This window comes from Pseudopipra pipra, chromosome 13, assembly GCF_036250125.1.
Source record: "Pseudopipra pipra isolate bDixPip1 chromosome 13, bDixPip1.hap1, whole genome shotgun sequence".
NCBI classification, from domain to species: domain Eukaryota; kingdom Metazoa; phylum Chordata; class Aves; order Passeriformes; family Pipridae; genus Pseudopipra; species Pseudopipra pipra.
The window spans coordinates 17,936,342-17,997,289 of NC_087561.1; the positions used below are offsets into that span (position 1 = coordinate 17,936,342).

The 60,948-nt window shown below is 49.7% G+C and overlaps 3 protein-coding genes and 2 long non-coding RNA genes across 10 annotated transcripts in view; 4 read left to right on the forward strand and 1 right to left on the reverse strand.

The window, feature by feature from the left end:
• Positions 1-805, forward strand: part of LOC135421577 (uncharacterized) — a 16,990-nt gene extending 16,185 nt beyond the window's left edge. For all 3 annotated transcript variants that reach the window (XR_010434092.1, XR_010434090.1, XR_010434091.1), the window contains one exon: positions 259-805. This is a non-coding gene — a long non-coding RNA (uncharacterized LOC135421577). The remainder of the gene's footprint in view (positions 1-258) is intronic.
• Positions 806-1,505: 700 nt separating this feature from the next.
• On the forward strand, positions 1,506-25,569 carry MTMR8 (myotubularin related protein 8). 3 transcript variants are annotated; one of them, XM_064670179.1, is made up of 15 exons: positions 1,506-1,604; positions 3,153-3,275; positions 4,185-4,347; positions 6,548-6,705; positions 8,320-8,448; positions 9,944-10,053; positions 12,081-12,153; positions 12,528-12,660; positions 13,957-14,066; positions 15,090-15,215; positions 16,795-16,844; positions 17,461-17,661; positions 18,018-18,146; positions 18,999-19,125; positions 19,581-22,839. In XM_064670179.1, exons 1-15 carry the CDS (start codon positions 1,581-1,583, stop codon positions 19,836-19,838), a joined length of 1,914 nt encoding a protein of 637 aa, XP_064526249.1. In that variant the 5' UTR covers positions 1,506-1,580; the 3' UTR covers positions 19,839-22,839. The 3 variants fall into 3 exon arrangements, 2 of the variants coding, with proteins under 2 accessions (XP_064526249.1, XP_064526250.1); XR_010434089.1 differs by lacking the exon at positions 12,081-12,153 and adding an exon at positions 22,866-25,569 and having other exon boundaries at positions 1,507-1,604; positions 9,944-10,078; positions 19,581-19,944; XM_064670180.1 differs by lacking the exon at positions 12,081-12,153 and having other exon boundaries at positions 1,507-1,604; positions 9,944-10,078.
• ASB12 (ankyrin repeat and SOCS box containing 12) lies at positions 19,864-34,564 on the forward strand. The gene is made up of 4 exons (XM_064670181.1): positions 19,864-19,944; positions 25,948-28,211; positions 32,100-32,948; positions 33,598-34,564. The coding sequence occupies exons 3-4, from the start codon at positions 32,135-32,137 to the stop codon at positions 33,729-33,731; spliced, it is 948 nt and encodes a 315-aa protein (XP_064526251.1). The 5' UTR covers positions 19,864-19,944; positions 25,948-28,211; positions 32,100-32,134; the 3' UTR covers positions 33,732-34,564.
• LOC135421578 (uncharacterized) lies at positions 21,196-32,167 on the reverse strand. The gene is made up of 2 exons (XR_010434093.1): positions 32,080-32,167; positions 21,196-29,440 (listed from the first exon to the last, which is right to left on the reverse strand). It is a non-coding gene; the product is annotated as an uncharacterized LOC135421578 (long non-coding RNA).
• A 1,824-nt stretch (positions 34,565-36,388) lies between the features above and the next one.
• Positions 36,389-45,632, forward strand: AMER1 (APC membrane recruitment protein 1). Of its 2 annotated transcripts, XM_064670183.1 has the most exons (3): positions 36,389-36,522; positions 37,944-38,058; positions 38,262-45,632. In XM_064670183.1, the coding sequence occupies exon 3, from the start codon at positions 38,346-38,348 to the stop codon at positions 41,454-41,456; it is 3,111 nt and encodes a 1,036-aa protein (XP_064526253.1). In that variant the 5' UTR covers positions 36,389-36,522; positions 37,944-38,058; positions 38,262-38,345; the 3' UTR covers positions 41,457-45,632. The 2 variants fall into 2 exon arrangements, with proteins under 2 accessions (XP_064526253.1, XP_064526252.1); XM_064670182.1 differs by lacking the exon at positions 37,944-38,058.
• Positions 45,633-60,948: the final 15,316 nt, after the last annotated feature.

Below are 60,948 nucleotides of genomic sequence, written 5' to 3' on the forward strand. Positions count from 1 at the left end.
GATTGCAGAGAGATGTGGACAATACATCTATTATTTGGGCAAAGCTCCCTGGAAGAAGTCAGTTCTCTTTATTCCTTGGGATTGCTGCTCAAACTGATCCCTGTGGCATAACGATTAGTTTGGGAATAAGCTGTGAGGGTGATAGTGCCTGGCTGGGCAATGAAGCTGTTACTCCAGCTCTTTTCATCTCCACGTGCTTATTTCTTCCCTCATTTTTTTATTTTTGCCTTCTGTGTGTGTGCCATTTCCTTTGGGAAGAGGAGGAAGAAGAGTTGATATTATACACCTACATCGTGGAGTATTGTGGAGTCCCTACAACGATACCCACTCTGTTTATTAGTAACCTTCTAAAGTATCCTCATCCTTCTGCAAACCCCAGGAGAGGCTAATGGGGGGAAAACCGACTTTGGATTATGTGGAGCACAAATGCAAAGCTGTAATTAATAAATTCTGCCCTCACTAATTGCAGAGGAGGAGTCTGTGCTGCTCCACACCCAGGATTTACACCCCATGTGTCTCCTCTTCCCTGGAAGTACAAACCGTGTGGGTTTGTACAAGTATGGAATGTTTGTACGAGGGGTAGGAATTTCAGATTTGGTTAATTCTGAGGGTACAGACGAAAGGATGAAGCCAGATCTGTGCAGTGTTCCCTGGCTGGGGTCCATTAGATCCTACACAGCTTGAGATTCCCACCAGGGAAGGAATGGCAGGGTATCCCCTTTTCCCTTCTCTTGTTATCTCTAATCATGGCTAGGCTTCACGAACAAAGATTTGTTATCTCTAATAAACAGTGTTTTAATCAACACCTTATGGAGTTCAAGTCTTTTCTTGCTGGGATCCATAAAAACACTTGACTGACTCATCACACCAATATCCCCAATTGGAAAAACACCCATGGAAGGTGTCCCTGCCTGTGGCAGGGGTTGGAACTATATGTGCTTTAAGGTCCCTTTTCAGCCCAAACCAGTCTGTGATTCTGATCATGTAATAATTAAAACCTGTAAATTCTCAGACTCCACACAAGATCACCCTGCTGAAGGGAATGTCTCAGGAAATTGGGACTTAGGTTGGAAAGAACACCTGGGGAAGCAGCTGCCCCCCACTGTGTGGGACACCAGCACTCATTGCAAGCACGTGAATTAAAGCAGTTCTTCGGGATCAAGGCTAGGTATCCGTGAGAGGCAGCGCCGTGCTCTGAAATTAAAATACAGGGAAAACCTGATAAACAGGTATTATTAGCTCTGCTGAGTGTGCCAAGCATTAATGTGAAATGCACCTCTGATCCCTTACACCAGTGGGGAGGGCTATTAGCCCATTGAGGGCAACACTGTTGGCCGTACATTTGGAGAGGGAAAAGGGGCTTTTCCCTCAAATATTCCTCGGGAGGAGCATCCCGGGGATTCCAGGAGGGGAATCCTGGGCCGTGCCCGGCGGGCTGTGCCCTCAGCGGTGCCCTCACCCAATATGGCGGCGGTGGCGCGGCGCGGCTCTCGCGAGCCCTGGGCGGGGCGGGGCGGGGCGGGCCGGGCGGTCCCTCATGGCGGCGGCGCGGCCCGTCAGGCCGGCGGGGCCAGGCGGCCATGGAGCACATCAGCACCCCAAAGGTAACCTTCACCGAGCTTTATTCCATTTAACGGCGGGATTTATTTGGCTGCACGCGCCGTGATTGATCCCCGTCGGGCAACACCCCCTGCGCGCCCTCAGGGCTGAGCGCGGCGGGTTTAAAGCCGCGGTGTGAAGGTGCTGGTGGCTCCGCCGCCGTGTTGGGAAGCGGGTTTGCAGGGGGTGACACAAGGTGTTTTGGCGGCAATCCCTGAAAATTTCCTTTATATCCACCCCCCCTCAGTCCCAAAGAGTGAATCAAATGTACTTTTTTCCCCCGTTAAATTCAGTGAAACAGGAGCTCCGGTATTGCTGTGTTCAGGCGGCTAAAAATAAATTGCATTTACTTCAGGCAGCGGTTGGTAATTTAATTTTACCTTTTGCTGCCATGGAGGTTGTTATATTGTTATATTTTGGTTTATTCTCTAGGGTATTGGTTTGGGGATGCTCTTTCCCCTGTTCCCTGTGTTGCTTTGCTGGTCCTGCTTGTGTCTAGTGCCCTGAAAAAGGGAAATATTATATATATATAATAGTTATATTTGCTGAAAAATATGACATGCTAGGAAATCATTCAGCCTCTACCTCTGTTCTGCAAGTTTCTTTGCTGACATTTTCCATGGCTTTTCTCAGACAATGTAAGAAAACTCACACATTCAATACCCAAAACTAATCTATCATATACTGTTAAAAAGCTTGTTTTTATTATCCATCCAATTATTTTTCCCCATTATTTGTGCTTAATGGTGAAAGAAAATTTCCATCTACCTTCATGAAGAGGCAAATAGGCCAGGAGGAAATCGATGAAATACTGTCAACTATTCTATTATGTCTGTGCTGATACTTTTTAAAGCTGCTTTTTATTAATTAGCTTGATGTGCTTTATGAAATGCACTTACAGGCCAGGAAGTGAAGTACAAGAAGTAGCTCCTAATGGTTTTTTACAGGCACTGAGCAGCTGGAAGTCAGACTGGAGAGGGCTGTTCCTTTCAGAGCAACACTTTGATTACTCTGAACACAGACAAGTCTTTCTTTGCAGTTCTTTGTCTTGTTATTTGTCAGCCTTGTCCAGTAACAAAATGGAATCATCTTGGCTACGCATCCAGTCGTCCTGTTACTCACACTGGTGCTGAACCTTGGCTGTTTGCTTAACCTTTTTGGCTTTAATTCATGGAGAAATAATAGCATAAAGCTGAGCTGGTGTTGTAGGGCAGACTTAAATTCATGTTTTTTCCTGTATTGCTTCATGAGTTGCTTATTAGAAGTTGAATGACTGGAGTTCAACGGGTGTTTAGATAATTCCTCCGTCAAAGTTGGACATCAGGAGGAATTTTTCCACGGCAAGGGCTGTCAGGCATTGGAACTGCCCAGGATGTGGTGGAGTCCCCACCCCTGGAGGTGTCCAAGGAGGGACTGGACACAGCACTCAGTGCTCTGGACTGGGTGACAAGGTGGGGATCGGGCACAGCTTGGACTCGATGGTCTTGGAGGACTTTCCCAACCTCAGTGATTCTGGGATTCTGTAGTTTTTGCTTCCTCTTTCTATGTTGCAGGTCGAGAACGTGAAGTTGCTGGATCGCTACGCGAACAGGAAGGTGGCCAATGGGACATTGTACCTGACAGCCACACACCTGATCTACGTGGAGGCTTCTGCTGAAGTCAGGAAGGAAACATGGGTATGTTGTGGTGCCTGGGGCTGTGTAAACATACCTATAAAAGTTATTTTATGTCACAGGCTGATTTGGTTTGGGAGGGACTTGAAGGATCATCCAGTCCTGCCCCCTTACCATGGGCAGAGACACCTCCCACTAGCCCAGGTTGCTCCAACCTGGCCTTGGACACTTCCAGGGATGGGGCAGCCACAGCTTCTCTGAGCAACATGTGCCAGGCCCTCACCACCCTCCCAGCCAAGAATTCCTTCCCAATATCCCATCTAACCCTGCCCTCTGGCAGTGGGAAGCCATTCCCCCTTGTCCTGTCGCTACATGCTCTCATATCCAAAATAAACAAGTTTGGAAGTTCCACAGCTCCAATGACCTTTTATAGCATTTTAATACCAAATGCTCAACAGAAACAGCTGGTTTGGAAGGAAATGAGCACAATGGTGACATGACTTGATAGAGTTCACTCATGGAATTAGTGTCAGTTCAAGGAATATAAAAAACTTGTGTAATTTCCTCTCTCAAACTCAATATACCAAGCCACCAAACTTGAATTTACAGCTTTTGTAAGTGCAGAATTAGCACTGAAATGAGCCTATTTTATTGATTCTAAAGTAAAGTGAGAATGACAGAATATATTGCATATGAGAGTGGGAAAGCAAAGTGCACCAGGTAAACCAAGCTGCACATCAATCTCTGAAAGTAATTTCTGTGCGTCTGTGTTTTTTCAGTCCTGCTTTAGTTACCTGGCCTTTAGGTGCAGTCTGGGTGTTTATGTTTGATAAATAATCACAAATAATCTCATTTTCTGCTGCTACTTAGCTGCAGGAAGCATAAGTAGCTGATTGTGTTACAGAAACTTCATTTCTGCTTGTGCTGCTCGCAGCCTTATCTGAAAAATGTTGTTTATTCCCTGTTTTTCAGATCCTGCATCACCACATTGCAAGTGTGGAGAAGCTGCCCCTGACCACAGCTGGGTACCCCCTGCTTATCCACTGCAAGAACTTCCACGTGGCTCACTTTGTCCTGGGGCAGGAGCGGGACTGCCACGATGTGTTCACCTCCCTGCTCAAGCTCTCACAGCCAGGTATTGGGAGTGGGAGTCTCTTCTGGGAATTCTTGGAGCTCTCTAAGCTGGAAGGCTGGGCTGAGCCCTGGGGAAGCTCTGTCTGCCCCAGCTTGGGTTTGGGCTCTCAGTGCAGGATGTGGAGTCGGAATCAGCTTCTCCCACCAGAGACAAAGGATGGGCTCAGGAAGTAGAGAGCAGGACATTTGCTTAATTAAACACAGTCTTTGAAGCCTACAAGAAAGATGGAGATAGACTACTTACAAGGACCCGGAGTGACAGGACAAGGGAGAATGAAAGAGAGCAGTTTAGGTGGGATACTGGGAAGAAATTCTTCCCTGTGAGGGTGGGGAGGCCCTGGCACAGGTTGCCCAGAGAAGCTGTGGCTGCCCCATCTGTGGAAGTGTCCAAGGCCAGGTTGGACAGGGCTTGGAGCAACCTGGGCTAGTGGGAGGTGTCCCTGCCCATGGCAGGGGGTGGAAAGGGATGATCTTTAAGGTCCCTTCCAATCCAGGCCGTTCCGTGATCCTGTGGCAGTGGGAATGAGCTGGTGTTCCGCAAGGAACTTCTGGAGGCCTGTGGAAGGTTCATTTGCCTGACTGAGTCTGTCCCAGGCTTTTTTCTCATGTCACTCACACCGAGTGTCACATCCCATCCCTGGCCACTGTCAGTCATTCATGTGACCTGGCTGTTTTCTGTGTGCAGTTCTGCCCTCTCCAGCTGACCCAGAATTCGGGAATCCCACAAATAAAGCCTTAAACATTGGCATCTTCGATTTGTTTCCAGCAGCATGTTTAAGCTGCTCTGCACTGTTTACTCAGCTGTGACACCCTGTGTTTCACCCAGGCTGCCCTGACTTGGAGTCACTCTGAAAGAGGGTGAGCAAAATATCCTCAAAAGCCTGTGGTCTCTTCTGGCTCCAGCTTTTTATTCCATCATGGTTGAATCCTCAGGCTTCTTGTTCTTCTTGCAGCACAGCATTCCACTGAGTTCCTGTCTGCCTTCTGCCTCTGTTTTTGGAGTGCTACTTCAGTGAACCTGAGTTGTGTTATTATTACAAGGATGTAATTTGTAATTGCAATTTGTAAATTGTGTCACTAGTCTGAGGAAGGGGAATTGATGGCACCAGGCAGCTTCTTGCTGCCCTTCACAGGACTGGGCTGGAAATCCTGTAGGAGAAATGGGTTTTGCCGAGTTTTTTTTTTTAATTGATATTAAGGCTTGTGTCTATTCCCAGCATCCCCCTTGTGCTCTTTGGACTTTTCTTAGTTCTGCAGTTCTAACTCTTATGCTGTATCTAGCAGGTTTCTGGTGTTACACTTAAAAGCTGTCTCTGTTCTTTGAGTTTTGCAAATTAGAGACTTAGGTAGTGCCTTGAAGCTTGGGAGGTGTCACTGCAGGGGAGCACACCAGTTTCTTGTAGTTGTTTGTCTGAATGCTGTAGCTCTTTCTTTTCTTCTACTTAAGGATTTTAAGAGTGCTCTGTTTTTGGTTTAAAAAATGTCTGTGTATGTGTTCCCTTCATGGTTTTTTGGCAGAGTGATGGACAGCTGGGGGTTACCTGCTTTATCAGCCCCTGACAGGTTTCCCTCTGTCTCTGGAGCACTTGCTGCCTTGGGAGTTAGCTGAATGAGTTATTGGCTGGATTTGCATTTTATGGAGAGAGGGAAGGAGGTTGGGATGGTAAATGGCCATTTGTCAGACCCAGCCCGAAGCCTTTGTTGGGCTGAAAGTAACATTTCAGACATCTCTCAGGGTTAGAACTTGCTGTTGAAGGATGAACTTTCAGGTGTGGAAGAGCTGTTGTATGAACTCTCCACAAAAAATAGATCTTTTAATATGTGTTGTCATTTATGGGTTAATGCTTATGACATAAATCCCATCTAACGTGCCTGTTGTAGTGAATTTAGGAGGAAATCATTCGTTCAGGAAAAATTACCGCTTCAGACTTAGAATTAATTCTAACAAAATGTTTTAAGCCTATTTCCTTGCATGTGGGAACTGAGTATTGGAAATTCCTGAGGATTTCAGGAGGAATTGTCAGCACTTGGTACTACCCTGACCAAAATCCTATAAATATGGGGTTGAGAAGTTTTAAATATCTCAAATACTCTTCTCTGCAGCACTGAATGATTGATTTCCAGAAGTTCAGGCCTCTCTGTATGTCTTTGCATCTCTTTAGTTATTAAATAGCTAATTTTTTTTTCTTTCTTCTTCCCAGTGAAACCTGAAGAACTTTATGCTTTCTCTTACAATCCTAAAATGTCTAAAGAGAACCGGGAAATTGGGTGGAAACTAATTGATTTAAAACTGGATTACCAGCGCATGGGAATTCCAAACGACTACTGGGAAATAACGGATGTTAACAAGGACTACGAGGTAATTCCTGCCCCAAGTAGCCATTTAATGCAGTATCTCCTTGTTGTTATTAATGACACAGAGCAGCCCTGCTGCTGCCTCTGGGGAGGAATGAGCTCTCTTGCTTTTAAGCAGCATCATCTTGATGGGAAGTTGCAGATAATGATGCTACAGAAGAGCTGCAGAGTCACCTTGGTTTGCTTTGATCCCCCTGGCAAGGGACCAGAGAATTGTTCTGCTAGAGAAATGGCAAACCATCTGTTAGGAAAAGCCTGAAGTACCCTTAGCTGCTTTTGGTATTTCCAAAGCCTGTCCCACCTGACTAGGGACAGATGTGTAGGAGAGAAATAAATGGCAGCAGTTTGGATTGGTAGGGGGTGAGGCAGAGTGGAGAGGGACTAGGGAAGGAAGGAGAAAAACAGACCTTCTTTTGCTTGCTTGGTTGGATCTTCTGCTTTATAAGGCCTCTCTGTCATTTCAGTCCAAACTGGCTGCTGCTGTTATTTTCTTTGAAAGGCCATCTTGGATCTAAACAACAATAAACAACAGCATTTGTCAGCAAGCTTGTTCAAAATCCTGTTACACATTATTTCCCTTTTTATTTCTTCTAATGTGGAACAGTCAGACCTGGCTGTCAAAAAGCCAAAACAGGCAACTCTGAGGAAGAATCCAACATATTCGGTCCTGAATCCCTTCCCCTGCTCCCCACTCTCTTCCCTGGGCAGCTTTCTTTGCTGTTACACTTTGGGTTGAAGAAATACAAGCCTGTGCTGTCAGAAGTGACAGTTCATTTTACCTGGCTATGTGTTTGGATGCCTGAATTGAGATGTGATGGCAGAGATGCTGTTTCCAGTAGCTGATTAAGGCACCTGAATGTGAGCAGCTCAAATCATTAATCACTCTGAGGCTGTACTTGCTCAAGTGTAACTCTCAAGTGCCAGTGCTTTAGAATTTCCTCAGGGTTTCCAGCCTGTGTGTTAAAATTGTCAAGCCTAATGTAAAGCCAGGCTTGGGGAGGAGCTCATCTGTGAAGTCTATGCTGAGAGACTGTACTGGTTTGAGGAGGAAAGATAAAGCTGGTCTCTGAGGGTGCTTCCTGATTGCTGGTCATTCCTTTTCAGAATAAGATTTAGAGGGAACTTTTTAAATATAGTTGTTCTTACTTTCTCTTTTTGTGAAAAGGAATTCTTGGCTGTGAGGGTGGTGAGGCCCTGGCACAGGTTGCCCAGAGAAGCTGTGGCTGCCCCATCCCTGGAAGCATCTAAGGCCAGGTTGGATGGGGCTTGGAGCAACCTGGGCTAGTGGGAGGTGTCCCTGCCCATGGCAGGGGGTTGGGACAAGATGATCCTTAAGGTCCTTTCCAACCCAAACCATTCTGTGATTCTAAATCAGAAACTTTCATAAAATTTATGAATTTAAAGAACTTCTTTTAATATGTACTGGGTGCAGTGCAGTCCATTTTCTAGGTTCACTTTTAAAATTGATCCTTTCCTTCACATTCTTTTATTTTGAACCTATTCCTCTCTTATTTTCCTAAATAAATCTTAACGTCATGAGCTCAAGATGAATTTTTCATGGATTTTGAATTGCTCAGTACTAATATCTGTTTTTTTTTTTTTCTTTTTTCTCACTCAGGTTTGCAGCACATACCCTCCAGAAATCGTGGTGCCTCGAGCTGCCTCCAAGGCAGTGGTGATGGGAAGTTCAAAGTTCAGAAGCCGAGGGCGGATTCCGGTGCTTTCTTACTTGTATAAGGAAAACAATGTTAGTGCTGGCTTGGGGTGAGAGCGAGGGTTCCCCTTTTTGCCCAGGTCCCTTCTAGTGACAGGAAATAATGAGATAATTATTAGACTTGAGACATTTGAGAACTTCTCTTAATGGCTTTAAATATTAGTTCATTCTGAGTCACAGAATAAGCCGAAGACAAACACTTGGGGTGCATCCAGAGCTCTGCAAAAAGCCCAAACTTTCCAACCTTCCTTTTTATTTAAATCAACTTTCAGCAATTCCTTCTGATGTGGGGCTTTTAAATCTCCTGTTTAGCTATATTCAATAATGTTTTACCAAGTTCCATGTTAACTCAGCTAGATTTTATTAGTATTGAAGAGGAAGAACCACCCTGAAATAAATCCCCACTAGGTCACAATAAGTGAAGGTTTCATTTTTTTGTTTTTTTCCACTGAAGACCAGAATGTAAATTTTTAACTTTGCTGCCTCAGCAGTGTTTTAGATGCTGATGTGAGGAAAATGCTGTCACAGCCAAATTGTTGTTTTTCTGAGGAAATGTGACTTGACCTGGGCACTGCATGGAGTTGTGCTGGCAACTTAAAGCATACTCAGTGCCCTTCTGAGCATGGAACAGTAACAACTGAGAAGGAAAACTGTGGAAAAGAATGGTTTGGAAATAGAAACCAAGTAGAAAACATGAGAAATTATGGCCTTCCAGTGCCTTATGAAAAGGAGGGAGAGGGATTTTTTGTAGGGGCACATAGTGACAGGACAAGGGGGAATGGTTTTAAACTGCCAGAGGGCAGGGTTAGATGGGATATTGGGAATAAATCCTTCCCTGTGAGGATGGGGAGGCCCTGGCATAGGTTGCCCAGAGAGGCCATGGCTGCCCCTGGATCCCTGGAAGTGTCCAAGGCCAGGTTGGACAGGGCTTGGAGCAACCTGGGCTAGTGGAAAGTGGAACATACTGCTTAGGGGATGGAATGAGGTGGTCTTGAGGTCCCTTCCAAGCAAGCCCTTCTGGGATTCTGGGGTTCTGTGTACTGCTAACATTTGGGATCCTGATCATCAGGCAGAGCACACTGTGAAGTTTCTTGGCCTCTCTACTTAATGAAGTTTCCCAAACCTCTCGCTTCGAGAAATAGCCCAGTAAGGTTTGTGTGGGTCCAGTTAAGCAGCAGTTTTTCAGTGAAGGAGAACACAATTAACCCCATTCAGTGGGTGTTTGGGGTGGGTGGGAGGTGCTGTGGGATCGGGGTGACCCTCTGTGTGTGTGTGTAGGTCTGTGGGATCAGGTTTGACCCCCTGTGTGTGTGTGAGAGGTGCTATGGGATCAGGGATGACCCTCTGTGTGTGTGTGTGATGCTGTGGGGTCAGGGCTCACCCTGTGTGTGTGTGAGTTGCTGTAGGGTCAGTGCTCACCCCATGTGTGTGTATGGAGTGCTATGGGGTCAGGGCTCACCCTGTATGTCTGTGGGGTCAGTGCTCATCCTGTGTGGGGTGCTGTGGGTGAGCTGTGTCTGTGTTGCAGGCTGCCCTGTGCCGCTGCAGTCAGCCCCTGGCCGGGTTCAGCGCACGCTGCCTGGAGGACGAGCAGATGCTCCAGGCCATCCGAGAGGCCAACCCCGGGAGCCCCTTCATGTATGTTGTAGACACAAGGCCAAAGGTACCTTCCTGGGGTTCTGGGCTGCTTCTGTACCTCATGTCTGAATTAGTAAAGCTGGTTCCAGGTTACTCTGGCACAACTGAGATTAGCTCGGTTGGTTAGAGTGTGATGCTAATGCTGTGGGGTCAGTCCCTGTATGAGTCACTCTACTCATTGATGATCCTTGTGGTTCTCTTCCAGTTCAGAATATTCCAGGGTAACAACTCTGCCAGTGCTTTCTAGGCTGTGTGGGATCAGGGATGCAGGGTCACCTGGTTCAGGATATATAACTGCAGAGTTAAGTGCTGTTGGGATCTGGCACTCCTGGAGTCTCCTGGGTTGAAGTTTGTGGCATTTCCCTGCAGAGAGTCCATCATGTGTTGAGTTGGGAAGAAGCCTCAGAATGCAGTTTCATGGCACTGGAGTCTTATTTATCTATCTATTTATTTATTTATTTGAATATATAAAAATAAACAAGACTCCATATGGACTTTTTATTTATATACACATAAATATATATTTATAAATAATAAATATGTTTATATAAAATTTATTTTATTTATATAAAATGTTTTATTATATAATAATTACATATATTTTGGAGAAATATATATTTCTACACTATAAATTATATTATTATATTTATTATATATAATATATATTTTATATATACTATATATATATGTATAAAAATATACAAAATATAAAATATTTTTTATGTATTTATTGGCAGACCTGGGAGGAAGTGAGGCTGTGTGGGGTCTGATAACAACCAAGAAAAGCAATTGACATATATATATTTATACATACAGATAAATAATATTTTTTATTTATATAATAAATATATATAAGTATATTGTTTTATATGTGTAATATAAATTAAATTGTTCTATTTATTATATAATATGTAATAAATTGTATATTGTATATTAAAATAAAAATTATAATATATATAAATATTAAAAAATACACTATTATTTATATATTTACTGGCAGACCTGGCAGGAAGTGCGGCTGTGTGGGATCTGATAACAACTGAGAAAAGCAATTTTTTTGCCTTTTAAAAATAACACCAGTGATGTGCAGCTTGGAGTTTAATACACTTCAGCTCTTCTGGTCCACAGCCACTGTTTGGGGCCAGAAGTTCAGAGCTGAGGGTTTTATTTAAGAGGATATTGATAAAATACTTGCAAAATTCAATCTCTAATGACTGTCACCTTGAGGAACTGAATTTAAGAACCAAATCAAATGATTCTCTTGTAAGCATATGGATTAGGAGTGCTGGTGTAAGGAAATTAGAACACAAGAAATTTCATAGCACACAAGTATTTAAATGCAAAGATTTAAAAGTGCACTGACTGTTTTGAAATCGAGCTTTCTGAGAACCTGCTTCACTGTTCAGATATTGCAGTTATTTTATAGACACTGCATATTTAGTTAAAACTATGGCAAGGGCAAGAAGGGAAAAGTCTTTTGGGGAAAATGGGGAATGTTTCACCTGTTGTTCCAGTGTTATTTTGCCTTTTTGTACTGTGACATTTCCTGAGATCACCTATTCTGTAATGATGTATATGTTTATAGCAATCACTGCAGATTTTTTTGGTACAGGCAGCTTCCAGTGTCAGAGATGTTCCCCTGAAATCCATCCTTGATGGCAATTTTGTGCTAAAATATTTGATGAAAAGGGGATAATTTATAATTGGTGACATTTCTCTTTCAAACCCCACATACCTTACTTTGGATGGTAGAACTGAAACACTGGAGTTATTTGATAGTCTTAAACATGTCTGTACCATAGCTGACTTTTCCTTCCCTCCTCTCTATGGAGGCAAATCCCTCCTCTGCCCAGAGTAACCTGGGGGGAGGTGGAGCTCTGTTTTCCATCACCACTCAAGATTTCCTGTAGCTCTTGAACTGTTTGGGTTAATTTTTAGGGCAACTGGCTTCTTTTCTACTTTTCTGCAGTTCCAGTTGGTTGCTGTATTCTTCCTGCTCAACTTGAATATTTCTATGTTTCCCTCAGGTGGCTTTATTTCATCTGTGCATGTATGTCTGTGAAAAGCTTTGGAATTCTCTTACTATTTCTATCCCACCATGTATGTATGTTACTGGGAAAAATGACTTTCCTAGTTTTGCTTTCCTTTGCTTCTCTCTGCATTTCCTTAGGTAGCTGCACAGTTAGGGCAGGCTCAGTGTCTCTCTGCCTGCTTTGATGACAGCAGAAATTGGGGAAATTCTAGACAGGGTTTTAATGAGCCTCTGCATATGAGTAATGGACTGGAGACACTGGTGTAATTTTAGGGAATTAATGTCTGGGAGGTGGGGAAGTACAGCTGAGTAACAGCTTTGTTCAGTCCATTTTCTGGGAGATTTTAAAAAGAAAGAACATCTTGCAAAACAGGCTGATTTCTTTCTGTAGAGTATTGTAATTTTCCCTTCCTTTTCTCTCCCATTCCCTTGGATTTGGCAGTTGAATGCCATGGCCAACCGAGCTGCTGGGAAGGGCTATGAGAACGAGGACAACTATGAGAACATTCGCTTCAAATTCATTGGCATAGAGAACATTCATGTGATGAGGAGCAGCCTGCAGAAACTCCTGGAAGGTGGGTACAGCCCAGGGACTGGCCTTTGCTACCCCTGGCCACTTTTGGACAAAAAAATATCCAAATCCTACGTGCACAGCATTGTGCTGGCAGCAGAGTCAGTGTCTTGCTTTGTTTGCTCTGTGGAAGTGGCTGAAAGTATCATTGTGGTTAAAATGCTTTCCTGCTGGACATTTGATTTGTTCTTGTGCTTGGTTTTGTAGTGGTTCAAAACCAGCAGCCAACACTAACAGCATTCCTTAATTAATGTGCCAAATTAAAAGGAAAAGGCTATTACATTAGAAATACTACATTTTGCAACTGAGTCTCATGGTTGCTTCATGAGGTGTTGAAAGAAAACTAACAGGTTGTTTAGGAAATACTTTTTGGGGTTTGATATATTGAATTTGGAGTATTTCAGTGTTATCTGAATTGAATCTGATTTGAAATACAGTTTCAAATTTCTAATCTCTGATTTGACATACATTTTTGGCATGATCTTCCAAAGGTTTGAATCTCATATGTACCTCGTTCTTACCTGTCATTTATTTCTGATTTCTTTTGATTAATACATAAATTCATTTTTTAATACATAAATATATTAAAATGCAGAACCTCAGGTAATTAAGCTCCTTGTTATCTTAGGGGAAAAAGCAAAGCAGATCAGAAGAAATACTTACCTGAGCCATTGGGGATCAAGAGGGGGGATGATCACAAGTAGGAGTCCTCAATTCCCTGTTCCTGGCAGATTTATTTTGTGGTGGAAGAGAAGGCAGAATAAACACTTGATTGCTCCCATATTCTTCAGCAGTGATGAAACCTCACTCTGGTGCTTATGGACTGTTAGTGAACTTAATTACTGTCAGTATTTTCTGTGCTGGGTTTCATTACAGCGTCTGAGTTGCCTTCAAGGTTAGACATGTTATTTCTCTCTCTGTAAATTAGAACTCTCCTGTCTTCAAATCCCTGTGATGCTGAGGGAAGGGTTGTAGATGTGAGTGTGATGGTGATTTATAGTGAAGTAACAGGTCGCTAAACACTCGCTTTGTTGGAAAAAACTGAGCTGAGAAAAGAATGAGTTACCATTGAAAAAAGGAGGAGGATATTTTCTGAGCCTGAAGTTCTTACGCAAACCAGCAGTTTTTAGTTATGAATTTTAAGTATTCAGCCAGTGGTTTCTGTGTCCTTTAGACAGGATGTTGCTGCTGACACTTTAAAAATGTAGCTGTTAGGATACCAGGCTGTGGAGAGCTAATGAGGAGGTGCAGGAGATGCTGTTCACAGGGTGTCAGCTCATTCCTTTGTGTTTGTTCTTAGTGTGTGAAATGAAATCCCCCTCCATGAGCGACTTCCTCACTGGGCTGGAGAACTCGGGTTGGTTACGGCACATCAAGGCTGTCATGGATGCAGGTGTCTTCCTTGCCAAGGTAAAACTGCTCTCCAGCCTGCAGGTGAATTAAAAAACATGTAGTTGTCTGTTTGGGAAGGTGGAGAGACAGACAGTGGGAAAACACTGCTATCCAGATTGGCCTCAGCTCTCCAAACCAACTTGGAGGACATAAGTGGGTCGGTCATCCAGCTGGGCTCTCTCCTAGACACTGCTGTGACAAAGTGTTGGGGTGTTGTCCTGTGTGCTGTTTTGCAGCAAGCGGTTTCTGAGGCTTTATTAGAACTCATTTGAAACAGGTAAAACCACAGAATGTGAATAAAATTAAATAGAAGCAGTTCTGTCCAGTAGTGCAAACAACTCATAACCCTGGGCTCATTATTCAGTCACCTGCTCTGCTTTAATGGCAGGATTGTTTTGACCAGTTTATTTGCTGGATTTATGTGATGTGGACACTAATTTTGACTATTGAACACAATCCTAATTTCTGCAGAGCTCGTGGCTTTGCAGGTCAGGAAAAGGAGAGAAGTCACTAGGGCTCTTTAGGAGGAGTAAAGGGTGTGCAGGAAATACCATTGCAAGAGTCGTGAGAGTAATTGTCTCTTACAATTTTCCCATGTAGCAAGCATGAAAATGTTATCGTGTTTTCCTGCCACTGGTACAAGGGGAAGAAGATGATCCATATGGGAGGAGGTTGGGATCAGCTCTTCTAATTTGTCTTGAAGTTCCTGATCTCCATGTGTCCGATTCTTTACCCATACACCAAATCTTTCCTCAGAGGAGGAGACTGAGAATTCTTGGCCTTTCAGGAGACTGAGTGCTTGAGATCACAGGCTCTGTTTCTTGCCAGCCTGTTGCTGCCAAGACACGGTGCAGCATTTCGTTCTAGTTGGGGTTTCTGTGGGTTGATGTTCAACCCACAGACACTGGTGCATTTCTGTGGTCCAGATGAGAAGTGACAAATATTCCTCTGGAGTTTTAGGTAAATATGGATGAAGGGGTAGCAATATTTCGGAAGTCTAGCTGGAAAGGTGCTGAAGTGCTGTGTGTGGTGTCTCCTCAGGCTGTGAGGGAGGAGAAGGCCAGTGTCCTGGTGCACTGCTCCGACGGGTGGGATCGCACAGCCCAGGTCTGCTCCCTGGCTGGGCTCCTCTTGGACCCCTTCTACAGGACCTTCAAAGGCTTCATGGTAAGGACACCAATGTTGGAATTTTAAAAATTCAAAACTAAAAAGTGCTTCCTGCATTGGAAAGGTAAACAGGCGCTAATTAAGTGTTTGAGGCCCTTTCCTGGCACAAGCAGGAGGTGACCTATATAAAGGAGCTTTGATTCTGTAATGAGCTTTAATTGCTCTGTGGGCACAAAAGGCAGGGGTTGATTTACAATTCCCGAATCTTTGTTTCCTTGAATGTCCACATGAGAGCCACTAATGAGAGGTTTCAGCAAGAGATGGATGAGGAAAGGATGCAGCTCTGGCTGCAATCCACCAAAAAGTGCTGTAGGAGCTTGTCATGTAGGTCTCTTATCTGCCGAGATTTCGAATTGGGTGAACTCACTGTCGAGCAGGAGGCAGTGTATAACCTGTATATCAGTAAAATCTGCCTCATTTCAGAGCTTTTTAAAAGCCATTTCATATGAATTTGGCTGTTTGCTTCTAGTGCGGGCTTCTTCTTTTTTGCAGCCATCCCTCCATGAATACAGTGCAGTCTGGGATGTGCCTTTCCAGTCATCCCTTGTTAAATACCTGAAGAGCTGCTGCTCTTTCTCAAAAGAGATCCATATAAGAATCCCTGGAATCACAACAATGCAAATTTTGCCTTCTCCCATGCTAGGACTGTTTCCTTACATTCCATGCTACTTTTATTATTATTTTTGCTTCTGGATTATACTGCAGGTTTTTTTAACAGTTAAAATTACATCAGCATAGGAAACATCTGCCTGGGCTTTGGCTGTGAACAATTCTGCATGAACTGAGAGACATGAATTTCTTAGGAACAGGAGCGATTACTAACACAGATACATCCTTGGCTGTCCCTTGAGACAAGGGTTTATAGGCACAAGTCTCCTGACAGTGGTTATTCCTAAATGAATTAATGAGGAGTGTTAGGAATGAAAAATTTGATAAGCAATATAAATGAAGTCTTTGAAAAACTCTGTTGTGCGTTTTTCCTGCCTTCTGTTCTTTAAGCCTCTGCATGATGAGATCAGGAATTGATCTTTAGATATGATCCAGCAAGAAATAATGACTGCAGCATCAGTCATGTGGTTCCTTTTGAGACATCTTTCAGGAAAACACTGCTTCCTTATTATTTTCCTATAGCTAGCACAGGGATTCTATTTAAAATAGAAATTGGTTGTTCTGATTTCATCTTGATCTCCTCAATACACAGCTGTACTTCTTATATTCCTATTTGTGTGTTAAACATTTGTTGAATTCCAGCTGCTGATTTATTTTGGAGAGTTAAATAGCACATAGGGCAATATTAAGCTGTTAATTCTTTTAGCTCGGTGTGCTTATGTATTATGACTTTAAGAACACAGAAGCTCCCTCAAAATAGTACTAGACTTGCTGAAGTTCTCATTCCAACAATGCCATTGCACTGGTAACTGGATAATCTGTAAATCACAATTACTGTTCCCATTGATTTCTGTGGATATACTTGTAACTATAGAGTCAGCAGCTTTTTAGGCTTTAGCATCAAAGGCTTCACTTTTCTTTTTTAACCAAAGTAATGCTCTTTTTTTTAATCCCTCTTTTGAAACTGCAGGTTCTGATAGAAAAGGAGTGGATTGCAATGGGCCACAAGTTCTCCCACAGGTAAGAGGAGCAGGTTATTTGGGTGGAGTGACTGGGTGGGACTTGACTGGGAAACCAATACAGTGTCTTCAGGTTTATGTGCTCCCAGGAAAAATGTAAAGGAAAATACAGGTGAGGGGAGAGAAGATTTGGAAAAGACTGGAGTTGGTGACATAAAGCCAGCGTCTTCCAGGGCTGTTATTTCATCAGTGTTTTTTTATTACTTTGCAGAATTATAGGCTTGAATTCATTGTCTGAATTCTGGGTGTTTTCCTACCCAAAAAATTGTATTATTTGAGGAGTGCTAATCATAAAATCACAGAATCATTAATGTTGGAAAAGACCTCCAAGGTCCTAAAGTCCAACCATTAACCCACCCCCATGTCCCCAAGTGCCACATGCACTCCAGGGGTGGTGACTCCACCCCTGCCCTGGGCAGCCTGTGCCATCAATAAGGTTCTGATTCATTCTTTTGCAATTATCTCCTGAGGGAAGATCTCAGCTGCTGTTTTTCAGGACTTTTTCTGAGTTCAAACCATAAGCTTGAACAACTGGAAGAAGACTTCCCATTTTAATGTTTAGGGGGGTCTTTTTGTGTTGGGTGACACAGGATTTAACCCTGTTTACATCTCTCCAGGTGTGGCCACTTGGATGGGGACCCCAAGGAGGTGTCCCCCGTGTTCACCCAGTTTGTGGAGTGTGTCTGGCAGCTCATGCAGCAGTTCCCCTGCTCCTTTGAGTTCAATGAGAGGTTCCTTCTGGAAATCCATGACCATGTTTACTCCTGCCAGTTTGGCAACTTCCTTGGGACCTGCCACAAGGAGCGTGAAGATCTCAAGTGAGTTGATAGTTGGTAGAGCCAGAAGTGACTTGAAATGTCAGGAAAGGGGCAGGTTGGATGTGTTTGTGTGTTTTAATATAACTCTGGATTGGTTAAGGGTAGCATTGTCTTGAGAGATGCTAAAAAATTACATCTCAGAAGACAGATGTTTTAATTTGGACCACAGTAAGCCCTTCTGGATTGGCTGGTGGATTATATATTCCTCAGGGATGTATCTTGCATTTATGTAATTAATCAGATAATGTGTAAAAATAATTCATAGCTTCCTTAATCTAATTCTCCTCTGAACAGTTAGAGTTCTTAATCCACTTGCCTCCTTTTTTTAGTGATTAGATGTTATTTGTACTTGACAGAATCTTTGAGAAGACCCATTCTCTGTGGCCTTTCCTCTTACAGAGGAAGCAGGAATTGAGAAATCCTTTGTACAGAGGGTTTACAGCTTACAAAGAACTTCAACCAAACACACTGCCTTTCAGTTTCCAGTAAGTTGCTCATTTAAGAAGGGGGGATTTCTTTCATTATGATGTAGATTGATAATTCGGGTTTAATAAAATAAATTTGCACTGATCAGCTTGGTTTGTTTTACCCTTCCCCTCCATTCCTCACCCATAAACTGAGATTAGCAGTGCACTGGTAATGGTTAAATAAGTGCAGGTGCTGTAATTTAATATTTTTTTCTTTGGGGTTGAGAAAGAGGGTGAGGAAAGGCAAGGAAAAACATAACTTCAGATGAAGATAGAACCACATGCCCCCTGACTGCTTGCTCTGTCACATGTAAGTCATAGGCTAGACAGTTGTTTGAGAAAGTTCCTCTTTTTCTCCTTTTTAATATATATTAAGAAAGTCTTTCAAGCAGGAATTTTGGTGCCCAGTCACACCCAGGCTGATGCAGTCAGGGTTTTTTTCCCAAGAAGGGTGTTCTGGTTGCTTGCCCAGGGTGTTACAAGAGGTGGTGAGTTTGGCTTTGTGTCTGGTCCCTGCTGAGAGAGAGGGGGATGCAAATGTGTTTTTAAGTGCTGTATGTGGTTACTGGTGGGGAAAGAGGACTTGAAGGCGAGCTGCCCAAGCCTCCAGTAAGTCTGCTATAGAAAAAAAAAAGGGGTATTTTCATCCTATTCTAATACCTACTGTCAGGTCTTTTAACTTTATGAAAATTTGCCCACTGAGTCAGAATTTCATAATCCAAGGCCGTGGTGGTTTTTTGCAATCAATTACCTACCACAAGCTGTTGAAAATTCTTAAAAGAATTCTTGAAGAAAATTCTCTTCTTAACAGAATGGTGACAGTAGGGCACAAGTGGCCTCCTAATTCCCTTTTCCTGCCCTGTTCTTGAGGTTTTGGTGTGGGATGTACAATCGCTTTGACAAAGGGATGCACCCAAAACAGTGTGTGTTGGATCATCTGCTGAGCTGCATGAGCCAGAAGGTGCAGCTGGAGGACGATGCATCTGAACTGGAAAACGTGAGGCTATTTATATTTCTTTAGTATTTCAAATCCCATGAAGGCTTTGGCCAATGTATCTGGGTTTAAATATTGGCACTGGAGAGTTGTTTCAGTAAGCTGGGCAAAATGAGGGGTTAAACGACAAGGCTCTGCTAGCAGTAGATTTGCTGTTTGTATTAAAAAAAACCCAGAACACCCACAGACAAACTAAAAAACACATCTAAAAATATACCAGTGAGAAGGCTATCACTGTCCTTTGCCAGTTTAATGTGGATGCTGAAAACTTCAGCTTTCCTAATTAAACTCTGGTCTTTGTATCAAACATGTAAAGATCTGTGCCCGTGGACTTCAGTGCTGGAAAAGAGGCACTGGCACAGGGCTGTTGTGTTGACAGCTGATTTTTTGTACACTGCTGACACCTGTGAATAGTACCTTTTATTAATTTTTTTTTTAACATCTTTTTATTTGTGTAGAAACTTCCTTTCCTTGACGGTCCTTTGCCTGGTGAAGCTTCCTCCTTCCCCAGAGCAGGACATGCTGCTCCCAAAGCCCCCGTGCCCAACACTCCTCAGAACTATGGAGGGGCAGCACCCCCTGTGCTGAGCAACGGGACCTCCCCTGGGGCTGGGGGCTCAGCTGTGGACCAGAAGCACAAAGAGAACCTGTCTCACCACCACCAGGATCTTGGTGCCTCCACGGAGGTGTCGGACGGGAATGCTCAGCACCAGTGAGGAGCTCTGGGAATGCTCAGCACCAGTGAGGAGCTCTGAACTGTTGGGTGAAGCAGGCTCTGGTGGGGTGACCCCATGGGGTGCAGACCCCCATTTACAGCTGAGTGTGAGTACAGGGTGTGCTGGGGGAGCAGGTTGGGTTTGGGACACATCCCTGTGCAGCTGGAATGATGCAGAGCTGACCAGGAGGCTCCTGGAGCTCGTGTAAACTTGGGTTTTGGTGGAAACACGTGTGTTTTTAAGGTTTGTGGCTGCCTGCCAGCACTGGTGTTTGAAGCTGGAAGAAATCCTGGCCAGTTAATGCTGAGAGTTGGGCAGTGTTTGTAACCAGAGGAGAGAGGATGCAATCTGTCTGTGCTCAGTGCTGGTACAAGGTCATCTTAAAATGATAAAAAATTCCAGTTCATCTTAAAATGATAAAACCCCCCACCACCCTTTCTTAGCTGTGAATGACTCTCTGCATGGACCCTCACCTTGTAGCAGAACTGACTCAGTTTTTGTTTCCTATGCATTTTTGTTACACAAAACCAAACCCCCGTGCCTTTTTCTGAGGTTGCTCTCATGTCCAGCCACACCATGTGCTGTTTTTATTATTGTAGTGTAAAGTGTAGTGTTGGGTCTTTGTAGTCAGTATTTCTAAGGAGGTTTTTACCTGCTGCAGCCTCCCCAGGATCTTTGCTGATCCCCCTGAGTTCAGTAGCTTCTTTCTAAGCTGACCTCTCGAAGAATAAGTTCTTATGGACCTCATTTACTGCAGCAAGGCAGAGTCAGCGTGTAACACATGGATTTTTGACCAGAGGGAGGATTAGAAATGAGAAAAGATAGGAAAACATTTCTGTGGAACTTTTCTCTCTTATTTTATGGTCTTGGTTAAGCTGAAGCAAGACAGTAACTCCGTTTTAAGCTGGGATCAATGTGCTTTCTCCACATCCACTGATGAGGCAGCAATTACAGATGAGCTGTGTTCTCTTATTGAAATGGGGCCTAAAATGATTTTATCACTTGCTGAGTGATTACAGAGAATGTTATCTTGGATGTTAAAAGTTACATGGACTGCTGGGATGTTTTGTCTGTACCATCAAGATGTGGTGAGATGAACAGTGTCTCTCGTGGCAATGAACTTGGTAATTTTGTGACAAAAGGGAAATTGGGATGTGAGCCCTCATTGGAACATGAAGTGAACATGAACACCCTGGGACGTGGCTGTGGCTCCAGGGCTTGTTAACGCTACTTGGAGTCTTCCATGTGCTGGAATCTCAACTGGAGATACAGTTCAAAGTTGCAGGTTTAAAACAGGGACGTGTATTACATCTATACAGAAGCCCTGTACAGAAACAAGGACTTTTTTCCCCAAGGAATGGGTGTCCCTGTCACAAATGAGTGTCTGAAGGTCCCTCAAAGAACCCCCAGCAAAAGCAGGTTTCATGGAACAGTAGAAGTGTGACCAAGTTCATTGGCAAGGTTCACTCTACTGCTTCATATACATGGTTAAAGCACACGCAGAAAAAGCACACTAAAAGAGAAAATAAATCATTGTAAAACCAAAACCAACCAAAAATTATCCACCTGGAGGCTGGGGATGGAAAAGGGTCAGGATAAGAAGGAATAAGGGAGAGCCTCCTGTGGAGGCACAAGGTTCAGAGTAGACCACACTGCCAAACTGGGCCCTGGGCTTGACCAACAGTTTAGGGCTAAAGGTTTTGTAGAATCATAAGCAGCACTTAAACTTAACAGCACTGAATCCATAGCTGGAGGTAAACAATTTACCAAAGGTTTCCTGGAGGATTTACTAAAAGCACAACTCCCTTGGAGGCTGAACAGCTCTAAAGTACTTAAGAATCCAGGAGAACAACATTCCCAGTCCATTTGCTGTTGCATCCCACAGCCCTAAAGGAGTGTGTACAGGTATATCCCTGGGAGAAATTCCCCTGGAATTCAGTGAAGGACTTCAGTGTTGGATGCCTTTGCATGTTCTCAGCGGGCAAAGGGTTGAGGTTTCAGCCCTGGCTCCTCCAAGTAGAGCAAACTTGAGAGTTTTGTGGCTCTGAGAGGTGTCCTGCTCCAAGGGAGATGCTGGTGCAGCCACCTGTGGTCTAGGAGAGCTCCAAGGGTCTCACTCAGGACCCCTGATTTGGCTTTAGTCACAGTCATTTTCCATCCTGACCTGGGTCAATAACGTTCTTTGCGAGATCAATAAACAATGTTTAAAAATCAATAAAAATGTTGTTCAACTTGTTCAGGCAAGAAAAATCAGTTTCCAAGGCTGTTGGTTAAAAACCAGGAGCTCATTATCCAGCAGAGTTCCTGGGAACAGACTGTTTTTGAAGAGCTCAAGAGTTCAGCCCAGGTGCTGTTTGTGAAGGCCAAGGCCTAAGGAGCATTTCTGAGATCACAGCGTGGCCTGGGAGAGGTGGAGGATGTTCCACCCCCAGGAAAACTGTCCCACATTCCACGTTCTGGACAAGCTTCTACAGATGTTCTTAATTGCACAGAGTCCCTTTGTGCAGTTAATTCAGGATGCTTTTTTGCTTGCTCTTGAAACTGTTGTTTAGGTGCTGCTGTTAAGTTTTAAAATCAGTTTTTCTCTTTTATGAAGCAAATATTGAAGTGAGCCTTCCCAATCTCCAGTAAGAAGTAGAAACATTCCATTATAGCATCATAAAATGCAGTATCTGCCCCTCATTGTGTTTATAACCCAGGGTGAAATCACTGGGTGAGGTTTGGTCTTCAAGGTAAAGTAGAAAAAAAGCAACCAAAAAGTCCCCTGAGTGTCTCACTTTGGGTGAGAAAATATCTATTTTATTAAGCATGTCAAAAGACTCTAAAGGGGCAAGAACACAGAGTTCCTTCACTGCCTGGAGTGGCAAAGAGGAAGTTTTTTAATACTGGGGGGTTGTCAGTCATAAAGCAAATAATAGAGTTGTTTTCAAGGAAGGAGTGGAAGCTGAAATGATTGATTAAAAACCAAGCACACGAAATGCTGCCCCAGCTATGACTTACAGATCAGCCTCTGTCTCTTTTTTCCAGGTGGTACAAGAATGTACTGGCTTCTTGGAGCAATCTCAAATGGGAAATGAGGCCCAGAAAGGCATTTTTTAGGACCAAGTATTCTAGAGATCATCAGTTCTTTTAATATCTTTAATATCTCTGATTTTCATTAGAGATACAGAATTGTAGAGGGTTTTGACTGACTCCTGAAGGTTTTAGACATGCCATTGATTAATTATTGTGTAAAACCAGCTTACAGGAGGATTCCGTAAATGTTTACACGTTGCCTCATCTTTGGAATTGCCACAGATTACCTTGAGAAAGTTTAATTATTATTAATTATTCCTGATCTCTACAAATCTTCTTGACTACAATGTTACTACAGGTGTGTGTAACCACCACCAGGTCACTTCAGACCCTGCAAGTGTTAGTAAGCTTGTAGTAACCTATCTGCTTTCGACTTCAGTGACAGAACAATGGGTGACTTTATACTTGGAAATGCAAAAATTCATGTCCTGTCTTTTTAAACCTCTTGCATTTAATGTGTACAGACTTGGTCAAACCTCCAGTGTATTAAAAATCATTCATGCTGGTGCTGTAATTTATGAAGCTGGAAAAGATTCCAGGCTTTCCTGGCTTTCCATGAGCTTATTGGTTTGAAAAGCCATTAGCAAGAAGCTTTTTAGTTTTGATGGTAACTCTGGGGTGCTTGAAGACCAAAAATGAAGGTCAGGTGGGATCTCCTTCCTGAAGCATTCCAAGAAGCCTATGTTCCCTCCTCATGGAACGCCCTGCTGACTTGATTCTCTGTTTCCTGGAAGTGTTAAAGGAGTGGAAAAGCTGTTACATAGGAATCTGCTTCAGCAAGCCCTGTATGAGAGTCACTGTGACTTATTTATTCCTAGTGGAGCTTCCCTGCGTCCTGAGGTCAGAAATCCTGCTTTTATTTGGAGCTCTTGAGTGAACAATGCAACTTCCTTCCATTTGGATTCTTCTGACTGGGAGAACTGGGAGGGAGAAGGGATGTGGTTTGCTGTGGGTGGGCTCTGTTTGTGTAAAGCTGGTTCTTTTCTGGAGCTCCTCTGGCTCCACCAGGTCCCTCCAAGGCTTCCCCAGGACCCTCCTGCCTGTGCTCAGTGTCCCTCCTGCTACAACCAGGTGTAACCTTGCAGTAGGTCACATTCTATGTTAAAACTACTACTTTGAAGTAGAAGAGGGACCTGTGGAACTTCATTTCTCAGTTGAAATGTCTTAATGTCAACTTCACTCTGGTGGATCCTTAAACTGTGTTTTGTTTTGCAGTTGGCAGAGAAAATGCAATGGGTGCTGTTTGCTCTGCTGAAAAAAAAAGGGAATAATGGGTTTGTCCATAGTTTTAGTTCTCCACTGGCCTCTTAATAGGTGAGAAAAAGCAGTCTGTTAAAGGTTTAGGTGTAGTTTCCTCCTGGCTGCCTGGTCTGTTCCTGTGCTCAGTGGTTGGCTGAGTTAAGTCCTTGGAAGAAAACTCCCCCTGCAGTGTGGCTGGTGCAAAAATGCCTGGGATAGAGGAGGACACTTGCTTGGAGGCAGCTGGGAAGCTTTGCTTGTCTTCAGTTTCTTCAGGAAGCTTCTGGAATCCTGGAGAGCAGGATTTGCCAGGAGCTGAAGGTGTGCTTCAGAGGATTTCCACCTGGAGTGAGACCTTGTGGGGTTACAGGTTGGAATCTCCATGCTGGAGAGCCCTGTGACTGCTGAACCCAGCAGGTTTGGAGACACAGAGCCCTGGCAGGAGCTCCCAAAGCTGCAGCACCCAGAGGATAAGCATTTCCAAGGGAAGAGCTCCTGTTCCAGGCGCTGCTGCCTGGTCCTTGGGCAGCCCCAGTCCCTGAGGGTCACCACCCAAAGGATCATTCCTTGGCACAGTGTAGTAATGGATATCCATGAGGGACCAGGAGAATTCCTGCAGTGTCTGTGTCACTCCTGCCTGTCCCACAACTCTGGGTGCTGGGGTTGTTTTTGTAGGGACCAACCCAGTTATTCCTTGTTTACATCCCAGCCCTCACGCACATCCAGGCACTTCCCTGGGGGGAAGAAGCTGCTCTGAATGTACCAGTTTTAATTACTACCCAGAGCTTGATGAATTAGCTGAGGGACTAGGTTATGTTAAGTCCATGTTCAGGCAGCCAGGTAGGTGCCAGCAGCAGTCGGTGTCATTTGTTGGTGCAGGTGTTGTAATAATTACATTAACTTGACGTCCAGTTAATAATTACATTAATTTAATGGCCCCTCTGCAGTGCAGGAGCGGGGCAGGAGGGCAGTGGGTGGTGTGTCTCTCCCACCATTTCTCTCTGTAAATGCATCTGTATTTAATGTAGCAGATACTCCTGGAGTAACTCGTAGCACTGGATCCCATCCCGAGCCCAGACGGACCTTCCCTGTCGTCCACAAACTGATCTTTGTAGGAACATTCCCAAAACTGTGTGTAGTGCTGGCTGGAAATGTCAGTGTTGCTGTTTGTCTGTGTCACTGCTGAGGGACAGTTGTGTAAGGTGTGGGTGGTGAAACCCCCTGTTCCAGAACGTTCCATGATGGCCCTGTGTGTCAGTTTGGTTCGTGCGCTGCTTGAAAAAATAATTGTCCATCTCTAGAGAAGCACTGTGTTTTTTTCTCTCTAAATGTATTTGTCCCAGGAAGTTTCACTTGTATTACAATTTATTTTTATTCCCTACAAAAATAAACACCTCACCTTTTTAAAGTAGATAAATGGCTGGTCTGATCATTGTTTATTAATTAACTCAAAGAACAACTTCACACTTGGAAATGTGAAGTCAATTAAAGGATCTTAAGTAATGAGCTTATCTAAAAGTGAAGGTGGTGCCACTTCCCCTTCCTTTACAGGAGAGAAACTGGGTGGCCTTAATGGTTTTGGGGGGTGCAGCACTGCCTAGGTTCTTTAAAAACAACCCCAAAATTATTACTAATGAAGCTGTGTTAAAACTTAGTGTCTTCTTTACACTGTGCAACTCTTATATTTTTTAATTAGATTTTTCTTTATACATAAACCTATATATCTTTAGATATTAAAGCCAAATATCTTCAGTGTTTTCTTTCTCCTGGGAAGCTGTTTGTGTCTCAACCACAGGTGACTCCAGGCTGACTGCAAAGCTTCCTGAGGAGCAACCAGAGCTTCTGGCCTCTGAGAGGAGCTTAGTCCAACCTTTGTGGGTGATCCAGGCTCCAGGTGAAGAGATTTCCCTGGTGGCTTTTGAGTGATGAATCCACAGCCCCACTGCTGAGGGTGTAATTTTAAAATGCTCTTTTATCCCATTCTTTTTAGTCATTAATTCAAAAGTCAAGGTGAGTTGTTACATTTTCTGAGTGCTGGCAAACTCAGGTGAGGTGGGAGAATGCTCAGGGAAGAGGGGGATTCCAGGTGCAGAAAACTTGCCTTGTGTTTATGAACGAGATTGGAATCAATACTTTACTTAGAGCTGTGCAGCAACAGTCAAACCTACAATTAAATCTGCAGAGTGGTGAGACATGAGGTGAAAGGAGTTGAGTTGATGTTTTGAAGGCTTTCTCAAGTGCTTCAGGCTGCCATTTGCATTGGGAGATGCATGTGGATGGTTTAAATCTGCCTGGCAGAGCTGTGCAGGCTATTTCAGTCATCAGTCTGAAAATAAGCATTTGGAGGTTTTTAATACTCGTGTGGGAGCTGAGTAACAAGGAGGGGACCTGCAGGAGATGCTGATCCTGAGCTCTCCATCCTCACTTGGGGCAGGATGAGCCTGTGAACCCCCGGAATAGACCCCAGACCTGTTATTGAGCCCCTGATCAATACTTCCCACTGCACTGTGCACCTTAAAAAAGGGGATTTTCTAGCTATTAAGGCAAAAAATTAGGCCTGGCTCCCGAGTATACTCAGTCCCCAGGTGTTTCACAGCCTTTTTTTCCTTCTTGCTAATTTTAAATGTTCTTAATGTTGCCAGTGAAATCCTTCATTTACCTTAATTAGACTTGCCTTACATTTAATTGGATTATTAGCATTAATTCTGACTGCAATTGATAAAGCTGCAGTTCACGTTTGGGGGAAATTCAGGCGAAAGGTGTGTTAATTGTAGCTTCCCTTGCCTGCAAACAGCACGTAGATTGGAGCGTTCTCCTGGAAACTGTATTTTCCTGCTCTTTAGGGGAGTAGGGGGGTGGGGATACAAAACCCAGTAGCCTTTGGAGTAACAACCCTGAGTAAGGGTTATAGTAAATGCTAACCCTTAGTAGGGGTTACTGAGTAATAAATGAGTTAGTCAGAGCAGGGCAGTGGGGTTGGGAAAAGTCAAAGCTGCTTTATGAATCTGATCTTTTTTGCTCCCTCTCTCTCAACAAAGGACAGATCTTGAAGCCTGCTCAGCCATGGGAGAGAAGCAAGGAATTCTGTGTGAATGAGAATCCATGAAGACATATCCATAAGCAAAAATCCCCATGGATGGATCTGCAGATTGTCAGGTGCTGTTCCTGTTGAGGGATTTCCACCTGGGAATGTTCCAGGCCAGGCTGCATAAACTTGGAGGAACCTGGTTTAGTGGAAGGTGGAACTGGATGTTTTTAAGGTCCCTTCCAACCCAAACCATCCTGGGATTCCAGGCTCCAAAAGGGAGCTCCCAGAAGGATGTGGAAGCAGGGAGCCCAACTCCTGTGGCTCCAATGCTGCTGAAATTCCTCAAGGAGGAGAAGAAACGGGTGCTGGATTCCTCCTTCATGTCTAACTGTGCATTTTGGGTGTTAACGCACCAAGTAAATTGGGAATTGCCTACGGTGGAGCGGTGGCTGTGCAGGTATGTGCAGGGAGCCAGGGAATTCTGTACGGATGTCTGTGCCCTCTCCTGGGGAATACCTGAATCACAGGGCTGCTGGAGCCACCTCCCGGCTGGGCATAGAGAAGATGGCCAACAGAATCCACAGGGATAAGTGCTGGAATGTGATCGGCATGGAGGGAAACTCCCAAGCTCAAAGGCTTCACTGCGGTCTGGCAGCGACTCCCAGCTCAAAGTAGCCCCACTCAGTAGCTGCGTTTCTGACCTTGAGGACTGTTAGTAAATCCTTAATCCCTGCAAAATCATTTATTTGGCACTGTTTAACTCCAAACTTTTAAATCAGGATGCTTAGCAGCCTTAAATCCAAAAGCTCATTAGCTCTCCTCAGCTGCCTTAATAACTATAATCTCTTTAATGGAAGCAACTCCGGACAGGATTTACCTTCCCAAAAAACCTTATTGACTGGGATTAAGTACACTTCTGCCTTCTAATTCTTCCCCGGTGAAGGAAGAGCTGATAAAGAGTTGCTTTGCTGGAGCCCAGGCCGGGTCAGCCTCTGGCTCAGGACAGCTGCTCGTGCCAGGAGCTCCTAGAGGTAAAGGGTTTTCCTGACTCCTTGGCCTTCCCTGGAGTTTGAAGCACTGGGAAGCTTCTCCAAAATGGGTCAGGCTTATCAGTCACCTCTCACTGGGCTCCCATCAGGGTTTATCTGGCTCTGCTGATGTAAATATCCACGTGGGATGCGTGGAACACATTCCTGCAGCAGCGCAGGGAGCACCAGGAGCATATCTGTGTGTGATTCCAGTTGAGGAGGTTTCTCAGCAAGTGCTTCCTCATTAGTATTTGGTTTAATCTGCTCCTTTACCAAAGAGCTGCTCTTGTTTCTAAGATCTTTCTTGGGTAACAACTAAAGAGCAGCAACAACAACAAAATAATAAGCAGTTTATCATTAATTTCCCTTTCAAGGGTTTTCCTTTCATCTCCAAGTTTCCTACATTTCACATTTTCTAACGTGTATTCACTCTGTTGTCTGCACTCCCTTTTTTTTCCCTTTGTAACACTGTCTTTTTAATGGCTGCTTTGATTTCTGTGTTTTGTGGGTTTCCAGCCAGGCTTGGCTTTTCTCACTGCAGCCTCCCTGTTGTGGTCGCAGCTTCTCGACACTCAGTAAACCTTGAACTCTCCACTCCTGCTCCCATGTTTATCCACATAATACTCCACAATTCCGTTGGGGAAACTGACCTTGTTGAAGTAATAACCTATTTTTGGCTGAATTTGGAGAGTGAAAGTACGAGGAAGCCAAAAGTCTAAACGCAATCAATACTGAGCATTTCCCTGCTCTTCAGCAGGGCCCACAAACCAGGTGGTGGTGACATGGGGACATCATACATTTTGCAGAGCCCCCTGATTTCACTTCTTGCAGCAGTGGAGATTTTTCTGCTGGACAATTTGGTTCCCCTCTTGTTATCTTGTGCCACTGATAACTCTGCCTCAAACTGCCAGGCTGTTCCTGCTCCACTGCCGAGGACTTGGGAGAAGGCTTCAAGGGAACTGGATAAAATACAATTACACTTCCCAGCTGACAGCTTTTGATAAGAGCCCCAGTGCTGTTCTCTGCTCCTTTTGTTTGCCCTGTAAAGTTTCCTGCCTTCCTCTCTGCTGCTTAATTTTACAAAGCCATGACCGTGGTTCCTTCTGGCAGGTGCATCCAGGGGAGAAGAAGTAGGAGCACCTCAGGAGGGAAATCTGGACTGTCTTCGATGGCTTTTGTTCTTCTAGTGTTTAATAAGCAATTCTGGATGATGCAAATGGCCATTTTTGTTGCTGTGAAAGGGGAGAAGGTGGTTAGGAGAGGATTTAAGAGGGAATTTGGGTGACTGGCAGCCCTGGCAGGGGACCCCAAACCGCCCAGTTCCCTGTGATTCCTTTGAGGAAACAGTGAAGCAGATGCTTTGTGTCTGCTCAGATGGGTCAGGCAGCCCCCAGCACCTGTCCTAGCCTCCCCCCACCTCGCTGCCCTCACTATATTTACCCAGGGGGAACTTTCCAAGAATGGAAGTGGTAAGATAAAACCCCTGAGGGGCTAAAATTAGCCCCTGGCCCCGGCCCTGTCCCGCCGTGGCATTTCAGCTGTGAGCTCTGAGCCTGCTCTGGTCACACAGAGCAAGTGGCCATCCCCAGCAAGGTCCCCTCTCTTCTGCTCCTGGTTTTGTGTTTAATCCACAGGAGGACTATTCATGGGACCCCCAAGGCCTCAGGTGCTGTGAGCATCCCCCCCTCCCCAGGTAAGGCAGCAGCTCCAGGACCCCCCGGCGGTGGGAGATGGGAGGTACCTGAGAACCAGCTGTACAAGTGGGTTCTCTGTCACAGCCTCTTTCGGGGGGGGGTCTGTGGGTGCCTGGACAGCTTCTTCCAGCTCAGGACATGACAACTTTCTCTGAGGGTGGGAAGGCCCTGGCACAGGTTGCCCAGAGAAGCTGTGGCTGCCTCATCTTTGGAAGTGTCTAAGGCCAGGTTGGACGGGGCTTGGAGCAACCTGGGCTAGTGGGAGGTGTCCCTGCCCATGGCAGGGGGCAGATGGGATGAGCTTTAAGGTTCCTTCCAACTCAAACCATTCTGGAATTCCGTGAACTCTGGTTTGGGCTCTTCTGGTTGAAGAGCCCCTGTGAGCTCCTCACACAAGTACTTTCACTGTCCAAGTAACCTTCCTTTGGAGATCCTGTTTGTGTGTTCAGGAAATGTTAGAGCTGCTCTTTTACTTTTCCACACTGTTCCCCTTGGAAATATAACTTGTAATATAACTTTCTTTTTGAACCAAATCTGCAATAACCCCCCCCAAACCCAATTAGCCATGTGTATGGGGTGATCCCAAAGCTCCAGAGCTCATTATCAGTGTGTCTAATGAATAACAGCAATGCTACAATTCCATATATTTCTGTATAAATTGGGACGTGTGGAAGCCCAGCAGAGCTTTGCTGTCGCTCAGAGCCATCAGATTTGTCCCACTTCCCCCAGGTGTGCCATGGCCTGGCAGAGGGTCACTGGGAGCTCGGGGGCGGATTTGGGACGGGCCCCCCGGTGGCTGCCCCGTCGTTTGCAGATCGAGGTTAATTGCTCGAGGTGCAGCTCTTTGGCTCCTCCGAGGGCGGAGCAGAGACCGAGCTCTGCCTCTGCCGCGGAAACACGAGATGCCACAGGGCTGCCGAGAAATTCCTCTGCCCATCCCATTTCCAACTGGGACATCACATTCCTGTCTCTTGCTGCACTGAGGCCACGTCCTGCACCCAGAGCCCGGCAGTCGTGGGGGGGGGGGGGGGGAGGGCTCAGTCTCTGCTCAGTATGATCAGCTCAGCATCCCCCCTTCCTCCCACCACCCCAAACCCCTCACTACGAACATCGCAGACCCAGCTATGTTCCTTGGGCTGAAGGAGGAGAGAGGAAAATTGTGGAATTCTAATGCTGTCATCGTTTTGGGAAGGGAGAAGCTGAAAGGTGTTTGATCCCTAATCAAACCAACTCCCTTCACATTCACCTCATCCTCTATTTTGAAACCCAAGTCCTGTAAAAACTGGCAGGGGGTAAAAACCTTCCAACACTGCCAGCTTTTCATCCGGGTTTCCTGAAACACTTGGAATTGCAGGTGCTGCTGAGAGTCCCAGGAACGAAGCAGAATTGTTTCCCACTCTTTTCCAACATGCTCTTTTCTCCCAGGGAGAACTGGATGGGGATTGCTGAGAGTTTGGGAAATGGGAGGCTTTGCCCAGCAGTGGCTGCAGGGGCCTTGCCAGATCATGTGGCACCCAGAGTCTTCCTGAGCTCCAGCTTGAGTATCCCATGAGGAATCTCTTACCCTTTACCCCCTCAGGGCTGATGGAGCCAGGCTGGGAGAGCTGGGGGGGTTCACCTGGAGAAGAGAAGGCTCCAGGGAGACCTGAGAGCCCCTTCCAGGGCCTGAAGGGGCTCCAGGAGAGCTGGAGAGGGACTTTGGACAAAGGATGGAGGGACAGGATAAGGGGGAATGGCTTCCCACTGCCAGAGGGCAGGGAGAGATGGGATATTGGGAAGGAATTCTTCCCCATGAGGGTGGGGAGGCCCTGGCACAGGTTGCCCAGAGAAGCTGTGGCTGCCCCATCCCTGGAAGTGTCCAAGGCCAGGTTGGATCAGCCTGGGCTAGTGGAAGGTGTCCCTGCCCATGAAACTGGATGGTCTTTGAGGTCCCTTCCGACCCAGACCATTACATGATTTTAAGGGAACATGACCCACGTACCTGCTACACCTTTGCCCTCTGTTGTTGCCTCAGCCCTTCACCCACAGGATTTCCTCACGTGGTGGCAGGGCAGTGCTGCCCATCAGCAGCACCAGAACCCAATGCTCTTTGTCCATTTTTGTTTTAAATCTTCCCCATATTGTACATTAAAAATAATGCTAAAAAGCTGGTGTTGGTGTCAGGGGCTGGTTCTCACTTGCTTTTGTCATCCTGTAGATCTTTGCCTTTATCCTTTACCATGAAAGCAGCACATGGGCGACAGACCCCCGAAAATGAGCCTGATGGACATCAACAAAATGTTCTCCATGCTCCAGCCCAGGGATGACGAGCAGGAGGACGACGGGGAGAGCGAGGAGCTGAGCCGGGCAGTGTCTGAGGACGACTGTGAAACGCTGCATCGCCTCCTGTCCCAGGACAGGTACAAGAGGCTCATCAACCGCCGGAGCGGCTGGGGGGTCCCCAGCACCCCCCTGCGCCTGGCGGCCGCGCGGGGCTGCGTGCGGAGCCTGCGGGTGCTGCTGGCCCACGGGGCCGAGGTGGACGGCCTGGACGTGAAGGCCCAGACCCCGCTGTTCGTGGCTGTCAGCAATGGCCACCGCGAGTGCGTGGAGGCCCTGCTGGATGCCGGGGCCAGTCCCGCAGGCAGCATCTACAACAACTGCTCCCCGCTGCTCCTCGCGGCCAGGGACGGCAACGAGGACATCCTGCGGCAGCTCCTGGAGCACGGAGCAGAGCCCAACGTCCAGGCCAGGCTGCCCCAGTGGGCGGCCAACTCAGTGTCCTGTTCTGGACCCCTGTACCTGGCGGCCACCTACAGGCACCTGGAGTGCTTCAGACTGCTGCTCCTCCACGGGGCCGACCCTGACTACAACTGCACGGATCAGGGGGTGATCGCCCAGATCAAGGAGCCCAAGACCCTGCTGGAGACGTGCCTGAGGCACGGCTGCCATAGCAAGTTCATCAAGCTGCTCATTGACTTTGGAGCCAACGTGTACCTGCCCAACATGCCCGTGGATGGGCCGGCACCACACAGCGAGGGGCTGGAGCTGCTGCTGCAGGCCAGAGGTAACCTGGGGGTGGGCCCAGGGCTGGAAATAGGCACTAGGTTTGCTTGTTTAAGCTGCTGCTGATTCCTCTTCCCTTTATCTTTTGCTTTACCCAGGCTTTCCTTAAGCCTCAGCTCCCTTTGCAGCATCACTTGACTACTGCCCCATCCCTGGAAGTGTTCAAGGCTGAGCTGGACAGGGCTTGGAGCAACCTGGTGTAGTGGAATATGTGCAAGATGGGCTTTAAGGTCTCTTCCAGCCCAAGCCATTCTGTGATTCTATGATTCCCACAGCCTGGTATTTCCACTCCATTGTTGGATTAAAGGCTGCTTTTCACCATTCCTCTCCTCTCTGCTGCTCAACTTGGGCTCTCCTATACTGCCTGTGTCAAGGAAAAATGCACTTATTTCCATATGAGGATGGAAGGTTTCCTCTCCATGCCCACCTCCTGTGGAACTCGTGCTGCAAAGCTTGTGTCTGGGTCTGTGTCCCCAAACACAAGAGACCTTTGGTTTTCCTAGAATCATGGAATGCCTTGGGTTGGAAGGGACCTTAAAGACCATCTAGTCCAACCCCGTCTATTTTTGATCTGTCCATGTCCTTTTGCTGGATTGGAGGGAGCAGGGTCTTGGGGGTGACCATCTTGTTATTCCTGTCTCCTCACACAGCTCATCCCAAGTCCCTGCTCTCCCAGTCCCGACTGGCCATGAGGCGAATCCTGAAGCAGCCTGTCCACCTGTCCACCCTCAGAGAGCTGGAAATCCCCACAGTCCTGGCCAACTATCTGCAGCACCAGCCGTGACACACAGCCCGCCTCCAAGCACAGCCACTCTGACATCTGGGAGTGAAGCTCTGAAATCCGTGGAACCAACAGGAATTTGTGTCACAAAGTCATTCCCGTCTCCAAAATTGGTGCCTGTGTGAAAGGTTGGGGAGGGAAGGGGCAGAGGAAACAGGACACCTCAGCTCCTGGTCTGCATCAGAGTGATGGTGGAGCAGGATCTGATTCCGTGGATCTGCCTCTAAACCTCCTTACCGAGGGATTTTTCACCTTGAGTTGATGTTGGTTGGAGAAGGGGTTGGGAAAAAGTGTGGAAGGCAGAGGGAGAGGAGCAAAGGCTGCTTTTCCCTCATCCCCTCCTGGAGGACACAACCAGGTCTGTGCCTGCAGGTTCCCCCATAATGTGGTACCTGCTGTCCCTGAACCCCCTTTCCCACAGTGGGGAGGCCCTGGCACAGGTTGCCCAGAGAAGCTGTGGCTGCCCCATCCCTGGAAGTGTCCAAGGCCAGGTTGGACGGGGCTTGGAGCAACCTGGGCTAGTGGGAGGTGTCCCTGCCCATGGCAGGGGGTGGAATGAGATGAGCTTTAAGGTCCCTTCCAACCCAATTCATTCCCTGATTCTGTGATTCCCAGAGGGGTTTCCAAGTGTACCCTCTGTTCAGCAGGGGCAGAAGTGGGGCTGGACTCAGCCATGTGTGCCCACCCTGGCTGGGAGGGGTATCCAGAGTCCCAAAACCCTGACTTATCTCTGACCTCAAACATCACCTTCCTCACCCCAAAAGTGGTTCTTGTTGTAGCTGAGGGTCTTCTGTGACTGGGTTTTAATTAAAAATGTTGCTACTGTTGCTATTAAACTCTTGTGACCCATTTGGGGGCATATCCCATATTTGGAAGAGCCCAGCAGACTAGCTGGCACTATTGAAGGGATGCAGGGAATTGCTGTGCCTGGGGAATTTCAGGATGAGCCTGGAGTGATGCATCCTGGCACCACCTCCATGACTCTCCATCTCTCAAGCCTTAGACATTGGGATCATCCTCACTGGTGGAGGTGCCTTTCTGACTCTTCCCACAGCCAGGAGCTGACAGATAAACCTCAGTGCTGGTGATGCTCTGGAGCAGTTTTGGGATGCAGCAGAATGTGTTCCTGAGGGTTTATTCCATCCTGCCCTAACGGCATCCCAAAGGGAAGCACTGCCAGGCAGAGGTACGGGGTTGGAGCTCCATGTCAGGAGCTCCAAAGATCACTCTTGGCCAAACACAGGACTCCTGCAGGATTTATGGGCTTGTTTCAAGGGTCCTGGGATCTGTTTATCAGCATCTATTAATTAGGCTGTGAGGCCTCTCCGAAGGGGAGAATTAGGGCTTGGATATAGCTGGACAAAGCATTGGGAATTGCTCCATAGGGGAACATAATGCTCATGGCATTTCCCTCCCCATCCAGACACTGTGGTGGTGATCCAATGGGAGATGGGGGGTGGGAGAGGGGACATTGTCATGCTCCAGGGAGGATTTCCACTCGTGGGAGGGGAGAGAGTGTCACTCCCACATGGGGATCTGAGGGGGCTTTGGAATTTGGGGGGTCCCCAAAAGGAGGAGGAGTTTTCAGTGCCGGGCTGCTCAGTGCGGCGTGAGATAGGGGGGAGCCAGGTATGTGAGAGGTGGGGGTGAGCCGGGGGGTGACTGGGGGGTCAGCTGGGCGTGCAAGGGGTGTGATGGGTGGTGGGAGCTGGAAGTGGGCCACGTGGGGTTGAGCTGGGGGAGTGATGTGGGGTGGGTGCTGGGGGTGCAATGGTGGGTGCTGCGTGTGAAACAGGTGGGTGGAAGCAGGGTGGGAGTGATGTGTGGGCTGGGGGTGCAATGGGTGAGTGGAGCTGGGGGTGCAAGGGGTGCACGGGAGTCAGATGTGCAATGGGTGGGTGCTGGGGGTGTGAGAGAGGTGTGAGCTGGGGGGGACGGGTGGCGTAAGCTGGGAATGCAGTGGTCGGTGTGAGCCGGGGTGTGACCCAGGTGTGTGATGGGTGTGTGGGTGTGAGCCAGGGGTGAGATGGGTGGCTGTGAGCTGGGGGTGCGACACAAGTGTGTGATGGGTGGATAGGTGTGAGCCGGGTGTGCAGCGGTGGCCCCCGGGTGGGGTGACACCCACGTGAGTGGCAGCAGCGCAGGCAGGGGGGTGTCCCGGCGCCACGCGCACACGCCACCGTCCCCCTAGAGTCACACCCTGTCACAGCGGCAGTGCCACCTGCCCCGTGTCCGCGTGTCCGGGACCCGCGTGTCCCTCTACCAACCACCGCCCCGCGGCCACGCCCCCACAGGGAGACCACGCCCCTCGGCGCAGAGGACGCCGAGCTCCGCCTAACGAGGCCACGCCCCCTTCGCCACCGAGACCACGCCCCGCCCCCGCCCAGACCTACGCGGGAGTGACGTCACGCCCCATAACTGATATCCCACCGTGCAGACCACGCCCCCGAGGCCACGCCCCATAAGTACGAGTCCACGGCGACGGCCACGCCCCCTGCATTGAGACCACGCCCATTTCGGAGTGATTTCACTGCTGAGGCCCCGCCCCACCTGAGACCACGCCCCCTTGTCACTCTAGCCAACGGCAGAGGCCCCGCCCCCGCCCTGTGAGGAGGCCCCGCCCCGCCCGTGGCCCCGCCCCGCCCGTGGCCCCGCCCTTATCGTCACGCGGTACCGCCCCTGCCGCCCGAGCCGGGCGGACCCGCGGCCCCTCAGCGGCCTCAGGGCTGGGCCGGGGTCCGGCGGGTCCCGAGAGCGTCCCGGGGGCCCCGGGGGGTCCACACACCCCCCGCCGGTAAGTGCTGCGGGAGGATGGGGAGGGTCTGTCGGCGGGCCTGGCGCCGCCCGTGCCCGCGCCTGCGGTGCCTCTTCACCGCGGCCGGGCCCGACCGCCCCTCGCTTTCTCCTGGATCCTCCCGAAAGTTTGGGAGCGCGGCGGGGCGAGCGGGGAGGGCCGGGCTGGGGGGGCCTCCCCCCGCGGGGCTGGGCGGGCCGGGGGTCCTGCGGGGTCCCCACCGCTGCGGTTCATTGTTGCGGTGCTTTTTTTTGTTGTTGGTTTTAAACCCTGGTTTTCGCGGTTTATTAATCGGGGCTCTTTGCCCTCGGTGCCTTTCATTTTTCTTTATTTTCATTTTTATTATTTTCATTTTTTTATTCTTCTCCAACACCGCCTTCCCCCCTCGTGCCCGCAGCCTGTGCTGACGTGGAGCCGGGGAGAAATGATTCCCAAATGGAATTTTTGAAATCTTGGCTCTGTTTCATCCCCCCCATTGCTATTTTTTCAAGGAGCCCCTGTCCAGGTACAGGTGTGGGGCCATTCCACCCCCCAGTTTTCCAGCAGCCCTGCACAGGTACCAGGTGTGGGGGGTCCCTTCCAGGCCCAGCGATGCTCCAGAGGCTTTGGAGGCATCTGGGACTCTGGGAAGGCTCTGGCAGAACTGGAAAAGCCCATTTTGCCAATGGGAACGCGGCCCCAGATGCACCCTAGCTGCTGGTTCCAGAGGGACAGGTGAATGTGAGAGGTTACCATTAATCCCCGAATTCCAGAGTCATGGAGTGGTTTGGGTTGGGAGGCACCTTAAAGCCCATCCAGTTCCAACCCCTACAGTGGGCAGTGATGTCAAATTGTAGAGGCAAAGCAACCCAGACCTGAGGGAAAAAAAATAACCCTGAGATGGCAGGTTTTCTGTGGGGTTGCAGGAGCAGAGGCCTTTTGGATGTATTTTTAATTTGAGATCTCTGGCTAAACACCATGAGGAGCTTCCCTGGCCTCACACTGGTCAGAGCTCAGCCTCAGGCATTACAGCTTGGCAGTGCATTAGGGTTTTATTGCATTTAATTTCTCCACCCTCATCTCTGCAAAAGAAACATGATTGTAATTGTTTTATTTCTCCCGTTTCTGACAGCGATCGAGGGTCAGATTTCCAACCTACCTCTCCCGGGATAATCTGATCAGGGGGTTCACAGTGGGTGTTTTTAATGCGATTCTCCCTCGCTGGACAGATTATTTAAAAAAACCCCAGAAATCTTCTATTAAGAAAAGCCAGCATAGTAACCCAAGTGGGTTTTTTTGCTGGACACGTGTGTAGTGTGAGGGCTGTGTCCTGGTTTGGCCTCCCTCAGGATGCTTGGCACGGGGTGTGGGAGGGTGGGAAGTGGGGGTTGGCAGGTGCCAGCCCTTCTCCCTGCTGGAGCAGCCTCTGTTTCCTCACTCAGAGGTGGCTGGTGGCCGAATCTGATCTCCCTGGAGGCAGAAATATCTGGGAAGCTGAAGGGGTTGGAGCGAGCTGGCTTGGAGGCCGGACCTGCCTGTCCCCAGGGACATTGCCCGGTAGGGACTTGCCTTGTGATTTGCCTGCTCTGGCAAACTGGTAAATTTAAGCATCGCTGCATTTTGGTGGCTGGATTCTGGGAGTGGAGGGAGCTCAGAGGCTCCTGCAGCTCCATTTCCAGCTGGTGATGTAGCCCTTCTCCCTGTGACACCTCTGGCTCCGCACCTTCCCCTCACCTCTCTCCCCTTTCCCTCTGTCCTAGGTCAGCTGTGATGAGCCCATCCCTGCTCCAGGAGGGCTCTGCTCCCGAAGCTGCCCTTCCCAGCTAGATCCCAACCCTGCTGCCATGGAGATGGGCAGCCTGGAGGAGCGGGCCTGCGGTGACCAGCGGCGGGAGGAGGGCGGGGATGCGTCTCCCGAGGGTGCCAATAACTCCGGGGAGCCGCAGCCTCCGCCGCCCGGGAAGCTGCGGAAAACTGCCTTCAAGCTGTTCGGGGGCAAGAGGAGCATCTGCACCCTGCCCAGCTTCTTCGGTGGCCGGGGCAAGGGCCAGGGCAAGAAGGGGCTCAGCAAGTGCAAGACCCATGATGGGCTGAGCAGTGCCACGTCTGACAGGGCCCAGCCCGACAGCCCCTTGGATGTGCATCCTGGCCCCCTGCCGTGCTCCCGCAGCGCTCAGCTGCCCGGGGACACCGGAGCCAGGGGGGACTTGGGCCAGCAGGACAACTCTCCCCCTGGGAGCATCGAGGGCTGTGACAAAAAGCCCAATGGGGACAAGTCCTCCTTTCCCAGGCCCAAAAAAGGCCTGAAGGGGTTTTTTAACAGCATCCGACGGCACCGGAAGAGCAAGGCTGCAGAGGGTGAGAGGGCAGAGCTTCCCGAGTGGAACAGGGACCTCGAGGAGCCCAGCAGTGCCCCAGGGGTGGCAGTGGAGAGCCGGGGGGCCGCAGAGAGCAGGGGGGCAGGGCCAGTCCCTGTGCCCACAGCCTGCCCGGGGGGTGAGCCTGGCTGTGGGGAGGCCCCTGAGCCCTCCTGCCCTGTGGCTGAAGGGGGCAACTCCAAGGGCGATGCAGTGGTGGTGGTGCCAGGAGATGGGGATGCTCCAGATACGAAATCGGAGGCTGACACTGCCACCTGCGCTGAGTTTGACCGTGACAGTCTGCTGCTGGCCTTCCACCCAGACCTCATGGACAGCGAGCCTCCCTGCCTGCACTCCGGTGACCTGCTGAACCTCATCCTGGGAGACGTCACCTCCCTGAAGAGCTTCGACTCCCTGACAGGCTGCGGGGACGACATCGCCGAGCCTGACATTGCCGAGAGCAGCATCTCGGTGGAGCGCAGCAGGGAGGCTGCCAAGCGCAGCTCCTGCCTGGTCACCTACCAGGGTGGCGGGGAGGAGATGGCCATTCCTGAGGAGGCCGAGGAGTACTTGCACCAGGTGTGGGATGGCAGCATGCGAGGGGACAGGAGCTACGGGGCCCAGGTGTCCCGCAGCAGCCTGGAGACACACGCCTCGCACGAGGGGGACGCCCACCCCTACATGGGCGACCCCATGGACGGTGTCGATCTCCTGACACCCCAGAGTGACCAGCAAGAGTCTGCCCCAAACAGTGACGAGGGTTATTATGACTCCACGACGCCAGGGCTGGAGGATGAGGCTGGAGAGGAGCTCAAGAAGGACCGTCTGCCCCGGGACAGCTACAGCGGCGATGCACTTTATGAGTTTGACGCGCTGATGAGCCCCTCTCATGGGGAGGAATCGCTGTTTGAGGGCAAAGGCCCCCGCCCGGGCATCTTCAGCTACTTCATGGACTTCTGCCTCCCTGCGGAGAAGAGCCTGATCCAGCAGATGATGGATCAGAAAAGAGGGGTGATGGAAACAGAGGAGGAAGGTCTTGCGGCCCTTCAGAAGGAGCTGCTGTACTGGGAGCTGCAGAGGGAGCCGGTCCTGAAACGTCTGGATGTTTCCAGCAAGGAGGAGCGTCCCCGGGAAAAGCAGTGCATTGAATGTAAAACCAGAGCAGCCAGCTCCAGTGGCAAGAGTCAGAGTGGCCTTGGCGGTGAGCAGGTGGCCTCACACGCCCCGAACTGGGCTGTGAATGGTGGGGTTCCGGTGGCTAGAGCTGAAAATCCAGAGTGGAGGGATTTTCCAGGGACTCTGTGTCCAGAAAACTGTTACAACAGCCAAAAAGCCCCAGGAAGTTGCCTTATTCAGCTCACGAAGAACACCCCGGGGTTCGATTCGGACCCGGATTGTGGGTTGTTTGGGGACTCCATCCCAGCCAAGGCAGGGATATTCCCTGACTACAGAGCGCAGCCCACTCCCGGTGAGCCCCAGGTGGGCAGCGAGCCTGAGCACGCCGTGAGCTTCTCCCAGGCGCTGGTGGAGTTTGCCAGCAGCGGAACCCTCTTCTCCAGCCTCTCTGAAAGCCTGGGGAGCTCGGCCTCCAGCTCCTCTTTCACCCAGAACCTCCCCGCCCTCCCCACCATGGTCACCTTCGATGTGGTGGACGTGGAGCAGGAGGGGGAAGGGGAGTGTGAGCAGCACCCAGAGCTGAGCGAGGACATTGCCGAGGCCTTTGACGACGGCTATGGACAGAAGGAGTCGTTGGCTGAATGTGACGAGAGAATGTCCCCGGGGTTCTCCCTGGGCTCCTTCCAGAGCTGCAACTGGGGGGTGGCCAGCTTGCCCCGCCACCTGCGCCTCCACGGGCTCAGCCCCTCCATGCCGGCACCGCTCTCCATGGACCGGCGGAGCCGCTCCCTGGACACAGAGAGCCTGGAGTTCGAGCTGGCCGAGCCACAGGCTGCCCGGAGCGGCCCGCAGCCCTGCCGGCTCTGGGCCCGGCAGGAGGGCAGCAGGAAGGACTCGGGCGGAGCGCGGAGGAGCAGGAGCAAGGAGGAGGGCGAGCCGGCGGCCCTGGAGGGCGGGCTGAGCTGGCCGGGCCTGCAGCACCTGCAGCGCGGCAGTGACGGCGGTGGGATGGAGCTCTGGGGCTTCGCTCCGGTTGGCGCCATGGAGAGCGTGTGGGACCCGTCCGAGGAGCCAGGCACCGTGTCCCCTTTCCCGCCTCTCTCTGGGGAGGCTCTGGACAGGCGGCCCCAAGAGCCGGAGCTGCCCCGGCATGCGCTCCGCCCCTCCAACCTGCCCCTGCAGCCCGAGGCGCGGCGGGCGCGGGAGGCAGCGGGGTCCTACCGGTACCATGGAGAGGTCCCCAGGCTGTCCCGCCTGGTACCCCTGGGAGAAACGGAGCTGCCCCCGAACTTCGGCTTTGCCTGCTCCCCAGAGAAGCGCTCCAAGGGCAAGCCCGTGGGCATCGCCCAGGGCATGCCTCAGCATCCTGGCAGGAGTGCCGGCCCTGCAGAGAGCCCAGAGCGCTGCATGGAGCCCCTGAAGGGCAGGGGCACCCCCGGGCACTGCCGCGGCACCACCCTCGATGTCACCGACGCAGAGTAGCTGCGGGAATGTCACCCGTCACCGAGGGGCTGCCCCAGGCAGGGTGGAAGTGGTGCAGGGCAGGGAGGGCGAGGCCATGAGCGATCGGCGTAGGGGTGACTAATGGAAGCTGGGCCTTGCCCTGCGGGTGCTCTAGTGGGGATCGGAGGTGCCTCGGCGTTCCTGTGTCAACACTGAGGCACTTTCTGGTTTTCCAGCCCTTTCCGATGCCAAGTGCAGCAGCAGCCCCTGGCACTGCTGCCAGGACAGAAGCTGGGAACGGACCTGTTGCCAGAGTGGCAGGTTCGGGGTCTGGGCAGGATTGGAGCTGGGGGAACAAGCCTTGGGGACACTTTTGAGAGAAATGGGGTTTCTTTTCCCCTTCTCGGTGAAATGTTTTGATTCAGACTCACTTTGAATGTCTTCCATCTTGGTGTTGATTGTGGAGCTGGGGGGAAGGATGCTGGTTGTTCCCAGGGGATGAGTCCGCTGGAAGGGGAACTTTGCAGCAACATTTTTATTTATTAATTTTTTTTTCCTTGCCCCAAAGGAAAGCAGGAGCTTTTGTGTGCGTGCTGATAATGCTCTCCAGGTCCAGTTTTAATTTGCCTGGAGAGATGTGCTGTTTGTGGTGTCCCTTTCAAGAACAAAGTGTCAGTTCCTTCTTTGTTGTGGTCTGTCTTCCCAGAGTGTAATTCCTGGTGGAAACCTTTCCTGTGCTTTGTCCCAGCTCCTCGTCTCTCCAGGACCATGGGCACATGGATGAGGTCTTTGAAATAAGCTAAATTTGCATCATGCCTGTAGCTGTGAAGTGGCAGATGCTGTTACTTTCTCAAAAGGAAGTTTTGTGGCTTTTTAATTTAATTTTGTTATTTTATGATTGTTTTCTTTGCATAAACTCACAGGAGGGAAGTTTCGTGTTTGTTGGAATGCCTAAATTGGGCTTCATGGCCTCTTCCTCTGGCTGGAGGGAACAAAAAAGCTGGAGGTTGCTGCAGGTTTGGGATTTTTCTCCTCCTCTTTGAAGGAACATGGAGGAGGGACACAAGCTGGGGGGTCAGACTTTGCCTGGGGGATCATAATGAGCTCCCGTGACATCTGTTTCAGACCGTTGGTCCTTGGGGCTTCTCCCCTGTCCTCATGATCCCAAACAGCCTTGTCTCTGATCCAGACCTCCCTGTCCATGACACAAAGCTGCCTCTTCCTCCTCCTTCCCAAGTTCTGTGTTCTGATTTTAATTCTCTTTCCACTGATGGTTTTTGTTCCCCCACCCCTTGTTGCCCCTTTCCTGCTTTTCTTTCCAGCAGAATCTGTAGCATTTAAAAAAATAATCCCAAGCTGGAAATACCAGAGTTTTTCCCCATTTGTGGAGCAAGGGATGGCTCTGCCCAACCCGAATTCCCTTTTCCTGCTGTGCTGGGTCCCCCTCCTGCTGCTCTCACCTCCACACGGATGTGGCTCCAGGGGCTCCAGCAGCAGCTCTTTGGCATCACTGTGTTTTCCAGCACAAGGAGCTGCTTTCAGTTTGGTATTTTTTTTCCCCCCAGAGCAAAATCATATTTCGTTTTGAGAAGAGATTCCTTCTGCCTTGTCCTTGAATATCTGGGAAGGAGCAGGGAAAAGCAAAGCCAGGCTGGGTGTGATTTTATTTCCCTGCCCAGACCGCTGAGGTGGCACAGACCTATCTGTGCATCCATGGGCTTAAACCTTAATTTTTCCTGCGGCAGGGAGTTCCTGCAGGAGCCCATCATGCCATGGGTCTTTTCTCCCATCCCTCTGTGACACCAGAGAGGATTTCCTGGGAGAAACCTGGCTCTTGGTACTGCTCCTGAAGAGGAGAATGTGGTCAGCCAGTGGAAGGTCCCCTCGCTCCAAGGTTGTGTCTCCCCTTGTTAGTGCTGCATGTGAACAGCTGCTAATGAGTATTGGAATGTTGGAACATTGGAATATTCCTCACTGGGGCAGGCTCCCCTTGCTGGGAGCCAGGTCAGGGCCAGGTCTCAGCCCTGCCCATCTCACCACCACCCCCAGACCACAAACCACGGGGGCATGGCGGACATTGCCACACACCCTCACGGCCCTTTACTGGGTTTAACTCCTGTTTTCCTTTGTTTTAGCGTCTCACCAAAGGCATCTCGTGGGTTCTGGGGCTTGTAGTTTTTGTTCGGCTGTGGTGCAGCCTTTGCCAAAGTCCTGCTGGGGGTTGGAAGTGTCTCGGTGCTACAATGAATGTTCTGTCGCCAACGTGTCTCTAGGAATAATGTTTTCAGTTGTAGGTACGTACTGGGGAGGTTTAGGGGGAGCAATACAGCCAAGGCTTGATAATCTGACTTTATACCAAAGGTTTCTCCTCTTAATTCAATGGGAATTACATGAAGCAAATATCTGTTGAATTACAACATGTTTTCTAAACATTAATTTGCTGGATTAGCGGTGGATTCTGCCCCATTAACCCAAAGAAATAAGGATTTTCAGTGCAGTAACTCAGCCTGTAAATGATCACTGCAGTAGGTATTGGATTTCACTGCCTCTTCCCAAAACACCCTGGGATACGTAGGAAAAAATCTGGGCTGGATCTGGATCAGTCCAACACTGCCTTACCCGAGGAGCTCAAATTTGGGAGTGCTCATTGAGGTTTTTCATGCAAAAGGGCTTCCTAACCACAAATCAGTCTTAAAAGTCAGGAATAGCAGATTGTCTTGCCAAGATATTAAGGAAAAACTCGAGGAATTTGTCCCTTCCAGGGAAAAGTGATAAATTAGGGCTGTGCCTAAAGTGATAAATTGGGGCTGTGAACTTGTGATGAAACCACTGCCATTGGGGTCAGCCTACCAAGTGATTCTGTATTGCATTTTGGGGACTTTGGAGTTTTATTTGGTTTGTTTGTTTTTATATACCTAAGAAAAATGTCGATTTTTCTCTATTTTTGTATAGTTTTGCATTTTATAATCATGGGAAAGATTTTACAGACTGTTCTTTTACTCGTGTTTGTCGTCGTTCCAAGTGGTGTGGTTTGCCCTTCCCGTGGAGAAAAGGCAATTCCTGCTGCTGCCATGCCCATGCCCTGCCAGGAACCCTCCTGTGCTCCTCCAGGAATGTGCTGAGCCACTTCCCAGCTGGAATAACTCTAGCCCCTTGCAGCACACACACACTTTGCACACCCCACTTAGACATCTCTAATCCTGCTCTGTCACACTCGTCCAACTGTTCTTTCATTTCTTCTAAGTGTTGTTTTTAACCTGAATTTGTGGATTTTGGTGATTTCTCCCTCCAGGTGCTGTTGACCATCTCTAAAGTAGAAGCCCACGGGTGTCAGTTGGGGCTTTCCCTGCTGTCTCCTTACATTATTTTATCCAAATTTGGGGCTTTTTTTAAATCCCCGGGCATGCCGTTGGTTGGTGCTTGGCAATGCTCTTTAACAGATTCCCTCTCTCTTTGGTGCTTCCTGTTTGGGCTGGGAGCTGGAATTTCACCCTCATGCAGGCAGCAACACCTGCTCCAGGCCTATGGATTGCTCCTTAAATAACCCTGGATTAGCAGGGCTGGCCACCTTCTCCTCCTTTCTCCTGGCTGGGAGCTCCAGCCCAGTGCCACCTGCATTGCCAACACCACTAAAGCACCTTCCTGCAGTGATACTGCCTTGGCTTTTGGGATCAGAAGAGAGGAGAGCTTTTGGAAAGCTAAAACCCAGCCAAAATCAGATTTTTTTCCCCCAGCAGAGATGTCAATTGCTGCTGATTTGGCTCTTTAAAAAGTTTTTGTTCATCGGGTTTGCCCCATTCCCAGCACAAGTTGCTCAGCAAACATTCCCGGGCCTCAGACCCACCTTGCCTTCCACATTCCCTCTGTCCTGGAATTTTGGGCTCCCTCCTCTCCAGCTGGGGCCTCCTGCTCTTCTCATCCCTATTGAGTCACACTAAAGCTCCCCTTGGGTGAAGTGAAAAATTCAAATCTTAGAAAAGCCTCTCTGCTCTAAAGAAAAAAAAGGAATTGACCCTTGTCCTTAGCTGCCCCATCCCACTGCCGGGCTGGTGGCTCCTCCCAGGCGACCAACCTGTCTGAATTTTGGGGTTGTTTTTGTTTTCTTTCTGGTCTCATTGCTACTAGTCCTTTCAAGTTTTTAATGTATTGATTGTGTTTTAAAATGAATGTTCCTTTCACTGAATTCTAATGAATAAACTTCAGATTTTTAGAGAATGTTGGACTTCTCTTGTGGTTTACTTTTTTTTCCTGCTTACTTTATGCTTGATTTAATCTTTTTCTTTCCCTCTCCTCTCCTGTGTGTTGATTATTTGCCAGTGAGGTGGATTTTTCCATGGGAGAAGGCAGCAGAGATGCTTTGGAGCAGGGCATGGCTGGTCCATAACACACAGTCCTCAAACCCTGTGCCCTTAAATGATGGAAATGATGGAAAATATCCATCATTTAAGGCTCCAGCCCCCAGAGTCAGATTTTTTTCCCTCCTCATTTCTCATCCTCTGCTGTCACTAGACCTGGCTCCGAGGTAACTCCCCCCGTCTTACCTGGTACAGCAGAGAAGGGGCTGGAGGGGTGGTTTTAATGGGTTTTTATTGTGCAGTGACCATTTCTAAGGGAATTTATCAGCATTATTATTTAGCAGCATTAAGTTCTGTTGCTCTGGGAGTGCCTCCAGGCTGTCTCTCCTGTATCCCTGGATCCTGCTCTCCCTGGGACAAAGGCACTGCTGAGAACTGCAGCTTCCCTGACAAACAGCTCCTCCCTCCCATGGGCTTTAGGGAACAGCCCCTCAGTGTCCCTGGGGCTGCTGAGGTGCTCCCAGGTGTGGGGGGGTCGGGGGCCACGGAGGAATTGAGAGATGAGGGAGGGATGAGGCATCTGCTCTTCCCTCTGCTCCGGCGCTGTTCAATGGAAACCCCTCTTCCTGCATTGCTCCTGTTCCACCCTCCTCCTCCATGCCCAGCCCAGGGCAATCCATGGCTGGATTTTGGGAGGAAAGCTGCCCTGGCAGTGGTGGGTATTGTGTAAGGGTGAGGCAGTGTGCTGGTTTAAAGGTAAACCAGCAGGGGAAATGAACTCCACTCAAAAGAGAGATTATAAGTCAGAATAACAATTTAATAAAATAATACAATAAGTACGATTATACAGACAAACAATTGGTTTTAACCCACAAAACCCAAATGTATAACCCAGCACCCTGGGGAATGAACAGAGTGGTGTTCTTTGGCCCCCCTGAGTCCAAAGTAAAAGGAGAGGGGAAAAACCTGTTGGTGAGAGTGCTGTTGCAGTCTGGTCAAGAGTGGTGATTGCAGTCCGGTCGAGAGTGATGGTTGCAGTCTGGTTGAAAAGTGGTGGTCTGCAGTCCAGTCGAGAGTGGTAGTCTGCAGTCTTCCTCTGGATCCCATGAGTGGTTAAAAAAGTTCCAAGACTCCAAGATTATATATTCTCCAGTTCAGGCAGGAATGCCCAGCACTTCCCTCAGGTGGGGAGCTCCACAAAGAGTGTGAGGACAAGAGCATCCTCCTATCTCGCAGGCCTCTTAACACCCAGTTTATAGCCTGAGGAGTCAAGCTCTATGGGCAGATGGTGTAAATGGTTCATTGATAACAATTTCTGGGAAATGGCATGGAAGGCTATAGAATACACAGTTTTGGGTTACACCCATGCAATGATGAACTGGTCCCAGCTGTTCTAACTAGGACAGGCAGGCACTGGGATCATCCTTCCTAGCCTTCCCACTCTGGGCACCACCTGTGAGCCAGGCACGAACTTGGATCTTGCCCTGTGTGTTCCTTGGGTACCTCCCAGAGTTTCAAAATGCCCAGGAGAATCCTGCTCTCCTCAGGCAGCAATTGAATTTGTAACACTCTGTAATTATGTGTGGAGCCTGATGAGCTGCTCCATTAATGAGTCTGGAGTGAGCCATGGGCACCCTGGGGAGGCTTTGTCTTTTCCATCTCCGTCCATTGGAGATTCCTGGCCATCCATCATGCTAGAGGGAAGGGCAAACCTCTGACTTGGTGTTTATGAGCAACCAGGGGTGTGTGTTGCCTCTCCTGCTCCTCATGCTACTCTTTCACTGTCCCAAACCTCCTTAGGCAGGAGCATCCTCTCTGAAAATGGGGAGTTTTCATTTAACAGCTGTCCCTGGACAAGAGGGAACAGCCTCAAGTTGTGCCAGGAGAGGTTTAGGTTGGATATTGGGAAAATTCCTTCCTGGGAAGGGCTGTCCAGCCCTGGCACAGCTGCCCAGGGCAAGGGTGGAGTCCCCACTCCTGGAGGGATTTAACAGCCCTATGGATGTGGCACTTGGGGACATGGGTCAGTGGTAGCCTTGGCAGCACTGGGGAAGGGTTGGACTTGATGATCTTAGAGGCCTTTTCCAACCAAGAAGCTTCCCAGGGTCTGGCATCCCAGGATCCCAACTAGGGTCAGTCTATCATGCCAAGCCCAGCCTGGCCTGTTTCTTATGCCAGTGTGATAATTAGCAGCCAGTCCGTTAATCAAGGCAGTTGTCCAGGGGTTTGTGGCCATGAGGCTCTTCTGACTCCACTTCTGCTGCAGGACCTGACCTGGAAAGCTCTGCTGGATATTTAATTTCACCTTCAGCTCTCCAAATTGTGGCTTTAAAGCAGACCTCTCTGCTGTGAGTGGTGTGAAGGCACAGATGAGCAAGAGATAACATAAATCCCAGTCCAAAGGCGAACAAAGTCGATGGGGTCAGGCAGAGGAGGGATCCACGGCTCAGGCAGGACTTGTTTAAGGTGATCAGAGCCATGGAGGAAAATATTTTGGGCAGGAAATACCCTTTATGCCCTCTGAAGTCTTCAAAGATGGAAAAAAAAAAGGGAAAATAACGTTTTGCCTCAGAAACAGGCAGAGCCAGAGAGCCAGGGCTAGGAGTTCTGGGATGTTCCAGGCTTGTTGCAGGAAACAAGCAGTTGGTGTTTAGTTCCTGTTTTATCACAGAGGAAGGGATCAATTCCTGTCTCATCACAGAGGGCTGGATGCACCCTGAGGACCCCTTGTGTGGGGCAGAGCTGCTTTGCCCATCGCTCCCTTTCCATCCTGGAACTGTCCTGCTGTGTAAAGGTGTGAGAGCTGAGGATCCCAACCTGGATCTGAGAATCCCAGCCTGAATCCGAGGACTGGGAAAGGTGCTGAATCTCTGACCAGCTCCTGCCTCCCTCCAAAGATCCTAAGGCCCAGCTTTAACAATATCCATGGTCCCTCTCCTGCACATGGATCTGCCAGACGGGATGAGCATCTGCTTCCCCTCATCAGCTCCTCTGACATCCCGCTGGGATAATCCTAGTCCTTAACTCCCACCCCGGCTCAGTAGCAGCACAACACATTTGCCTTCTTTTTAAATCCCCTTCCCTGTTCCACCAGCAGAGGAACTGGAGATGGGCCCTGCTGAGAGAGGGATCCCAAAAAGAGCTGCCAAACCCTCCCACCCACCAGTGCTCAGCTCATTTGGTTGGTTTGGGGCTTTTTATAAAAGAGGACAAAAGTGGGGTTGGTTTTATTTACTTTCTGCTGGTTTTAGATTCCCCTCAATTTGCATTTTCAGGCTTTATCTCATAGAATTATAGAACCATGGAATGGTTTGGGTTGGAAGGGGCCTTAAAGTTCATCCCATTCCACCCCCTGCCAGGTGCCTTCCACTATCCCAGGTTGCTCCAAGCCCTGTCCAGCCTGGTTTGACTTTCATACTTGAGCTCCTGTAAGGAAGAAATAGGGGGGACAGGCTGTGGGGGCCTGGAGGGACACAGCACTGGCTGCCACCTCCTTCCCTGGCACAGAGCTGGGGATGCTCCCTGAGAGCCTGAAGCAGTTCCTTGCAGCAGCCCAGGAGAGATGCTCTGCATCCCTCTGGTCCGAAGGGTGTAGTGGCCTTTGTGTCACCTGCAGCTCAGTGGCAGCACCCAACTCCATCTTCTGTTCACCTGAAGTCCTTCCAGAGGTTTGCTGTCACCCCTGGGACAACTGGATTAGTTTCTTCCCTATTTCCATGGCCTCTTCACCCATTTGGCTCAAGAGGAGCTTGTCCTATCCCATCCCATCCCATCCCATCCTGCCTGATGTTATGGGGCCATGATACTGCAGTTCCTAACTGGTGGTTCCTGCTGGGTCAGCACAGCCAGGGACAGTCCCAAGATACCTGTCTGGGATACCTGTCCTGGGGACCATCCTGGATACCCATCCTGGGAACAGAGCAATTCCCTCTCACCACCTCAGCCAGTGGGTTTGAGGGTTCCTGTGCCTCCTCAGAGCTCAGCCCCAAGGTCCAACACCCCAGGGAGGCCACCAACCCTGGCTGCCACTTGCTCGTGGTTGCTCCATGCTGGAGGATTATTTATAATCCCTCTATTTTTAGAACAATACTGAAATCTGTTTAATGCTGGAGGGATTTGGGGTGGGGGAAAAAAACCCAAAGAAAAAAGAGCAATTTTCTTTCTGACGCAGGAGCTGCTGCTGGAGGGGGTTTTGGGGGGGGTCTTTTTGTTGAATCATATTTGTCTGTTAAAAGGGAAAAGGGAAGGGGGAATTAGGCCAAAAGGAAAGGCTCTGAGAGGGTGTTCTGGCTGCTCTGGGCATGGAAAATTTCACAGCAGCAGCAAGACCAGGTCATCCTGCTCCCCAAAGTCTGGAGCCAGTCAGGCTTTCCCCAAACAGGGGTACAGCAAGTGTGTCCCCTGAGCAGGGGCAGACACGGAGTTTGGAGCAGTCAGTGCGTGGGAAGGAGCTGGAGCGTGGCTGGGAAAGCTCATTTCTTGGGAATACTGTTCGGCACCAGCAAAGTGGGGGGGTTGTAAGCGTTGGGGACCATCCCCTGCCTGCACCGAAGGGCCTTTGTGACCAAACCCCAGGTCTTTGCAGGAATCGCATCGGTCTGTGGGGAATTTTGGCCCGGTTTTGGTGCTAGGCTGACCTCTAAGGGAGAGCTCAGTCATTGCAGCTCGTGGAATCAGAATCACGCGGTGGCTTGAACTGGAAAGGACCTTAAAGCTCGTTTCATTCCATCCCCTGCCATGGGCAGGGACACCTTCCACTATCCCACGTTGCTCCAAGCCCTGTCCAGCCTGGTCTTGGACACTTCCAGGGATGGGGCAGCCACAGCTTCTCTGGAAATTCCATCCCAGCCCCTCACCACCCTCACAGGGAAGAATTCCTTCCCAATACTGCATCTAAATCTCTCCTCTTTTAGTTTAAAACTGTCCCCCTTGTTCTATTATTACAGACAGTTATTGGGCTGGAGTGATGCTGAGCTGGGTCTCCCCAAAATCTTCCCCAAGAGGCAGTCTGGGGGCCTGGAGCACTTTTTGGGGACATGACAGGGGGAAACATGGAGACAAACTGGAGCTTCAGGCTCCCTCAGTGCCCTGAGCCTTCAGCATCAGCAGCTCCAAGTCACAACCCCAGGTGAGCTGTGGGGCACCCCATAACACACTGGAGCCAGGCTGGAAGGACATGAGCTGCCAGAGTGCAGGGTTAGATGGGATATTGGGAAGGAATTCTGGGCTGGGAGGACAGTGAGACCGCAGCACATGTTGCCCAGAGAAGCTGTGGCTGCCCCATTCCTAGAAGTGTCCATAGCCAGGTTGGAGCAACCTAGGATAGTGGGAGGTGTCCCTGCCCACGGCAGGGGGTGGGACTGGAGGGGCTTTAAGGTCCTTTCCAACCCAAACCAGCCTGTGATTCCATGACCGTGGAGGGGTTTGGTGGTTTTGGTGCCCCCCGAATTTGCAGGACCCCTGTGTGAGGTGCCTCCAGGTGCTGGGAGCAGCTGGGGGTTTGCAGGGTCCCACTGCTCCCACACTCCATGAGGGGGGCCCTGGGTGCCACATCTTTGTGGCTCCACGGGTGGGCAAAGCCACTGTTGCAGCGAGCTCGGGCACCAGAGGGCATCAGAGACCAGTGCCACCAGTGAGAGCAGCGGGCTCTGCCACGGGAACCGGGCAGGTGGTGGCTTTCGGCCATTCCCTGCGGCGGGAGAGCCTGAAAACGGGTCCCGTTTTTAAAACCCAGCTTCACATCCTCAAGACATCCACACTGCTGTTATTTTTTTCAGCTCCCTGTCCCAGATAACAGTCTGTTTATGATGGCTTTTTCCTCTTTTGAGTCTGGTGAAGGCTGGACACTCCTGGTGGCACCGTGAGCGCAGGGTCTGAGGACAGAGGGTGCCGTCCCCCTCCGCCCCGACTCTCCAGACAGGGTACCCCACTTCTCTCTGACCCCCACTTCTCTCCTTCCAGTCCCACCAGTTTGTAAGTGGGAATATGTGGCAATAAACCAACTTTCACCCAGGAGGGTTTGGTTTCCCTGGCTGTGCCTGGGCAGCCCAGGGAGCAGGAGGTGCCACTGGAGCAGAGTGGGGAGAGGAGGGACGTTGCTGTGTCCCAGGCACCAGTTTTTCGGGGATTTCTTCCTGTTTCTGTGTTGCCACATAAGAAAAAACCCCTATTTTTGGAAGCAGGGTGGGCTGGGACGCAGAGGGGCTGTGGCAGGGTAGGCTCAGCATGGATGTGGGGCGTGGGGGGAGCACGGGGGGCTGTAAAATCACAACGATGAGTAGATGCTCCAGCATTTTCAAGAAAAACCCATCCCAATAAATAGGGGTCTGAGTTCCTCAAGAAACAGCCTTGACTCAGGGACCTGCTGGAGCAAATCCAGAGGAGGTCACGGAGCTGCTCCGAGGGCCGGAGCCTCTCTGCTCTGGAGCCAGGCTGGGAGAGCTGAGGGGGTTCACCTGGAGAAGAGAAGGCTCCAGGGAGACCTGAGAGCCCCTTCCAGGGCCTAAAGGGGCTCCAGGAGAGCTGGAGAGGGACTTTGGCTGGAGGAAGTGATGGACATCTCCCTGGGCTTTCTGGGGCTGGAGAACACGCTGACGTGAAGGACACGTTTGTTTGGATGAGAGCTGTACCCTCCATGTGGAGCCCTGGGAGGGATTACAGGCAGTTTTTACAGGAAGCACCTCCAAGATTAAGGAATGCTAAAGGCAAAGGAGACTCAAATCTGATTAAAAAGTGATTAAGGCTGAGTTGGAAAAAAACCAGGACTGGAGGCAAGAAATCCTATGGGATAAAGAGAGGGACTTCCTTGCACACTCAGTGTGGGGAAATGGCTGGAGCCCCCACAAGGGCCCAAATGATGTCCCTGAGCCCCAACTTCCACTGCAACAACTTGTCCTTTTTGGCCTTGGCATCTTTCTTTTCCTGCTTTCCCCCAGCACAGCTTTGGAGCCCTGAGGGCACTAACAGCCCTCATTATTCCTGAGCAGCCTCACCTGGGACCCTCACCCCTATGCACAGACCCAGGAGTGCATTTAAGCCCAATCCTGGCTCTCTAGCCCTCCCTGGGCCCCAGATCCTGAGGGATGAGTTGACTTCCCAGCCTGTTGTGAAGTTCCCTCATCCCCCATCGACGTGCCCTGGTTCAACCGGCTCACCTTACCCAGGTAAGGTCACCTGCTCACCTTACCCAGGTACCGTGGGGCCACTGCTGTTGGTGTCATCACTGCTGACCTCAAATGACCCTTGGTGTCATCACTGCCAACCTCAAATGTCCCCAAAGGTCCCTTAGGGGTGCTCTGGGGGCAGGCAAGGGCTGCCACGGCTGGAGAAGGTATGTCACAAGGGCAGGATGCCAGAGAGCCACCAACATGTAAATAAACCAACCCTCTCTAAAGGCACATAAGCCTGGCCCTGTCTGTTCTCGTGCCAAGAGCTGAGGAAGGCTCCCTCCTCTTCCCCACACTTCGGAAACACACGGGAAGGTTTCCAGGGTGTTACTTGGCATCTCCAAAGGGTGGATGCAGAGCAGGGAGCGAGGCTGTGCCGCTTCAGCCAGACCTGCTGAGGAGGTTTCTCGGCTCCACCTCGACCATCCAGGCTGTCCCTGAGCACATTTTGGCTCTGGTGCTGCCGTCTGGGCTCCCTGGGGAATCCCCTTCCAGCCATGCAAGGAGGCGGGATGGGCTGCTCCCCCTCCCTCTGCTCCCTGGGGCATTTGTCCTTCAGTCGATTTTCACGCGCTTGGCTCTGCTCTGATTTTGTTTTTTCCTCGAGAATACCCCACCCAGCTCACCCAGGCTTTGGAATCCCCCCTCCCCGACAGTGGGAACCTTCCCAGCCCCTCCGGGTGCTGCTCCTGCCTCCCTGTCGGGGCACATCCCACCACGGCAAATCCCGCCTTTCTGTGCCTGGAGAGGGCTCAGCAATGGGAAGAACTGGTGTTTTCTCACACGAGGCCTGTAAGGGAGGGCAGGAACTCCTGTGTTGGTGCCCACACGTGTTTCCAGCACGTCTGAGGACCTTCCTCCTGCTCCCGGCTCCCTGCCATGGAGCGGTGACGCACAGAGCCGTGCTGGCTTTGATGGGGAGCTTTGCTCTGTTTGATCTGAGCTGTTTGATCTGATCTCTCTCCTCCCCGCCACACTCTGCTACAGCTTTCCCTGTGCTTTTTTTGCAACACAGGGAAGTTAATTCCATGTGCATATTAACAACGTGCCAAGGATGTGGTGTTACCTTCTACCGACCCCTATTCCTTTTTGGCTAAATTATTTGTGGTAATAAGGTACCTCTTGGTGTGAAACTAAGGGAAGAAAAGTGAAATCTGGAAGTGAGCCAGACCCAGGGAGGAAGGAGTGCTGCTTTCTGCTATTGTTTCTTCCAAAAACACCCCAAGAACCAGCCTAAACCAGAAAACTCCCTGGCATGTGCCTATAGATTTTCATTAATGTGCCACTCGGTGCCAGGAAGTGCTGAGGTTTGAGTGCCTGGAGCGAAGTCGGGTCTTGCTGCTCCTGTTCTACATCCCAAATGTCTCTCCTGACCTCACCATGTGTTGTTTTTGCTGGGTGGCTGCTTGCTTGGGCACCTCAGGGGAGGATGGCACAGCACAGCTTCTTGGGGTTCCCACCCGTCACAGCTCCATGTCACTTTGGGGAGGTGGCTGGTGCATTTTGCTGTGCTCTGTTTTAGAACATCCCACAATTTTGAGCCCAAGCAGCTTCAGCTCAGGTGCTTCTGAAGGCTGGAGGAAGCTGCTGGTCTGCAGTGACCTCCCTTTGCTGATGGGTGAGGAGGGACTAGGGAGCAGGGCAGGCTCGGGCACTGTGCACTCAGTGTTTTACTGGGACACATCACCTGCCAGCCTTTATTTGAGGCCCATCTCCCTCTTCTTGAATCCTCTAATACCACTGACTACCCTGGGAATATTTCTAGTTGTCACACAGCTCCTTGGTTTGGGAGCTTTGAGGTTCACAAGACCTGTGCCAAGGGGGAAAGGGAACACAATCAGATCCTGGAATGAGAGGATTGGGTGGATCTGTTTAGCTTGGGCTCATCCAGGGGGAGGTTCACCTCTGTTTTTCCATTAAACATGACAAAACTGGTCCTACAATTTTCTAGCATCTGGGAGAGGGGCTGGGATCTGGATCTAGGTGGGACACTAAGCTCCTTGGAGCAGGAGAGCTGCAGTGGCCACACAACAGAGGAAAACTGGCCATGAACAGGAATTTTTGGGGACTGGCTGTAAACCTGGGACCGAGTGACCTCAGCATCTGTGCTGTGGCCTCAGGGCCAGATGTGTGAAGCTGCTGCTTCTTCCCCACGAGAAATTGGCAGGGAGTTTTTTCCAGTTGAAACCAGGGTCTGGTTTTGCCGCAGGCGCTGCTGGAGCTCTTCCTTGGGCAGGGCTGTTCCCTGCCAGGGCATCCCCTGACCTCCCCCAGGAAGGAGCACAACCCACTTGCTAGTGCAACCAGGAGTGTGGAAGGACTGTTTAAATTGTTTTAAAAAGCAAATAATAGGATTTAGCCGAGGCAATGGATTTGGCAGCCGAGCAGGAGCTGCAGGAAGCAGAGCCAACTCAGTGCTGCCACAGTGAGACAGGTGAATGAGAACAGCCTGACTGAAAAATCACCAGCTTTTGGCCCCAGAATTGATGCTTGTTTGAGGTGAGGCTGATATAATGCCATACAACTTGCCTGGTCACATATGCAGCTTTCCAGAGCCATTCTGGGACACAGGTGTCCCAGCTGAGACGGGAGGGAGGCAGTACTCCCACCCCAGTCCAGCCCTGGGACCTGTGACACCGTTTGACTGACCCTCCTGTGACTCTGAATTCAAATCCTGGTTTTCCAGGACAAGGACCAACAGTCCTGGAGCACTTTCCCTGCAGCATCCTTCCCTGGCTGCTCTCCCTGGTAATTGCTCTCCTGCAGCCAAGGTATGTCTGAGCCTTTGCCAGGATGGCTCCACATGCCTTTGATGGAACAATGGAATGGTTTGGGTTGGAAGGGACCTTAAAAATCATCTCATCCCACTCCCTTTTCCCTCGTTGCAGAGCTGGCTTTCCTCACTGTAGCTTTCTCCAGCCTGTCTCTGCTGAGATCCTTTCCTGAGGGGTGACCAGGACAGTGATGGTGCCACTAATGCCATGTGAAGTCACCTTCCAGCCTCTGCCACCCCCCCCCCCCAGGAGCACAGCTCTCAGATCAGCCCTGTCCGAGACTCCTGTGCCAAGGAGAAAAAAAACCAACCCATTTTGATTCCTTTTGCTGGTGCAAAATGCCCTCAGGCACATGTGCTTTTGTACTCTTGGTGGTGGGTTTGCTCAGGTGCCCAAAGCCAGGGTAAAGCCAAACTGAGCAGCAAGGTATGGCAGCAGGGTTTGGGAAGGGTGTGGGATAAGGGACAGCTGGGCAAGCACCAGAGTGAGGGCTTTGAAAGTCTGATCAGCCTCAATACTGAAAGCTCAGTCAGGAATTAGGGGTCAAAACACACCCCAGAGTATGTGGCTGGGGGGCAACACTCTGAGGATTATTTACAGAAGTAACTACACAGAAACATATAAATAATGAAACATAAACAAAAAATACATATATTTATGGTTTTTTCACCCATACTGCTACTCTGCCTGTTATTTTAATCCTGTATTGATTATCCTGCATGTTCCTCCTCCCTATTTACTACAAGAAATTACCCCACAACAGTGAATCACGAAGCCAATATTGCTGAGGGTATCACTTGTTCCACAGGGGCTGGAGTGTGTTAATCACCGAAGCTCTGCACTGGAGGTGCTGGAGGTCCCCCCTGGCTGGGCTTTGAGAGCAGCTGGAGGGATGGCACAGCAGGAACCGTCCCACTGTGGTGCTGGATGAAGGAACTCCCATCCATCACCTCCAGCCACCCTGGATGGTCCCAGAGCAGCTCAACAGTTCACTTCCTCAACAAGACTTTCCTGGAGATTGTGGCTCCACCTTCCCACTCCAGGAGGAGCTGGCGGGACTCCAGAAAACCCTTCCAAAGTCTGTTTGGGATGGTTGTGCTGCTGCTGTGAAGTTTAAAAGCCTGCTCTGGAGAGAGCCAGAGGTGGAAGCTGCGGGTCAGTAACCTCCTGCAAAACAGGAGGTCCAGGATTTTCAGAGGGTATTTGGCATCTGAGGAAAATTTCCAAGGCAGGTGGGAGACTCTCCATTGCTCTGAAGGCTTTTGTTTGGAATCCAGTGTTTTCTTTGGGGAGGGTTTTCCCTCTGGCAGCAGTAGGTGAAACTCCACGGCCCAGGGGACTCGGAGCAGGCTGGATAAATACATAAAATGTTTCTTTTAGGCTTAAACCCCACTGCAGTACTTTTCCTGGGTGCTGGGACCCTCCACTCTCCCCCACTTTTCCTGCTGAAGCAGCACCACTGCAGATCCCACCAAGCAGACAGATCCCTGGGGGATATTTCTGGAGGATCTGGAGATGAAAGGGCTCTCTGACAGCACTCCTCTGTTTTCCACCTCCCTGCAGCATCAGTAAAGCTTGGCTATGCCTTTGTCCTGAGCCCACCAGTGTGACCGTGGCTGAGCAGGAGCCATTCCAGCAGGGAGGGTGGGCTGGCAGCTCTGCCAGGCTCAGCCTGGTGGCTGCAGGAGGCTCTGCCTGGATCCCTGAGCTGCTCCAGAGTGGGACAGGGTGAGTCACGCTGCAGAAATCTCCCCAGGGCTGCTCCTGCCTTTGGAGATCGTGCCCATCTCCAACGTGCACGTTGGGACTGGTTTGAGCAGAGTTGTTTAACTGGGTTAATGGTTTGGTACCCCAGTGCTGGGGGAGCTGGGCTGGGCTGAGAGCATCGCTCCTCTCCTGGGGGGCTCCTCTCCTGCCCACCTTCCCCCTGCCTCGGGCTCTCCCTCCTGCTTCCAGCTCTGATCCCCAGCCTGGCAGAGGGTAGTGGGCTCCCAAATGCCAGCCCCCTTCCTGGAGCTGTGTGGAGCTGAGTGACAGCAGTGGGAGGAGACTGTCACCGAGGCAATGTCTCCTCGCAGGGAGGGACAGTCAAGGATGGACAAGGTGGTTCATCTAGGAGCTGCTGGGAAATGGGGCTTTTGGTCCCACTCTGTGAGGGGTGACTTTGTCTGCTTCCCCTCTGCTCCCTCTGACACCCTGAGTACCAGCAGCATTTGCTTTACAAACACAGGAGACCTCTGTGCTTCCTCCACAGAGAGAAATCAATGAGATTGCAGGAGATATGATGTTTAAAACAGTTTTAAACGTTTTTAACGCAGTTTCCAGAATCCCAACTTGGGGAAATTTGGGTGTTTCTCAGATCTTCCCTCAGTGCTGTTTTCCTGAGGGGTATTTGCAGTGCCAGCTGCAAGGGACAGGGGTTCTCTGTGTGTCTGTGAGTGGATCCCCCTGGTTCCATCCCCTCCTGGTGGCTGTTGGGGCGGGTGCTGGGACGCTGGAGCCCCAGCCCTGGCTGTGCTATTAATAACCCCCCCAGCGAGACTGCTGGGCCAGAGGAAACGAAGGAAATGAAGTTAATACATGGAAATGTTTCCTTGTTTTCCCACTTGCTGCTTGGGGCTGGCCTGTTGCTCCCTGTCCTTCTTGCCCAGCCCAGGCTGTGGCTGAGCTCAGTGGCTGGATGGTAGTTCCAGGAGTTTGGGAGAAAGCGTTGAAGAATGGAGATTCTGGGGGTACCAGAGGAAAAAGGACTGTTGAGGCACGTTGGAGCTGCTTAGAAAGAGGGAGAGGGGTTTAGGGAGCTGTTCCTTGGGGTGGAAAGGGCACCTTTACCTGTGGATTTGGGGGATTTTTGCCAGTTCCTTGCAGGAGCTGTGTGGTAGATGGAGCCTGGGAAACCAGCCTGCGCTCAGGGGACAGGCTCTGCAGGGCCGGGGTGATGCTCTGTGACTCAGCCTGGCCACGCTTCCCCTGCCGTGGCTCTGCTGGCAAGTCCCTTCCTGCAGCCACCAAGGGCAGGTTCTGCCCTGCCCTGCCCTCTCCAGGCACACACAGTCCTCAGATGCATGGCCAACCCCCCCCCCAGACTCCCTCTCCCACCTCTCTGTGCCATTCCTGAGCAATCCTGCCCTTCTCCAGGTGGACCCATGGCCCTCCTTCCAGCTGGGGAGGCTGCTTGGGTGATTCTTCCCTGGGGGCTTGGGCCAGTAGCTTTGGCTTTATTGCAAAAGATAGAGAAAGAAAAAAACAACCCAGGCCAGACACACAGCAAGGTGACTGTGGGATGGATCCTTCCCAGTTAAGTTGGATGTGCCACACTGGTCTTGATAGTATTAAGCTTAAATAGACTTTTTCTGATAGCAGAAGTTCAGCTGTGTGGACACTGGTTACATGACAGGATTATTTGTTATGGCACAACTTATATTTCAAATGAAAAGAAATTAGTACCATTTACAGTATCTCAAGAAAAACCTCCCTTGAATGGTAACTTCCTTTCCAGTATTTTGAGGTCTACAAGATGCATTTAGAAATTTTCTATTTAACTGCTGTAACATTGTCCTTCAGGTGGCTGAGGAAGTTTCATATTTTCTTTAGACATAATTAGATACTGAAGCTCTTGCAGAACAACTTCGATGCTATAAGAATTTATCCTTTCCTCCAGATTTCCCATCCTTAATTTGCTTCCCCCTATGGTTTGCCACCCCTGGGCTCTGAGGGTGTGGGTGATGCTGTGAGGGCTCCTGTGTTGGTCCAGGAACTCACTCCCAGGCTCTTTCCCCTCCCTAAAAAATTACACTTGCAGAGGAGAGGAATAAGCAAGGCCCGGGGCAAGACTAGGAGTCACCCCTGAATAAACAGTGGGTTGGTTCGAGGGGACAAGGAGACAATGAACCCTCATTACAGCCCAAATCAGGAGTTAATGAGTGTGGTTTGGTGCTCCAGGGCAGAATGTTTCTCTACCCCATACTCCAGCCATTAAAACTTTAAATGGGAGAGAAAACAGTCTCTGCTCTCCTGCTGTGGGTGGACCTGCCTTATCTTGGATGTGCAGCTGGAACCTGAAAGGAAACCAAGCCCTGGGGTGATGGGGTGCTCATGCATCCATCCCCTGCCCAGGTCACCTCCCTCTGCACCCACTCTGGTGGGAGGGAAGCCGAAGGGCTGAGCCTTATTTAAGTTGTGCAATTAATGCTGCTGCTGGGCACACTGGGCTGTGCCTCCCAGCCCACTGTCCTTCACTTGGCATCACACCCGTGGTGGCTCAGGGGAAGCTGTCCCAACCCATGTTCCCGAGCTCACCAGGGCCACCTCACCCAGCCTAAGGGTCACTTCATGAACTCATTGTAGGCTCTAAAGGTGAGTTTTGGGCTAAGCCATCCAGTGCCTGGCTCCTTTGAGTCCACACACCAAGATCACTTGAGCTTCACCCTGCCTTGTTACGGGTGTTTGTCTAACCTGGGAGCATGAGGGGACACCAGGAAAACACCCAGGTGGGGAACTTGCCTGGATTTAGGAGCATCTGTACTTGGGCTTGGCTCCCAAGTGTGGGAGGCTTGGATGTTTTTCCCCCCAAACACACAGATGGGAAAATCCAGCTGCTGCACAAGGGATTAGGGAAAAGAGAGCAGAGATGCTGAGGGAGCTGAGCAGCCCCGTGTGCTGTGGTGGGGGACTTGGAGGGGGGTTGAGTAGTTGGGAAGTGCCTGGGATTCCCTGTCCTGGATCAGGGCAAGGGGTGAGGTGCTAACCAGGCAAAATCTGCCTGGGAAGAGTCTCACTTCAGCTTTCCAGCTGTGGTGGGAGGATGCTGGGAGCAGGTGTCCTATCTCAGCTGAAACTATTTGAGCTGAATGTAATAGAAAATGAAAGCAGACAACAAACCAGATACTGCTGGAACCTTACAAAGGTAAAAGATAAGGAATAAACTAGGAGTATGGAGGCACTTAACTCTTCTGGGAGGAAGGAAAGAGCCTTTAACACCTGGTCACGGGGTCTGAATTAAAAATGAGGGTCTGTGATGTTGTGTTTTCTTTGATTTTGGTGCACACACCACCTATGAAGAGCTATGAGACTGACAGCTGGCTACAGAGAGTGGAAAGGACTGTAGGTTATGGGATGGGGGCAACTGGCCATCCCTCCACTGGGCACCCGCTAGAAGAGGCTGCTGATATGACCTATTCTTCTCAAAGAGTGGGTTTTGCAACCCACTCCTGACCCAACCCAGCTGTAAATCTGAACCTCTGTAGAAGCCTGAGGTCTCCCTGACAAGGCAGCTGCAGTTCTGTGGGGCTGAGCT

Bases quoted from the DNA above. Each gene is read 5' to 3' on its own strand.
- ASB12 (XM_064670181.1), top strand. From the start codon at position 32,135: ATGGGCGACAGACCCCCGAAAATGAGCCTGATGGACATCAACAAAATG. The intron at 32,949-33,597 runs GTAACCTGGGGG...CTCCTCACACAG, and splicing joins GCTGCTGCTGCAGGCCAGAG to CTCATCCCAAGTCCCTGCTC.
- AMER1 (XM_064670183.1), top strand. From the start codon at position 38,346: ATGGAGATGGGCAGCCTGGAGGAGCGGGCCTGCGGTGACCAGCGGCGG.
- MTMR8 (XM_064670179.1), top strand. From the start codon at position 1,581: ATGGAGCACATCAGCACCCCAAAG. The intron at 12,154-12,527 runs GTATGTATGTTA...TGGATTTGGCAG, and splicing joins TACTATTTCTATCCCACCAT to TTGAATGCCATGGCCAACCG. The intron at 16,845-17,460 runs GTAAGAGGAGCA...ACATCTCTCCAG, and splicing joins GGCCACAAGTTCTCCCACAG to GTGTGGCCACTTGGATGGGG.